Below are 70745 nucleotides of genomic sequence, written 5' to 3'. Positions count from 1 at the left end.
GGAGTTGGCCTTTGGAGAAATCTTTGCTATATCACCAGGAGTTACTGACTGTATAAGGAAGAAGATCACCAACAGAAGGGTCCCATTGGATGGTGTCAAATCAGCAAACTTCACAGACATGGAGGATGAAGAAGACCCAGCACAGGAGCCACCCACTACTCACTATTCCTGTCCCCTTGGATACATCACCATCACTATTGGAGGAGAGAAACATCAAGCACTCTTGGATACTGGTTCTATGGTCAACATTATTCCTGAAACTCTTGCACATAAACTTGGATTGGTACTCACTGCTAAATCTATGAAGCTCAAAGGAATTGGAGGCCACCTTACTGATATACCTGGAATTGCTGAAGATGTGGAGGTAACCATTGGGAAAGTAGTCAGGACAGTTCATTTCTGGGTAGCCAAAGGACCAGTTCAGATGATTATTGGAAAGCCTTTCTTGATGGATGTCTCAGCTAACATCAACTACAATGGAGCCAGAGGAGAAGCACTTTCAATCATGGATTCAGCTGGTCAGACTTTTTTGGTTCCAATCATACTCCCCAGTAATCAGAAGTGGGAAACCAGCATACCTTCCAATTCTGGACTGGTAAATTTTTTAGATTGAGACCAGGTTTTCAGTTCCCTTCCCTTACAACTGCAACCCTGGAAAACAACCAAAAGCAACAAACTGTAGTCACTCATTCAGCAAAATATAAATCAACTCTAAAAAAAATAAAACCAGTAAACCAACCAATGCCATTATCTCTCAATCCCCCATTATCAAGGCCACCACTCTCCAGAGATCCTTACCTCACTCCTTTGAGCCCTTTTCCTCCACCATTCACTCCTACCTCTAAGATTACTCAAGAAAGGCTGGACCTCATCAACTTTGGACCTCCTGGATGGCTCTCTCCTCAAGAATATCTCCTGCTGGTATGGGTAATTGTGATTAGACAAGGTGCTTTGGCTTTTGTAGAAACAGAAAGAGGCCTTCTTAAACACACCTATGGACAGCCTTATATTATTCCAGTCATTCCCCATGAACCTTGGCAACAGAAACCAATTCCAATCCCTGCACCCATCAAAGACCAGGTTATAGAATTGGTAAGGGAAAGACTCAGCACTGGCCTCTATGAACAATCCTTTTCCAGTTATTCCAGCCCTATATTTTGTGTAAAGAAGCAGGATGGCAAGCTCAGAATTGTACATGACCTTCAGAAACTCAACAAAGTCACCATTAAGGACGCTGGACTACCACCAAAGACAGAGGAACTCATTGAATCATTCACTGGAAGGGCTTGCTATGGACTAGGTGATATTATGGGAGGATATGATGAAAGAGAATTAGCTCCAGAATCCAGACCTTTGACCACCTTTGAAACACCCCTTGGAAGATTTCAACTTACCAGATTACCCCAAGGAGCCACCAATTCAGTTGCAGTTTACCAGGCCCAAATGATGTGGATACTCCAGGATGAATTACCTCAACATATGGGAATCTTTGTGGATGATGGAGGTATAAAAGGACCAACCTCTGACTACAATGAAGAAACTCTAAAGGACAACCCCCAGATCAGAAGATTTATCTATGAATATGCCATTACTCTGGAAAGGATTTTTTTCAGGATTGAAGAAGCTGGACTCACCATCTCTGGGAAGAAATTTGCTTGCTGTGTACCTGCTCTGGATCTGGTTGGCCATGTGGTTTGTAAGGAAGGCAGAAGGATATCCATTAAGAAGCTCAACAAAATTGAAACCTGGCCAACTCCCACCACTCCTTCAGATGTCAGAGGATTCCTAGGTATCTGTGTATATGTTAGAATGTTCATTAAAAATTACTCAACCCTCACTGCTCCACTCAGAAGACTCACCAGGAAGGACTCCTCTTGGGATTGGACTGAAGATTGCCAGGATGCCTTTGAGGACCTTAAAAGGATTGTTGGAACTGATATCACCCTAAAGAAATTGGACTATGGACCTGATGCTGGCTTAATCAAACTCTCAGTGGACTCCAGTGTTATTGCTGCAGGTGCTGTTCTTACTCAACAGGATTCTGATGGATTGGATAGGCCTGTGTTATATGAGTCAGTAGTCTTTTCACCCAGGGAATCAAAGTACTCACAATCCAAATTAGAACTCTGTGGTGTTGCCAAGATCCTCAAGAAACTTCAAACCAAACTGTGGGGCCAACATTTTCAACTCAGAGTGGATGCCCAGTGCCTTATTGGAATGATCAACAACCCTTCACTTCCCAATGCCCCTATGAACAGATGGATTGGATTTATTCAGTTATTCTCCTATGACCTTGTTGACACTCCTGGAAAAACTTTCACCTTACCTGATGGACTTTCAAGAAGACCCCCTGATTCTGATGAAGATGATTGTCCTAGCTTTGATGAAGATGAAACCTGGATCAAACCTCACCCTGGATTTGGAACTAAACATTCTTCTTTTGGCCTGCTTCTGGGGACATCAGCTCAGTTGGGGGAGGGGGTAAGTAACTTGCAGCAAGGAGTTTGGAAGCACCTCCAGGAATACCTTTCAACCATAAACAAACCTCCAGGATGCAGCAGCCTGGAATTCAAGCAAATTTTGCACAAATCAGCCAACTTCTTCCTTTTCAATGGAGTCTTGCACAGGATCAACAAACCATTCTCCCAGATAGTAGTCACCTCTCCTTCAGCTCAGAAATCCATCCTCAATTCCCTTCATGAATCCTTAGGCCACAGAGGTATTGCTGAAACCTACAGAAGGATTAAACTCAGATTTTGGTGGCCAGGTCTCAAGAGAGGTGTTACCAAGTGGGTCCAGTCTTGTGAAGCTTGCCAGAAGAGGAGTTCAAAATTGCCAATGGAACCCAAGAAACCTACAGGAGCAGCAACCATCTTTGGAAGAGTCAGTTTGGATACAGTTCACATCAAAGCTGGCAAATGGAAATACCTGGTAATTGCAAGAGATGACCTTTCTGGATGGGTAGAAGCAGTTGGACTAGAAAAGATTCAAGCAAAGAAAATCTCTCAGTGGTTCTTGGACAACTGGATCTACAGATATGGAGCTCCTTGGTCAGTCACAGTGGATGGAGGCTCTGAATTTGGACAGCAATTTCAAAAATCCCTTCTGGAATCTGGAATCAAAATCAAAGTCACCACTCCTTATTATCCTGAAGCAAATGGTATGGTAGAAAGAGGACATCAGGCAATTAAGGATACCTTGGTCAAGCTCTGTGGAAAAGAAGGCAAGAAGTGGAGGAATTATTTACCTTTAGTTTTATTTGCAGACAGGATTTCCACCAAGAGATCAACTGGTTACTCACCTTATGAACTAGTTCTTGGACAGCCCCCCATCTTACCCATTGATTTAGAATTGGAAACCTTCTTTGGAGTGGATTGGTCAAAGGTAGGATCAACTCAGGATCTTTTATTGGCTAGGACTCAGCAGCTTGAAAACAGGGATACCATCTTGCAGCAAGCACACCAGCAGCTCATGGATTCCAGGAAGAACTCTGTGGACTATTGGAACAAGAAGAAAACATCAAGGCAGCCACTAAAGATAGGTCAATTAGTAGTAGTGTATAACAAATCTTTGGACTCTCAGTTTGGCAAGCTCTTTGAAAATAAATGGAATGGCCCTTACAGAATCAAGGCTCAAAACCCAGGAGGATCTTACATCTTGGAAGAATTGGATGGCACAGAATTGGCCAGAAGGTTTTCTGCAACTCATGTCAAGGAATACCACTCCAGGTAAAAACAATAAATAAGGAATAATCAATTCATTTCTCTTCACTACTCCCAGCAAATCTCAGCTTGCCTAAAAACAAGCACCACGACCACCCCCACCCACCCTCTTCAAGTCCAACAACTTCCAGCTTTCATGAAGAAAACCAAGAAAACCAACACTGCCCACAAACTGAAGCCTTTTCCACAAGCAGCCATAACCCACCTCATAGATCAGTCTTGTCAAGAGTAACCAAAAAAAATCTGCCTGTTTCTACCCATCCAACCCACCAGTGCAACAAATTCTCTCAAAAGAGATATCCTGTTGTTGTCATACCTTCTGCTCCAAGTAAATCACAATGTGAATTCTTACACAATAACATAAAAACAAAATAAAATAAAATCTATAAACAAATCAAAAATAAATCACTGCAAAAAAAACTTGGTCAACTGCTTTCAGTTGACATGCAGGATACTCAAGCCAAGCTGCCATTGTAACTCCACCTGAATGCACAAGTGTCTTTGTTGGCACAGTCACTGTGCAAGGTGCACAGTGACTGTGCATTAAAGCTTGGGTTGAGTCAAACCTTGAGTAAGGCTGGTGTAACACCACAAGCTTCCTCAGAGTTACCGCATGTCAACTGCTCACAGTTGACACAGTTTTTTTTGCAGTGAATCAATACAAATCAGTTTCAAACACTCTCAAATAAAATAACTAAATATAAAATCAAAAGCTCACCTCTTCTTCTTTTATCACTACATCACCCTCTTCAATTTCACTTTCCTCCTTCTCCTTCTCCTTCTCTTTTCCCTTCTCCTTATCTACAAATAAAAATCAAAAGACATACAAAGAAAATTTAAGCATAACATTAGTAAAAAAAAAAAATCCTCAATAAAGAATAAAAATAGAACTTACCCTCAGCTCTTATCCTCTCCATTTCTGCTTCCACCCTCCAACCATCTTCCTCCTCTTCCACTTGGTCCCCCACCCTTAACAACTCCAGGGCATTCCTTTCTTCAGTTTCCGCTACCATGGCATCTATTATAGAATGAGTATCCATCTAGCAAATCGAAATAGAAGCAGGGATTAAAGTATTAGTATTATAGTCAATCTTTTTTTCTTCTAAGTTTTTTTTTCCGTTATATACATACAGAATCCACTCAACATACATGTGCAAAGGCGTCGTGAAACCGGCTGTATAACCTGAGACGGGCGTTTCGAGCCGCTACTGGGTCATCGAGGTCCTCACGAGCAAAGGCGATGAGTCCCTGCTGGATATAATGGCGAAGAGCATCCACTTCTTCTGGTTTAAAGCTATCTCTCGAGAAAGCATTGTATGCGGGAACGTTGTTGACAAACGAATGCGCTTGTTGGACAGAAAACGGGAATTCGTGCGCTGGTCTAATTACGGCTTCTTCATCGAGCTGTGAAGAGGAAATGGACGTGTTGGAAGAATAATCTAGCGAGTTTTTGGTGTTATCTTTTGGCGACGATGGTGTGGACATAGCGCTAGACGAAATCATTGTGGATAATGTAGAGCAATAACGGGAATGTCCCTTTGGCCAACAACCTGGACCTTATAGATACCACTTCCTACTCATATTATGACGTCACTAGGGACGCCTTCACCGCTCAGAATTGTGTTGCGCGGATTCTCTTTCATTTTCTTAATATTGACTCTGGTGTTCGACCCAGTTTAATTAATCTTTGGATCGCTTTTTGGATCGCCTACACGTCATTCATTATTCCTAAAATCGTTTTCAGGCGAAAGGCCAGCTTCAGGAGTCTAATTGGACCGCTCCTTGGCGTTACCTTAAGAGTATTTCATCATGTATTCATCTTCCTTCAACTCCTATACGATGAAAACTGCGGGAAATCATAATGACACTCTGAACGGCTTCAACAACCTCTCTGCCAGTCGCAAAATTAACATTCAAGGTTTCAGAATTGATCTTTCCGATCTTGCCTTTCATTTGAACTCGGTTCCAGTTCATTCTATCGAGTGGTTCAAAAGTTATACGCGCACAAAGTTCCCTTAGTATTTCCACGGTCTCATTTACGGTTTTCATTCAGCATTCACGGCTGCCCATCGGCAGAATTAATCTTTAATATTGCTCGGTTTTCCATTCATCCTCTTCTTCTTGCCTTTCTAATGATCCCGGAATTAGAACTTTTCATCCACGGACATCCAAGTTATACCCGAAAACATATTGCCTTATATTTACGCGGTGTTACTACTATGCGCGCCCGCGGATTTCGCCTGGATCTTTAACCGGCCCTACACAATTGATAATCAACCCTTAAAAATAATTAGTATATACCATTTTGATCTATGGAATCGGCTCTTTCGAATGGGCTTGGTTCCAAGAAATTTCATCGAGCCGTTCCGAAGATACAGGTCGACCATTTCCTTTCTTTTTTTTTTGGCGTTCCGCACGCGCGCCTTCCGCATGGAGCCCCCGCTCAGACATCAGGACCCCTCTTTCGACAGTACACGCGGATGGACACATGTTCCATTCCCCATCTGGACAAAATTAAGGTTTTTTTCGTGCAAAAGGTGAATTCCAAAGTGCCCAGTACTGAAGAGGAACCATCAATCATTCATTCCCCCCCATCGTGAGGAGAATTATGGACGATTCCCCAGCCATTCATCCATAGAGGATTCATTCACTCCTTATCATCATCCTGAATAATTCTTTCTTGAAATAATCATTCATTCATTCCTGAACATCAATCATTCTGCTCCTTCATCATCATCATCATCAATCATTCAAATCTTTCTTCTCCACCATCATGGTCAGTTTCCCAATGGACCCCACTCCTGAAAATCAAACCTCTTCAATCACTCCCAAACAGAAGAATTATCAGTGTTTATATTGCTTTCAGAAGGGACACACCATCACTAGGTGCCATTTAGTTACTTATGATAAACAGAAAGGTTTAGTTAGACATATTGGTAAAGCAGGCATATGGCTTTCAGATAATTCCTACATCCCTTTAGATTTTTCTAGGTCTGTTAAAAGCTTAGTTGAACTTCTAGTAGCAGCTGGGACACTTTCAGAAACCACCCAATTGGATCAGTAACATTCTCTGGACAGCTTATCAACCTCCCTGGACTTCAAATTCTCTTCACAGAACTCTACATTATATACTCAGATACTCAGAAATTCAGCTATTCAACCCCAAATCGTTCACAACCTTCAGAAACTACAATTATCAACCCCATCATTCATTATCAATCATTGCATTCTTCCATTGGCCTCAGTTAGGCAGGAAAATTATTGTATTCTTCAGAGTGGAATTTAGTCTAATATGTGTCTGTCTCAAGGATATTGCCTTCAGCAGAGTTAGATCTTCTTAAACATTCACCCCTCATTGATAATTGGACCTTCTTTTGGAAACTGGACTCTTTGGATTGGATACTGGACTATGGATACTCTGGATACATAGGACTATTGGACTTTGGATTGGACTTGGATACCATGGACTCAGATATACTGGACTTGGATTATACTTGGACTCTATTTGGCTTTGGACACTGGACTCTTTCTGCTTGGCTTTGGACACTGGACTCTGGATTTGGACTACTACTCAGGACTTTGGATTTCACCTTTTGGAGGAAGAACACTGGACTTTGGACCTTGGACTCTTGGACTCAACATTCTTCAACTCTTTCTGGATCACTCTTCTCTTTGGTGCATTGCCTGGGGACAGACAATAAGTTGGGGGAGGATGTGGTGCTCCATTCCAAACCATAAGTAGTATTTTATTGCTTCTTTTTACATATATTCATCATTACATAGCCCATCTCCCCTTCACCCTTCACAAATACCTCATTATTATTACATATTCAGATTCTACGCCAAATTTTACATATAGTCACTCCTACATAGTACCCCCTTATCTTCAATGGTTCAGTAGTTATAGAGGATATAAGACTTACAGACAACCTACAGTCTTCATTAGTTACAATACTCAATTTATTAGTAACTTACTTGAATCATTACAGTACATTCCTTTTACATAATTACTCTCACATACTAAACCCTTTACATACATTTCTCATTATGTACTATGCCTATTGTATACATTACATCATTGGATCTGTGCTTACCCTTTCCAGTAGTGCTCATCATTACAAGTTGTTACTATGTTCTCATCACTCTTCCCCATTAGTACATTCTTTTATTCCCATAACCAGCATTTTCTTTTCAGCATTGCTCATCATTACATACTGTTACTATGTTCACATCACTCTTCCCTATTTGTACAACTTTCCTTCCCATAGCCAGAACTCCTCATTGTCTGTGCTCATCCTTCCTTCATATAAGAACTGTCTTTCCCCCCTCACTTGTACCTCATGCAGAATTCTATATACAGAAATTATAAGTTAGAAATTACTCATCACCCCATTGATATCAGTGCAGTTGCTCCTGAACCCATTGCTATTGAACCTTGCAATTGCATTCCCCTCTCTCAACACTCCTCCAACCCTCTTACCCTCAGTAGTCAGTAGTTAAGCTCATAGTACTAGCTCCTAAGATCAAGCAGAAATCAGCCACACCTTTTCTTCTTTTTCTTAGTGTTACTCTCATCCCCTCAGCATTAGTCAGGAAGGCAGCCTCATCAGCACCCTTGCATAGCTTACATTAGTACTATTGTTGCTATCCATTTCCCTTCCAAGCTCTATTCTCCCCTTTGAGTAGTTCCACAATGTTTGGCCAAAAATCATGAGGGAAATGTTACACAAGTGAAAGTCCACCTAGATACCAGCCTGCCAAGAGGAAACCCCTCTTGGGGGGCTGGCATATATATACCAGCTTGCCAAGCGGGATCACTCTCAGCGGGCTGGTATACATATAACAACCTGACAAGGGGGATCTCAGATTTGATTACAGGCATGTTATTAAATCTTGTGCTTTATGAGTTTCAATTAAACCTTGATGAAATTAAGCCCTATGTGTTGGAACAGGCCAGATTCACAACTCAGTCTCCTGCTGCACTTATACGGCTAAAGTTGGGGATCTTCTGTGATGGTATCCTGCAGAAGAATCACATCTGTACCATCCAAAATTTATGACAGTAACCCATGATGTGAGCCCAGAGCCAACTTGGCCTTCAGATATGATTCAAGTTGAGTTGCACTTGAGTCATGAATTGGTCAAGGTGAATTCTTTTTTTTTACTGTATTAAGTTACAGATGACATCAGCTTTAGTTGGACACGTCATCAAAATGGGCTGAAGCTTGAATTGCACACTCTACACAGTTGACATCCAGCAAGGTTCCAGAAAGAAATTATGGCCTGGCACTCTCCAGAGAGTGCAACACATCCCTGCTTATGTCACCGGAATGCACTCTGCCTGAGCCGCTCTGTGCATTCCTGCCCGCGCTATCCCCAAGTGGACATTCTACCGCGCTTGCCTATATAAATCACCACAACAGTTGATAGGGGAAAGCTCTAGAACTATATGATTCCTGTGGTAAATACCTTGTTTATTCCAAGTATTTGATATTGCTTTGCAAGGTAGTTGAAAATGTGTTCTAAAATAGTTCCATTAATAAATAGAGTCAAGTTGGAGCTGGTTTTCAGTTGAATTCAACTCCTTTCCAACGTGTCTTCAGCTCAATTGAGCATCCATTAATAACTAGAGTCAAGTTGGAGCTGGTTTTCAGTTGAATTCAACTCCTTTCCGACGTGCCTTCAGCTCAATTGAGCAACATAAATTCAGCATACATTGAGGGCCAAGTTCCAGTATTTATCTAACAGGGTTCTTGAAAATTATTGTGCAATGGCACTTGCATAAGCAAACTCCCCTGGTGTGCAGTCTATCACCAGAGGAGACTTTGACGCACTCTCCAGAGAGTGCCAGAGTCTAATTTCATGTTGTTCTGGGTCTGATGTGAGTCAGATGTGGATTAGGAAATGATTGATAAATTCTTCAGAAGTCAATGGGAAGTGTGTCAGAAGTGATGTGGAATTATCACAGGACCTTGTGCAATGTTGTATGTAACCATTTAATTTTCCAAGGATAACTTAATTACAATCTGTAATGAAATCATAGTGAATCAATGCCCAATTATTACTCATTTATGGTGAATCTCTGTTGATCAATTTCTCTATGTCAAAGGGGTTCCAAACAACGTAAATTTGACTTGCGGGGGCTTTCATGGCTTTCTGACCAGTTTTTACTTGTAATGGAGCTGTGAAAGGCCCCTCCAGTGATCTGTCACCCTAATGTACGCGCGTAAACAAAGGTGACATTGGCAAAGTGGAAAAAAACCCACATGAATCTGCATGGTGACATTGGAAAACAAACAAACACAAAAACAACTCACAAGCTTATATATGTTGAGAAGCCAGGATGTCTATCTGAAATCTGGGACCACACACCTCCAAGCTTGACTTGACTCATATTTTCACCCTACTTTCATCCTTTCTTGGCTCAATTCTAGATGATAATTGCCTTCTTTAGGGAAATATGCCAATTCAGATGGGCCTTTCACATCATTTTAACAGGGATGTACATGTTGTTGATCTGCGGAGGGCCCAACCTGCAATTTGTAACAAACTTACACACGCGCACATGACAGTTACATTTATGGTGTTCAAAGTTGGTTTGCATGGTTTTATGCATGCATAAATCATAAAATTATAAAATCTTTTTTGCAGGGGATATAACTGTCTGATTACGTAATACAAAATTTCCTCACCAAAATACTTTTATGATTTTATGATTTATGCATGCATAAAATTTTGCAAACCAACTTTGAACACCATAATTAGAAAAGTGAAAACAATTACCATCTTCATGCGCATATAAATAACATGAATTGAACTCCAATAATTCATCTCAATTAACAAACAGTTCCAATTGAATTATGATTTGATTGTGGCCATTGTGTCTTAGTGATTTCAACATTGCATTCTAGTTGTGTTCCAGTTGACTTCTGCATGACTTCTGGATGGTTTATGCATGAATCCAGGATCAGTTTCAGATCATTTGTGGATTAGTTCCAGAGTTTTTCATTAATTCTTACACTACTTTCATCAAAGGCATCCAGCACAGTTATGGAAAAAGGGTACAGTATGGCACTCTCTGGGGAGTGCCTCAAAATCTCCCCTGGTGTATCCTTGAAGCAACAATGGGAAGCTACAGTAAGCTAGTTTTTTACCAGCTCACCTGGATAGCCTTGGTTGGTGCCTGGGTAGTATCATTTAGATTTAAGAAAAAGGGAAAACATGTACTCTTATCTGCCATGATAGGCCATGAAATTACTGGTCAGTTTATAATTTGACTGTGTAGTTAAGATTTTGGACACTGGAATTGAAATAAATTTTAGCATATCACTGCCTTCAGGTGGATACAATAAAAGCTCAACCATAGGCCACAGTGAACTGATTCTATACACACATGTCACCAGTAGTCAGTACACCTAAAGCTATAGTGCTAGCTGGTTCCAGCACTACAATGTGCCACATTGTGCATAGCGGCAAAAAGAAATGCCCAGAATTGTTGTAGTACAGCATACTATATAGCCTGGGTGGACAACCCAGGCTGATAAACTAGCTGACAAAAGACTTCCAAGTGCTTTCTGGGAATATCCATGTGTACAGTGCATGTGAGACTTATACCCAAGAAAACTGAGCTTGTGAAATGTGCATGAGGATCTTAGTTTGAGGTGTATTCTTCTCCTTCTTTTCATTCTAGACTCCATTTACCAAAATTTCAACAATCCTTCTTCAGGGAACAAGTGATGCTTGATAGGGCCTCTATTCAGTATTTGTTTTCCATTTTGGACATGCTCTAAGTCCCCAGTAGTGTTGACTTTATTGATTCTTTTTTTGCTCTCCTTTTTTACCACATAATTCTCCTTTCAATTGGATTATCTTCATCAAAAGTGGTCCACATCACCCTGATGGATGGGTGATATGGAAGTTTGTATAAATTGAAAATCCACCAAGCTTTAAAACAGTGAGGATTGGATTGGATTGTATTAAAATTAAGATGAGTAGGTGGATCTGGAGCCAAGAAGTTCAGAGTCAAGATTAAGGTATTCAAACCATGCTTAGATTGGTTTTTTTAAGTCTCTTACCTGGTTTATGGAAGTTGGTTTACATCCAAGGACCAAACCCCAAGATCCACACATGTAATACACAATTATAAACACCTACTGACAGTGTCTTAGAGGCCTGTGAAGACCCCCGCAACATTGGGTCTTCACACAAGGGGTTACGGGATCACCTAACCCTAACCCCCCTGCGAGACTCATACATAGACTCGACCCCGCTCTCCCCTAGTCGAGTAGAGATCTGATCTCTCTCGACTAGGTGAGCACCTTTCCTTCTTCTCTTTGTTTTCCGTCTGTTTTGTCTGTGTATCTAGCCAGAGAGATCTGATCTCTCTCGACTAGACTTTGAAATACTAGTTACACCGTTTGGAACTAGAACTCAAATGGCTCTCGCCTTGTCATCTGCGCCCGTTCTTCGTCGTCTTCAGTGAGGGTTCACAGAACCCTTACACTTTTTTTTTCTCGTTCCAAACAACCAGGATCATTCGGATCCCCCTTCAGTATCGTTACTTGCCGGTCAAATCGTGACCTCTCGTTCTCGCACCCGGTCAATTGTGACCTCTCGTTCTCGCACCCGGTCAACTGCGACCATCGTATCGTGGGCGCTTGGCTCCCAACTCATCAATCTTCCCTCAGATCGTTCCCTCTTCTATCGCAACGGCCGGACAGGCCCATGACAACCCGAAACACAAACACCGAGCCCCTCCTGCCCATTACGGACCCCGAGGAAATCCTCCGAGCAGCTCGCCGCCGAGCTCGCCTTGACGCTGCGTTAACTACGACGAACCCTATTTCGGTCCCTCTCCCCTGCTCACCACCGCAGACTCACGCCGCCATGCAACACCAGCCGCCAGGAGGCTCAAACTCACAGCCCCCACCCAACCCCCCAGACTCAATGGACCAGGGGTTAGAAGGCGAGATGAGCATCACTGAAGCCTTTAAGGCCCTTTTGACGATTCAGAAGAATACCGCTGTACAGTTTCAAGCGGCCCAATTCCAGGCCGAGCGAGCGCAGGCCCGAGCAGAGGAGCAACGCCGTCTTGATGCCAAACGGCTCGCCGCTATCAAGGAGCAGCAAAGACTGGACAACAAGAGGTTCATGGAGCAACGCCGCATCAATGCCAAACGGATTGCTTCCATCGATGAACAACGTCGACTCGACAACAACAGGTTCGACGAGCAACGCCGCATCGACGCTGAGAAACTCTCACTCCTGGAAGAAATCGCCAAGAACAGCGTCAATAGACCGGAACAATCCCAAATCTCTGCCACACAGGCAGACGGGCGCATCGACCTCAGACGGCCCCCAATTCAAAGGTCCTTTCCAAGCGGTTGAGCCATTCCTCACCTGGATGCGAGGAGTAAAAATTTTCTTCTCCACCCGCAACGTCTCCCATTCGGACGATAAACGCTTGATCCTTGGCGCACTGATCTCCGAGACTAATCTTCTATCCTACTACGCCAATGTATCGGCTTTGTATGAGGGCAAGACCTGGGACAAATTCAGGAGCTGCTTATTCAAGTTCTGCCTGCCCGAGGACTGGCGCACAGAGCTCCGCCAAACCATTCAACACCTCGAGATGTCGAACTCCAAATCCTTCATGGAATTCAGCGGACGCGCCCGCACTCTGCAAAGTTTAGTCAACTTTGAAAAAGACTCCATCTCCGATTTCGACCTCGCCGAATTCGTTATGTTTGGATTGCCAAACACTCTTAAATCTAAGGTCAAGGACTTTCAACTCCTTGCAGCCCAGAATTTCAGTTATACCGAATTTGAAAGCCGCACAAATGGGTTTTATGCCACCCTTCCACACCCTAGACCTTCCACCGGCCGAGGACCGACCACATTGGCCACCAACACATTGAACCAACTGGACCCCAAAGCCTATCTCTGGAGACTTTTCTCGTACCTCGACTCGGTTGGCAAATGCCATTTCTGCAAGAAACACTGTGGAAACTTAGCCGGCGCATGCCCGGGGCCCCAAGAACGACGCATCTTCATTCCACCCTCCTTTGTGGTCCCACCGAAACCGGCGAACTACGTCGCCCCCCGAGCCTGGAAGAACGCCCAAGGACCATCGACTTCATCCGCTGGCAAAGCAACGGGACAACCAGCAGGAGTGGCCGCAGCGAGTGTAGAGGCCCCAGCTCTTGATGAAGCTGGCATATCCGCCGTCGCCATGATTGAAGGACACATGGAAGCCGAAGCACTTAACTATGGGGACGATCCGCTAAGCTTCATTGAACGCGACAGAGAAGATTCGGAACCCTCGGACACCAAAGATACCCCGGTAACCGCCGAGACTCTTTCACTGGCCAACGTGCAAATGGCCGACGCCTCGCAATTGGGATATCATGAGGGACTCCTTGAGTTCTTAGACAACCCCACCACAGCGGAGGTAGACGACAAGTACGTCTCAACCCGCCACACACTCTCCCCCCCCCGCGCCATCCATTTCTTTCATGCAGGGAGACGCTTACGCGCCCCTGCCCCTGTAGTGTGTAAACCACAACCCCCCTATCAACGACCACCATTGCCAACCCGGTACCAGCAATCCCACTTGGGATCCTCAATATTCATTCCCTTACACTCCTCTATTCCTACATACCTAGTCTGTTTTAACTCCCCAACCCCGACTCAGCCGACCCCTGTTCCACAAGCCTTCAAACAACCTAACACCGGCAAAGCTGACGGAGGCGTAGGCATCCATGAAAAACCAGCTCCTCAACGATCAGCGGCCTCAACTTCCTATAAATACACACTTCACTCGACACACCCCCTCCGGCACCCCCCTGTTCCTTATCCTCAACCGCCCCACTCGCACTCAACCTCAGCCGACCGCTCCCTCCTTTTTATAGGGGGGGAGATTGTGAAGACCCCCGCAACATTGGGTCTTCACACGAGGGGTTACGGGATCACCTAACCCTAACCCCCCTGCAAGACTCATACATAGACTCGACCCCGCTCTCCCCTAGTTGAGTAGAGATCTGATCTCTCTCGACTAGACTTTGAAATACTAGTTACACCGTTTGGAACTAGAACTCAAACGGCTCTCGCCTCGTCATCTGCGCCCGTTCTTTGTCGTCTTCAGTGAGGGTTCACAGAACCCTTACAAGGCCTCAGACTAATTCCTGTGCTATGTAGGTTGAAGTGATGGCCTTCTTTCTCTTCACTTTCTCTCTGTTTCTCCGCATATAAATTGATTTATCCAACTAGTTGTATGTTGTGATACAAGTTGATCAGTGTATGTATGTAGGGTGTGTCATGTGTAATATCAGAGGAAGCTGGGAGTTTTTAAGATGCAAGTAAAGAATCTGCCACATCACCCGGGTGTGAGAGGTGCCCGGGTGCTGCACTGCTTTTTTCCAAAAAACAGGCATCCGGCACCCTGGTGCGAGCCGGGTGCGGGGGGTACCCCCCAACCGGTGCCAGGTACATACCTGCCCCGGGTGCGCCGGCAGGTTCTTCAGATGCAAGGTTGAAGGCCCTTTTATTGTTGGAAAGCAAGTTGGAGATGTTGAAGGGAGACAGTTAAGGTTTTTTGGAGGTTTCTTGATTTCTGTAGGAGCATTATGTACCAGCTCTCCACTGTGTCCAGGCAGACTTGGAGTGAAGCTTGCATGGTACAGGCTGTTTGTAAGCCCGCAAGCTCCAAAAAGTGTTCAGCAAAGTATGTAGTGGACCAGAAAAAAGAAAGAAATATGTGCTTTGACGACTTTTTCTAGCTATGGTTGTATCGGTTGACTGTCAGCTACGGATGCGGTGTCATGGGTATTGGTTTGGGATAAGTCAAGAAGATGGTTATGTTGGGTTGGTTACATAATGAGGCAGTTCCCCCGGGGGGTTGCACTGTCGATCGGATTCGGATCATGACCGCACTGATCCATGACCACCACTTCGCTCGCTTCTCACTTAAAGCCCCTTCAGCTTGACCATAAAAAAATAACACACAACAAACCCATCCTCAACCATGGCATCCTCAAACCCACAACAACAACAACAACAACCACCCCCAGCCCACCACAAACCAAAACCAAACCACCACCACCACCACAACCCACACCCACACCCACACCCACAACAGCCACATCTCAACAAAAGCAACTCAATCGGACCGATCAAAAAGAACAACATCAACAGAGCATGGACCAACAACAACAACGCATGGCGCAACTCATCAGCCCCAGCACCACCACCACACTTCATCAACGGCCAGCCACCCCCACCATCCTCATCAGCAGCCTCATCCACATCCTCATTCAACCCAGCCCAACAGCAGCAGCAGCAGCAGCAGCAGCAGCAGCAGCAACACTTCCATCCAGCCGCGGCCGCCAACGAAGAAAAACTGGTACTCAAAGCCATGCACGATCGCATGGTCTGGTTCATCATGAGCCTCGTCGTAAGCCACTCACTCACTCACTCACTCACTATCACCCGACATACTCATCTCACTATCTCTATCCATACCAGGGTGTCACCGTCACCGCCACCACAAAATCCGGCCAGCGCTTCCAAGGCTTCCTCTCCTCGGCAATGACCGAAACCGAACTATGCATCACCCTCAAACGGGCAGTCGAACTGCCCATCCCCTCCACCTCCAACGCAACCCCTCCCCAAAACCGATCACCTCCCCCGATCGTCAAAAACACTCTGATCATCCTCGCCAAGGAACTCGTCCAGGTCGTCGCAGAGGATATCGACCTCAACCAGCTCAGCGCCATCGGCGCTGGTACGGCCAACAAGCCTGGCACAGCCGCCTTCAAGACAGACTCGGAAACGCTGGCCTACGCCAAGCTAGACGCAAACGGCCAACCGATCATCAGAGAGAAAGAACTCCAAACCTGGGTACCCGATGGCTCCTCCCCCACCGCCGCCCCAAACCAGCAACAACAACAACAACAACAAGCTCTCAGCGAACACGAACTGATGAACGGACTCGAAGACTCGCTCTTCCCAAAGGGAACCGAACTCAACCCATCCTCCAACAGCCGAAGGACCTTCGACAAACCATGGGACCAGTTCGAGGCTAACGAGAAACTCTTCGGCACCCGAACCGACTTTGATGAAGAGATCTATACCACCAAACTCGATCGCTCCGGAAAAGATTTCAAAGAGAGAGAACGCAAGGCTGAGGCACTCGCTAGAGAGATCATGGCCTCCAGCTCGGCTAACCCCCACGTACAAGAAGAGCGAGGCGGGGCAGTGGTCGATGATAGTGGGATGGATGAAGAAGACAAGTAAGTGATCACCACCACTCTAACTTTCGAACGTCTTTTTTTTTTTTTTTTTATAACTCTACTTCACCTCTACAGGTATGGCGCTGTCATTCGAAGCGAGGGCGCATACGTACCACCAGGAGCTCGGAAGGGGGCGGCAGCCAATCGGGGCACACTACAACCACCCTCCTCTACTGCTGCCTCCAAACAACCCCAGAACATGAAGATCACCGCATCCATGCCTGAACCACCTTCTCAAGCCGAGCCCAAACCGATCCCCCCCTCCAAATCCTCAAACACGCCCAAGGAAACACTCAACTCGAAGATCTCCCAAGCCCAGGGCCCTTCCAAGCCCGCTTCATCCCATATGGCCGTCAATCTACCCAGCCATCCTTTCCCCGGAAAGCCCCTCGGACGCATGCCTTCCAAACTGAGCAAGCAACCTGAGGAAGTCGCACCGAGATTCAAGGCATTCGTTTCCGATGAGAAGGAGCGACTCCAGCAGAAGAAGAAAGACCTGCTGAAGAAGGAGAAGGAGTCCAGACTGGCCGATCTACGAGCGTTCAGTACCTCATTCAAGTTACCCATGGCATTTCCCAAGGATCTCGAACCGATCATCAAAAAACCCGCTCCATCTACAACTGCTACGAATCCGACGGCCCCTCCTCCTCCACCTGCTGCTACTGCTGCCAAGCAAGATCCGACGACCAAACAACAAGTAGCAGCATCGGATGAAGCCGGTCGACGGGCATCTGCAGTCGCCTCCCTGGCAGACAAAAACCATGCTCGCCACATGAGCAAACCTCTCAACCCATCAAACCTGCATATCGTCACCAACATTCCTTCCCACCAGGGCGGACGACTGATCGCAAATACCCACGCCAAACCACCGGTCAACCCTTCGATCGCAATCGGCCTCAAGAAATTGGGACCTCTTGCCCCGATCCCTCCCTTCAAGCCTCGGAACCAAGCCACCAATAATAATAATCCATCCACTTCTTCAACCGACAAAAAGGGCGAGAGCAAACCAGTCACCCAGCAAAGCAAACTTGCCAGTCGGTTTGCTAACCTCCCTCCTATTCCTCCGTTCAAACCGAAAGGAACGTCAAACGATCCCACCGCCAAAGATCCCAAGGCATCCATCAAAGTGGCCGCTTTCAATCCTGCAGCCAAGACTTTCAGTCCGGTTAGCCCATCACGTTTTTTTTAAAAAATATATATAATCAGTTTCACTAATGATGATTTACGATTACCTAGATCCCAGGTACCAAGAACAAGGGTCCTGCGAGTCCCAGCACCTCCACCGCCATGCCCGGAAGGAAAGCCGGTGAGAATGGACCGACCGGACCGCCCAATCCATTCTTTGGCCACGCGCCCATCAAGAAGGGCTCCTCGTCGATCCACGTCAAGGAAGAGTTCACTCCATTCAAGAGCGGTAGCGTGCCTGAAGCTTCTTCAGTCGGACCTGCCTGGAGCTTCACTGGAAAATCGTATCGCCAAATATTCGGCGCCAGTCTTCCGCCACCACATCATCATGCCCATTTCATGCCCCACTCGATGCACCATCCCATGTCTCATCACCAGCATCACCAACAGCCTCAGCATCAGCATCAACAACAACAGCAGCAACAACAACAACCAATCCATCATCACGTCCATCAACAACATCCCCAGCCGCACGGTAATCACGGACTCGGAGGACATCCACCCCACTCTCAGGTCGGACACATGATGACGCCCCCGATGCACATGCAGCATTCCCAGCAACCACACTACTCGCACCATCCCCCACCCCCTCCGAACGTTGTGCCGCAGATGATGGCCGACGATGATGGGATGTCTGGGCCGATGAATGGTGGGCACATGGTCCCCGGAGGCGGGAACTCGCACGTGGCCAACGGGCCCGGGATGATGATGGGAGGAGGCGGGCCGCCAGGCTCGGGCGGCCCGGGTGGATACATGGCCCACAACGGCCCCGCGATGAGCCAGCAGCAACAACAGCAACAGCAGCAGCCCCATCCACACCACCTCCCGCCGCCGATGCCGCCGTACATGTACCACCCCCAACATCATCCCCAACAACAGCAATCGCCACTCTCCTACAACAACGGCTCCTACCGCCAATCGCATGGCAGCACCGGGCCTGCCGCCGCTACCCTGGGCTACGGCCCCCCCGTGCCCGTCAACATGCCTGGCCCCGGCCCCGGAGGATACCCCGCGGGCCCGCCCCCCGTCGTCGGCGTCCCCGGAAACCCTGCCGGGCCCCCCTTCGTCCCGCAGATGCAAGGATACCCGCCCGGATCTATCCATCCTTCTCAGACTCATAACTCCGCCGGAGGACCGGGAAACGCGAACGGCGGACCGCCAGTGCACTATAACGGCAGTCCTCAGATGGGCGGGATGCCTGGCCGTAAGTGATCCCGGATTCAGAGTGGTTGGAGTGGGCCTTCTAAAATTGACGATGATGCTTTTCTTTCTCTATACAGATGGGCCTCCGGGAGCCATGTATCCGCCCCCACAGATGTACCCGCCCTCAGGCGAAGGCGGGCACGGCGGGCCGCACGGAGGAGGAGGAGGACACGGCGGCGGCCACGGACACGGACACGGCCATGGAGGACACCACGGCGGCGGGCACCACCACCACAACAGCCACAGCAGCGGCCACGGCCACCATCCCGGCCACCACCACTCTAACGGCCCCTCGCCCACCGTCGGCCCAGGTCATATGGGCGGCGGCGCGGGCAGAGGGAGGGGAAACTCTGGCGGCGGCGGCGGCGGCGGCGGCGGACATTCGAATAACAGCGGGAACCAGCAACAGTCGCATCCGCCGAATAGCTCGGCTTCCACGGCGACTTCTGCGGCGGCGCCGGCTCCTTCCTCGGCTGCCGCAGGAGGCGGGCCCCCAGGCCCCGGCGTTCCTCCTCCTTCCCAACCTGGTAATCCTTCCTCCTCTGGCCAGCAGCAGCAGCAGCAGGGCGGTGGAGGGGGACAGGCGTTTGCTGGAGGAGGAGGAGGAGGAGGAGGATACAATGGGAATACCGCCACCAACAACACCGCTTCTTCGTAACTTATCTCTCTGCCCTTTCCTCCCCTTCTCCTTGCTCGTGTGTGTGTATTCTCTTCGACCTTTTGCTCCTCTCTTTCCTTCTTTTTTCTTTTTCTCTTTGGTGCCCCTGGAGGAGGAGGGGAGTCGGGCGTGTGTGACTCCAGGAGACGCAGAGGGGGCCGGGCGTTGTTGGTGCACCGGCTTCCGTTCCGTTGCGGGCCGTGTGCCTTTGAAATCTGAATTCCACTTCACCCCCCCCCCCCCCACACACACACACACTGTTTGTGTTCTCTTGGACACAACAATGACCGAAGCAGATGAAAGGTGCCCCTTTGCAAGGAAGAAGAAACCTGACGCGCGTCCCAAAACTTGTGCTTTCTGTACTGTGGACAGAAAAACATGGCTGGATGGGTAGCTGATGGGAGGGGGGCTGGTGGAGCACCTGTGTGTCCTGCAGCTTCGAGTGAGCTGCTGGTCGCAGCGGACCATTGGTGCAGACCCCACTGCAAGAAAAACTCTATGTAGAAACTGCCAGTAGTTGACATGCGGCATACTCCAGGTTGAAATAACCTTTGAGAACGGCTTGAGTATCACCTCAAGCTTTCTTTGAGCTTCTGCATCTCAACTGCTAGCAGTTTCCACAGTTTTTATGGTCTTGCACCACCCAAACAGCAACTCGTGATAGTTTTGAAGTTGGGATAGATTTCAGCTATGTTGGGATGGATTGGCCTGTCTGCAGAGCTGGAGGGCTCCCGGGGGCCAAGCTTCACAAAGCCTTCCAGCAACGGTGAAACCATTATGATACATGTATTGTAATGGCCGTTACAGTGCATTGTAATCAGCAAAAAATACATGCATTTTGGAAAATTTTAATGCATCTCTGTGCGGATGCGCTACTGCTGCATTGCTATGTATTGGGTTTGCCAATCTTGATGGTACAAAGGCACCATAGAGTAGCGGCCAGCTGATGCACTACTGCTGCAATGTAACAGCACTTTTTTAAGATATGCTACTGGCTGCTGCAAATAAATTTAGCACAGCAGTTTCAGTGTTGCAGTCCCAGTGAGAGCCCCGCAGGGTCTCTATCTGACAGGAGATTGCCCGTTGTGCTAGGTGCTTTGCGCCATGCCCCCCGGCAGACAAGGGACTTTGATAATTTTGCCTGCGGGCCAACCTGCAGGATTGCAACACTGCAAGAAGAAAAAGAAAATCTTTTCAAGCATTTTTGTATCTGAAAAACTCTATAAACTAGAAACTGCTGGCAGTTGACATGCAGAAACTCAAAGGAAGCTTAGGGTGATACCCAAGCCTTTCTTTTCAACCAAGCTTCAATCCACAGTCACTGCACATTGCATAGTGACTGTGTGTGCATGAAAGGGTATGATGTAATCATGTGGAGTTAAAATGGCAGTTACACTGGAGTATGCCACATGTCAACTGCTGGCAGTTTCTAGGGTTTTTCTTATGGTGTGACATGCAGGATACTGGTGCATACCTACCATTAGCCCTTTTCAAATTTAAAAATTCTACATGGCTTTACTGATGGACATCACAAAATATGACATATATGTTTTTAGAAGGCGTTTCACAAATATTCCTAATCATAATAGTAATGGTAAGACTACTTGGTAAGAATATCATAAGATGGTAGGGAATCACGTAAGATGTGATGAACAATAAGGAACTTTAGAGGTGTAGTGTTATTAGTATCTACATAATACGGCTTAAGACACCAATAACAAACACTCACCTGATCAATAAGATGAGAGTGAGTGTGCTGAGTTTGAGGAAACAATGAGTTGATTCATTTCTTATACACACCTTTAGAGGTGTAGTGTTATTAGTATCTACACAATACAGCTTAAGACACCAATAACAAACACTAGCCTAAATGATAAGAGTGGAGGAGTTTAAGACCAGGATACATGAAGTGTGTGTAATGAAATATGGACCTGATGGATAAGATGAGAGTTAGTGTTGAGTGTGTTGAGTTTAAGGAAACAACGAATTGATTGAGAAAAGACAAGTACAATAGCGTTTGGACTTTATAGGATTAACTAAGCTTTGGGGTCAACAACAGGGTGTCACTAATTGCTGTGTATAAGATTTAACTAGCTTTGTTTGAGAATAACAAAGAACTACTTTCAGTTCAACAAGATGTATTATTTCAATAGGTTGGTGTTTCCTCGTCAGTCTTGGTCATCAATTGTAGTTTTGTGATCCTGACTTAGACCATCTATTAACACTTGTGGCTCAAAGTTCCGCCCTTATCTGGCTCAGTCAATGCATTCAATGCGCTTTGGTGTGGGCATTCCAATCCCTTTCCAGCTTCGCGTGCTGCTGAGGGCCTCGATTGTCCCTGCTCCTGCGGGGACGCCTGTTTGGCAAGGAATAGATCTCCACAGCGGGAATGAAAAAAGCAAGGTAGGCAAAGAGTCAAATGACGCTCTGGTGGAGAAGAGCCCCTCGGGGGACTTCTGTAACGCGCAAGTCACTGGAATTGTGTCTTGAGTGATCAAATGCTCATTGTGCAGCACACATGCGGTCCATAGCTGGCGGGACACAGTGGAAGTGATGGAGGATACATAGGATGTATCAAAACATATTGACTGATATCAGACACAGCGGATTCGCGAATTAGTCGTTACTGTCAGGCCTAGATAGTCAGAGTGCTAGTACAATACAGATTCCGCGACGTGACACTGGTTCAGAGGTTCAATGGATCTAGCACGTTGGGGGGAGGGGATGTGTTCAGTTTTATAGGATGAAATAGTATAACAACGCGAGGCAGGAGATCGTAAAGATCTACAAGATTATTCGTTTTGATCACGTTCGTCGAACGTGCTGATGGCCTTGTCCATCGAGTTGCTCATTTGTTGGTGCAAGTCAGCGGCCATGGTGAACTTGTTGGTGGGGATCATGTGGATAAGGAGCAAAATAAATTTCTATAGAAATTCGTCGAGGTCATGGTCAGTATGGAAGAGGGTACGGGTGTTTGATTGGCTTTGGGAGCTACTCACATCGACGACGGATTTGAAAGACAAGAGGGCGTTTCGGATGGGCGTAAGCGCTTGGAATTGGGCGAAGAAGCCTTTTTGTCCAATCAAAGCGTCTGTCACGCTTTGGCCGGCCGTGACGAACTAAGGAAATTGATGGACCGGGATGAGTGACGATATGGGGCTAGGCGTGAGCTGGTGTATCACAACTTACTCCTTGTAATACGTAAACAATGCTGTAAGAAGTGAAAACGCCTTTGACGGTGGCGAGCTGAGTGTCGTGGTCGCATGGGGATCACAAATTCAAAAGAGAGGTCGCGTTAAATAAGTGTCTAGTAAAGCTTGGCACGTGATGACCCTAGAATTGAATGGACTGACCGCGATGTGGGCTACTCCAGTGGCTACGACGGCAGTCAAGGTCCTCAAATCGGAAATGATAACCGGGATGGCAGCCGTAATGCCCTTGCCGGAAACATCTTGGACCAGCTGAGCGAGGCTAGCAGTGACATTGGTGGCCGCATCAACCGAAGCCACGACCAGACTCTCCCCCTCCGGAACCTTGGTGTAGGGTTTGAAGCAAGAAACCTTCTCCCGAGCCATCATAGGCTGTCCTTCTGACTCTTGGGACGCAGTGATGAGACTCTTTATCCCCGCCACGCAGCTTTGGTTGACCGAGGGCGTGACGTTCGGAAAAGGGTTTGGAAAGGGCAATGGGAACTTCGGCTGATTCCCACTAGAGCCGTTAGTGGGTTTGGGGAAAATGCTCGGGAGACCGGGAAAGAGACCGCCGGCATTCAACTGGGACGAATCGGAAGAGTTCCCTGACATCGCAGTGGTATTCATCGGCATACCAGTGGAGTTCATGACATCAGAAGCGTGCATAATGGCTAGCTCTGAATCCGGGGCTGCCTGGGCGGCTAAGTTTTGCGCGAAGCCGGGTGGCGGGACCGCACCCAGGATGGAAGTGAGATACTGTACAAGGGTGGGTATCAGATGATCAGCAGAATGAAAGCGATAATGGCAGAGACTAAGAACGGGACGCTGGGCGAATGAGAGTGCATAAATGGCGACTAACCATATTATTAAGGAGTAAGGTGGTCATCACCATTGGAGTAGTTGAAAGGAACATTATGGAATTGGTTTTTAATCGTGGGATGGGTTTGTGGCAAGCTCGTGAATGGTCACAATTGATCAGATGAGGTGCAGAGTGGGGCTGGGTGGCGAAGGGCCTTGGGGAATGGACACTCCGGCCTCTTATTTTAAATACCCTAGTCATGACCAACGCGTTGACGAGCGCGACATTCGACACCGGCTAGATGCTCAACGGAACGGAAAGACTCGACATGCAAAACCCTGCATAGAATGATCGTTGTTCCGTTAGGACAGCGAAGGAGAATTTCCGCCATGAGCGATCAGCGCCATCTCTTGATTCTCCCTTCTCCTGGTCGCCATCCCTTGTGCAAGACTTGTGACTCTTGCCTTTCCGCTTGCACAATTTGGCCCAATTTAGCATCAAGGCGAGTCAAGGGATGGCGACCATGAGAAGGGAGAATTGAGAGATGCATCAAGGGTCTTGCCCTGTCAGTTTTTCTGGTTCGGGAGAAGTCCCTGCGAGAAATTTCCTTATCACCTTAGAAGAAAACTAGGAAGCAAGTGGTTGCTATATGCCGGGGAAAAATCTCGGCAAATCACATGATTTGCATACTTCGAATATATCATGCAGGAAAAGAAGAAACGGAGAAAAATGCCTTCTCTTCAAGTTCTTGCTCTGCTTGATCGTCGAGTAGCAATCAGCTGGCAATGGCCGAGTGGAGAGCTTGCATGTTGCCATGATGATGTAGTCTTCGGCGCTTCGAGAACATGTCAGGCATTGGCCGAGAGGTAAAGAAAGCGTGATTGGAGGGTCCCTGCCTCATAAAACAAGAGGCCCCTTAATTCGAGTTTCGGTCACTTCAGGACACCCGGTCGCAAGGAGACTTGACCTTTGTATCACCTTTTACATGTCCAGACTGTCGACAAGCGGCATAAACCATTCTTGTGAAGCCCGGAGACCGGGTCGAATTGATCCAACAAAATTAATCACTGCCAATTACGAACCGCTGCTGTACAATCGGTAACCTGGGTGAGTTCCTCAGCGCAAATCCGCTCGTCTTCTAGAATCACCCTGGGATAGCTTGCCTATGAAAATACTAACCCGGAAGCCCCAAGCTCACTTGTCAGAAAACCACGAAGTTGAATCAGCCTGATCCCAGAGAATACTCGAACATAAAAACGCTAGATCTATTGTTAGTGTGCATAGATTGGAGGACTTCCCGTCAATCTGGGAACTCAGATTTTTCCAGATTTTGCGGGGAAATCTGGGCTCGATCGTCCCAAATCCTAGATCTGCCTAGATTTCCCTGCAAAATCTGGGAAAATCTGGGTTTCCAGATCGGCGGGAAGTCCTCCATTATTCGCACTTCCATCATAATAAAAAATATATAACTTTTCAACCATGCACTCCGGTAGCTTCCTTCCTAAGACTTGCATATTGCTCACATGTATACTAGCATACTCAGTTGATGTCTTGGGCTACGGCTGCCCTCCATTGAATAAACAAGAATTAAAAGACTTTAAATTTGGCTGCTGCACTTCAGCACTTGGTCAATATGGTAATTTGGATTTCACCCTTGAAGGTTCCTTGTATTTCCTTGCAAAGCTAACCAAGTACATTGTGTTATATCCCTCATGCAGCTACTTACCCTGGAGGAAAAAGTCTGGATTCAGATTTTAAGTGTCCAGATTCTGTTGTTGGCAAGGCACTATGTTGTACATTTGTGAGTAAAATACACTATTTTGAGAAGCCATCAAAAAATTAACTAAAAATAAACAAACCACAGCCAACGCAAAACGGCAATAAAAAACCGAGAAAGACAGCATTAGGCAGTCTTTGTACTGATAAAATACAAGATGTACGAAATCCAAGTGGACTTAAAATAAACAGGAGCAAGATTGGTGGGGGAATTTAATATTCTTCTCAATATTTCACAGATTGAGAATACCAGATACAAAGAAACATTCTGCATAATAAGAATCATTTAGGCCCTTTTTGTCAGCAATATATGGCAAGCATAATGATGTAGATTCTTGTGGCATCTGATGAAGTTTTGATGAAATTTGTCACAGTATGTCAAGGAAAATTCAAATTATTATGCTCATGATATAACCCTGACAAACATGGCCTTAGAAGATCAAGCTGTTATTACCTACCCTAGTCAGAGGACAGGCACATCTGCTTCTGAAATACCATTAATATTCATTTCCTCCAATCCTTTGAAATTTTGTACTCATCATCAATGCATCATTGTCATCTTTCTGTATAATTTTGCCAAATCTTCATATTTCTCATAATGTACATACGGACTTTTCAAACTCTGTAGTAAGCAGCATTCATTTTCCTAAATGCTTTCAAAATCTCATGCAGGCATAAGAAGAGCTTGGAGGGGATTATATAATATTTCATGTATAATGAAACACTACATGGGGGAATGAAGCTCTGCCCTCCAGGCAATACACTGTGATTAACCCTGATAGTCTAATATTAGTGTGGCACAACCTTTCTGATTTTTATGCTTGATTATTGATACTAATAACATTTGAATTTGATGAATGCTCAATGAAGAGTTTTCTGAAGTTTGCAAAGTAATTCCTTATTATAAAATACTGGAGGACTTCCCTAGCAATCTGGGACCCCCACAGATGTTGGTTTAGACCGGAAAAGTCTAGATTTTTGCTGGGAAAAATCTAGCTTTTTGGGCTCTAGATCACTTCTGGGAGACCCGCAGATCTTGACGGGAATTCACCCACTAGATTCCAAGGTAGCTTTGACATTTCAATTCCAGGGGTTCAACCCTGAGAGCATCTCCACCCGGCCTCCCGCTGCGCGGCACTTTTCTGTAGCAGCAGCACCGCAGCGTTTTCTCATCTGCACTTTTTCTATCTGCCCTGGGAAAAAAGTGTTGATATTTTTTTCCCCTTCTTTTCTGCTTCTATGCTTTCCATCATTTTATCCTCATCTCATGCCACAATCTGTTTCACCTCTGCTTCTATGTAGTTTAGTACAGCCAGCAAGATGTAGAATTCCCCCTCTACTCATCCTTCTGCAATCTGTCCCTCCTGTCCTAGTTCATCAAAAAAAATCTGCCAGCCTCTGCAAGAAGCCATAGCGCAGCGCGGGGCAGCTAATACTTCAGCTTTTTAGGGATGGAGTGTTAGCGTTGCCCGCCGCGCTGCGCTGAAATCACCGCTTTCTGCAACGTAGTGCATATTTTCAGCCTTGTGACTAAACAGCAAAGATTCAATCAATATTACATGAAAAATTATTAATTGAAAGATTAAAAATAGGGGGTTACTAAACGTACCCGGGTATTTCCGCATTTGTACCTGGTTTTTGCGTACCCCCTTTTCCGCGTGCGTACCCGGTTTTTTTCTACTCATTTCTACGCAACACAAATAATACCAAAATTAATCTAAAATGATGAACATAATTATCATGCAATCAGAATTGCAAAAAACTCAATTTCCAATTGATTAATTAATTTGTACCTGGTTTTTTGCGTACCCGCTTTTCTGGGGTAAACACTAAGGGGATAACTTTCTTGTTACATGCCCCAGCCGCACAAAAATTTTAGGGCACTTAGAATTTTGAATACTCTACATTCCCTGAAATTTTTAGGATTTTCAGGGAGTGCGCGGTGGGCTTAGTAGGAAAATTCCCGCTAACTGAATAACTTTTTTTTTACATTTCCAAACAAGCTAAAACCAATGGTTTCTCCTGCTATTTCATCAGAATAGGATCGGAGGGTCCTTTCCCTGTTGCCTATGTCTAAGGTAATTGGAGGAAGTGTTGGCTAAACATCTTGTCAGCTGGGAGAAAGAATACCACCTGCTCACCTTTGGTACTGGTTGATATCCTATCTCCGAGTGACCTTTGATTGGGGCAAACCATTGATCTGAGATTTTGTTGTGTTGCACCGTATTGCACTCACAGTGTCAAGATTCAGTTTAGGGCAGTTCTGCAAGATTTCAAAGCTCAACTCCGCCTCTGCAGAAGAGTCATAGCTGGCACATTGGACCTCAAGATGTTTCATGGTTTTCAAGATCAATATGGTTGAAATTTGGATAATTAAGGTTCCTGAGTTTTGCTCCACTCTTCCTCCACCATGCTGATGAATTTTGGACTCGGAGCCGGAGGGAAGATTGAAAAACAAGCCTTGAGGAAGAAAGCTTGAGGCTGAGAACAAAACAAGGAAGCTCTCAAAGAGGGCTAAACGGCTAGCTTTTGAGAGGGAAAAATGCTCTCACTACAAGAGACTTGAGGGTCTCAGGGAAAAGGCGCAGGAACTGATGATTTTCATTTCTAATCTATCCAGGATATATAAGCTTATTTGGAATGGGTACAAGCTGTGGGACAGAAGGTCAAAATGCACATGCATCTTGAAAGAAGGGAAAGAGTGACAGGCATGGAAAAGGGAAGAGAACAGAGAGAGACCTGTGAAATTCTAACACCTGCTCCACCAGTTCTTTTCCATGTTTGGTTTTGTCTTTTGTTTCTCATTTAAGTAGTGCATGCGGGTGTGTGATGAGATTTCCACTACATTTCACAACCTCTGAGTCTTATTTCAGCCCAAACTCAGATGATGGGGTGGCATGGACGGTAACCTGGTCTGAACCATATGTTTCATTTCAGATCTTCCATCACTTTGATCCTAATCCTAATCATGTTGTTCCTGACATCCTAGGCGAGTCTTCTGAGTGCTCCAATTGTGTTCTAGTTTGGACACACTGCCCTCCATTGACGGACTTCCTTCCTTTCCAACCCTCAATCAACCCTGCCAACATGAATCCTTCCCCGTTGTCTCAACTCAACAAATCCCCCCCTTCAACTATCTTTCCAATTCCTTGAACTTGATTCTTTTCTGGACCAACTCAAGTAAGTGCACTGTGCACTTTTCCCTTTCCCCAACTGTCTCCGCCTAGCAACGGTGTAACCATTACGATACATTGAGCGTATTGGGTAAACGTTTTTCATTGAAGATGCATACCTACATGTCCAATTTTTTGTTTTTGGCTGTTATTGTATGGATAATGGCTAAAAACAAAAAATTGGACATGTAGGTATGCATCTTCAATGAAAAACGTTTACCCAATACACTCAATGTATTGTAATGGTTACACCATTGCACCTAGGATGGACAGAGTCCCATAGCATATATCAGAGGTTGTATCAAGCTTACCTAAGCCTCTTTGAGGAGGCACAAAGCTTCTCCGAAGGAGAGGCTTAGGACCAAATTCAGATTCCTGGCCTGAGGCTGACAGGGGGGTTTTTTTTTGAAGAAAAACCAGGAGGTTTGTATTCACATTTGTTTTAAAATTAGCTCTATGCTTTTAATCCCAGCTGACCATGTTGTAGCACTTGATCTCAGCTATCTTGTCCATATTTTTTCAAACAAATATTTCCAACAAAAATTGGCTGCCAGCAGCCATTCTTGCTAGGGCTGTTCCTCAGCAATGAGATGGACCCATTGGGCCAATTGCAGGTCAAGATTGGACAGGTTCTCACAGTTCTGGCCTCACGAAACCTTCCAAGCCAGCTTTTTACATCACAATTACTTCCAAGGGATGAGGATATAAGTTTGATATAGGTGACTCTAATGGTAACAGAGGCTGTGAAGAAATTAGATGGGTGTGCAGTCAGAAGTGGGCTAAAAGGAAATTTTCATCTGCAGCTTCACAGGCTGGACTGCGGAAAGGGTTTGCTTTGCTTGCCTTTTTCTGCAGCTGGTTGGAATCCCAGCATCTTGGCATGCTACTTGCAATCTCACAAAGATTTCCTTTGATTTTACCGTCGCGCTTGATGACCGGAACGAACCGGGCATCAAGAGTAGCTAAGTTTCTGCCGATGCTGGTACTTACCAGCTTAGCACAATCCCCTCGTTTCAGGGGGCGGGGGACCTGGGGCGCCGAAGGCACCTAGGGTTGCGAAGCTTCGGAGGTTCGCGCCAGCCCAGGCTATCTCCGAAGCGAGACTTGCGTTAAGTTAGGAGGACAGTGTGGATGTATTTATCTTGTTTAAATAATAAAACTACAAGCCAATCAAGATCTTTTTTCATTTTTCAAAAAAATCATTATATGATCTCGAATACAGACATCATTATTTGAATTTGTTATTTGTAAAAGCTTGATTAGGGATTTCTCTTCCGAATTCGTCGATGAGCATGTTATTGTTGTTCCCCGGACCAGCACCGCCACCAGGCGGCCCCCCAGCAGGAAGATGATGATGCTGCTGCTGGGCGGAAAGATTGTTGTGGATATTTGAAGACCAGCGATTTTGGTGTTGCCGATGGTGTTGATTATGGTTACCTTTATTGCCCCGCCATCTGTTTTTGCCAGTCTGTTGATGCCCCATGTCTCCACCAAAGCCGCCCAAATCGCGCCCCATGGCGGCTTCCTGACTGGGTAGTGGGCCTCTTCTCCAGCCTGAGGTTTGTACTGGGTGATTGATCTGGTTGGCGGTAAGTGCCAACCCGGGAAGTGAATTGTCGCTTTTATCGACTGCCCGTCCAAATCCGGGTATGCTGGCCAACTCTTGCCCACCACTTCCACCTCCACCCGCCATTGCAACTGATTCTGCTGGTCGGGGCGGTACCGGCAAGCCCATACCTGAAGGCCCGTTTGCCCCAAACGCTCCACCTAAAAACGACGGAGGTAACTGTACTTGAGCGTCCATTTCAGACATGTTCCGATCTTTCGTAGAAGGCTGTCCAAACGTTCCTGCACTAAAGAAGCTTCCCACGGTAGCGTGTCCGAACTGATTGGTGAGACCAGGTACGAAGAAGTCATCGACTGAGAGCGTTCGAATATCATACAATAGCCAGGTGAGTCACTGGTGTATGAAGTACAAAGGATGAATGCATATTTACCTTGTTCCTCCTCATCCTTGACGCCCATCTCTCGGGCCCGCTCCTTACCCACATGGAACCTATCATTGGCGATCTTCACACCTGGTCTGCCTCGACTCCAAAACCTAGTCGTGTGATCGTTGCTAACACTGACGAGAGTATGTCCCAGAGGATGGTAATCTAGTGACCATACATTGCTATCATGTGCAAAGTCAAGTGAATCGATGGGATTCGAATCAGGCAAGCACCAGTAGAAGATCGACCCATCCGAGCCTCCCGACGTCAGCAGATCGTGATGTATAGGATGCCACGCAAGAGCTGGTAGGTGCGGCCAAATTATTAAGGCTCATCGAATGCAGGTCGAACCTCTGAGAATCGAACACTCACAACAAACTTCTTTTTTATGCCCTCGAAGATTAGCCAACTCTTTCATCATCCGTATGTCAAATACTTTGATCAACTGATCACGAGAGGCTGTTGCAATAATATGTCCGTTGGGGTTCCAAGCACATGCTTGAACGCTATTCTTGTGTCCGTGCCTGATCAGAATTTAATAGTTGCTCTTTCTTAGTGAAATGCTCCATAATTTGGCAGGGTGAAGATCAGATAGGAAATCGAGATTGTAATCTTTTTCTTTCTTTCTTTTGGCGGGGACTGACAGAGTAGCCAAACATTTCCCGATCCGTGGATCCCAGAACTTTACCAGACTATCTTTGCCCCCAGAGCAAATCAATCCTTTGGTTGGATGCCATTTGACGCACTTGACATCCCATCCATGTCCTACGGACCATAGTCAGCAATGATGAGAGCAGTCAGCAGATCATTTAGAATTACCCAGTGGTCGAGGCACCAAGACAAGATGTATAAGATACATTGCGGACCCGTGAAATTTCTCTCTTCTCTCCGCTCCTCGAACCCCCAGAGCTTGATGACTCCATCGTCCCCGCAACTAACAAACCTACTGTCGTTAGGTGAGAAACTGATATCCCGAATGCTGTCCTTGTGTCCTTCGAACATCTGGAGATTGTTCATGTTCGGTTGAAAGTACTTGATGATCCCGTTGTTATCTCCAGAGACCAGCCAGGCTCCGGACTTTGACCAATCGAGCGCTCGAACAGCCGTGTCGTGTGCTTGTAGGATCGTCTCAAAGTTAAACGTGAGCGCGTTCCATAAAGTAAATTCGCCACTCGCCGCCCCTGTCAAAACTCTCCTCGCGTCAGGTGTAAACTTCGGAAAAGAAAAGCTTTCAGTCAGACTTGGTATCACATTTTCCTCCTCTGGGACATCCAGTAGGAGCGCTGCTTTCTGATGAGTTGACCTACCCGAACAATGTTGATTGGACAGCGTATTTTATTGGTAGATGTGTGAACATATTTCGTTAAAATTGACGTTGATGGGTTGGTGCTGTACGCCTGAGGTGGTAAAAACTAGAGCACATGGACATTGCCAGATACCGTCTATTAAATTTGCAGTTCTTCGAAAAGTGTACCAAGAAACCACCCACTTCGATCAAATGATCTACACAAGGTCTGATAAAGTACTGTTCATCGGGACATGTCTTCAAGGATCTCATCTGAAATAAAATAAAATAGGGGTCTCAGCATAGCGTTAATAATTTCTGGATTTTAAGAAATAGACGATGTAATGGTCTACCAAATTCCAGCGCGACATCGATCCCCCCACATCCACCGTCCTCCGAGGTCTAATCTTGCGAGCCCGACCATCCTGTCGTCCATGACCCATCATCGCCGCCGCCTCCAACGCACTCTCTTCAGCCAACCGCTTCTCCATACTCGGAGGGGTTGGGGGACCGTAGGGCCCAGGTCTCCATGCATCCCAGCCCTGTTTTCGACCCATATGCGGTCTGAGGTCGATCGTTCCGCTTGCCGAGGCTTTCTTGGGAGATGACGAAGGGGACGAGGGTGACTGCTGCGTTCGTCCATCTCCCTGCTCACGACTCGTAGCGTTATCTGCATTCATGCTGGGATTGAGGCACACACTCAGTAGGAGCCCAGCTCGACCGATCAATCGGCCAAACTACACATTGATTTATTGATTTTCTTTTCTCACCTTGGATCCATTGGGCTAATATTGTGGTCGTGCATCCTCCGCTGGCCTGCTCCCCACGCGCCGTGCGGGAGGGCTGGCACCCCGGGGGCTCGGGTGCTGCCCCCCGGCAGACACCCAAGCGCCGAGTGGGCTGGCTGGCTGGAGAGAAGCAAGACGACCAGCTTCATGCCAGAAAACTCCCGGGGAACCACACAGCACTCGAGCCTGTTCGGAACACCTGCCATCGTCAGTCTCCTGTTGCTCCTGTCATCGCAAGCGACCTCCGGATGCATTCTGACGCCCCGATCGAGCCCATCAGGACCAAGCGGTATGCGGGATCGGCGCCGGCTGTGTCTCCGTGCTTTGCATGCATCCCCTCGACCTCCTCAAAGTCAAGCTTCAAGTCTCCTCCTTTCCTTCTTCCTCCAGTCAGCTCCATCCGCTTCCCTTCCGATCAAAATCCCTCTCAAGCATCAGAGAAATCATCTCCAATGACGGCTTCTTGGGTCTCTATCGGGGTCTGACTCCCAACATCGTCGGAAATGCCGCCAGCTGGGGCTTCTATTTCATGTGGTCCGCACCCCCTCCTGCTTCCTCCCCTGCATTTTTTCAGAAACCGATTCCAGGAGCGAGTTTTTGTTGTTGTTCAGGTATTCGATGATTAAAGAACGAATGTCGAGGGATTCGGAGGGAAGAAATATCAAGCTTTCGGCTTCTCAACATCTCTTTGCATCAGCTTCCTCAGGATTTGTAACCGCCATGATCACCAATCCGTTATGGGTAGTTAAGACGCGGATGTTCACGAGTCGCGCGGAGGATTCAGGCGCCTACAGGAACCTGTGGGGTCAGTCTATGCCTCTTTTCCCTGGCCCAACAACCTCAAAGGTTCTCATATGAGATGCAATATTGGGTGATCATCAAAGATGGTCTGGTGAGGATCTCGAGAGAAGAAGGCGTCGGGGGGCTCTGGAAGGGATCCGTCTTAGCATTAATCGGCGTCTCCAATGGGGCAATCCAATTCATGGCCTACGAGGAGCTGAAAAGATGGAGACAAGACCTCATCCGTCCCGAGCCCGATCGGACCCAGACTTCTTCCGCTGAGACTGACAGTCTTCCTCTAGTGAGCTTCCACATGTCCCCCGCAATCCTTCCAGCGTTTTTGTTTTTTGCTTAGCTATCTTCTCTGTCTCTCGGTAAACCCTCTTGCCAGAGTAACCTGGAATATATCCTCCTCAGTGGCGCCTCCAAACTTCTGGCCATCGGCGTCACCTATCCATACCAAGTTGTCCGCTCGCGACTCCAGGTAAGCCTCCTATGCCGTCCATATTCCCGGAACAGATAGGTGAGAGAGCCGGTGATCCAACCTTGTCCCGACGGTTATGTAGAACCAACTGTTTGTCCGCCAGCCCAAGACACTGCCTGTTCCTTCGACGAAGGCTTTGCCAGTACCTTCGCCACCCACAACACCCCCAGCAGGCGTACATTACCAATCGATCGCTCATTGTACCCTCCACACCTACCGCACCGAGGGCATCAAGGCCTTCTACAAGGGCCTCGCTATCAATGCAGTTAGAGTCCTTCCCGGCACTTGCGTTGCGTTCCTCGTATACGAAAACCTATCGAACTCTTTCAAGAAACTCGCTATGCAAAACTCTCTACCTTAGGCTGTTCTGTCTGATACTCTTGCTAATTCTTTTTTCATTACGTGTGCTCCTTCCAAACTTTGTTTTATTTGTCTTGTTATTTATCATCCGTCAATCCTTTCAATCCAAAAGTAACAAAATTAATATATTTGACTCAACGGTGGGCAGATATGCTACCCATTTGGGTAAGACTGCCCCTAACGTAACAAATTAGATCCATTCCGCTAGCTGGGCATCCACTGGCACTGGGGAACATGGACGGCATCGTGGATTGTGTCGTAGGGCACGAGAGAATACTCCGGCCCGCTAAATCGTTTTCGCGTGACCTCGTGAGGATACGTTCCAATCGGACCCAGGACGGAAACCTCGTCGGTTTATGAGCCAGCCGGGTGCATAATCTTGCGCGGGATCTCCAAGAAGGTGTAGTCCAGTCGGGGTTCCTTTGTCAACTTCGTGTCCACTCTTCCGAAATGACCGGCGTAACCCTGCCCGGATCAACGGCGACCTCGCAATCAAGAGCTAGCGTATGTAGCCTACCTGGGTCCAATTGGAACGTATCCTCACGAGGTCACGCGAAAACGATTTAGCGGGCCGGAGTATTCTCTCGTGCCCTACGACACAATCCACGATGCCGTCCATGCTCTTATTCCACGCCCCAGCCGAGCTCGGGCATCCTGGGCGGTCGTTCCGATCGAGAATTCTTATTTCGGTCCGGTCGTGCAGACTCGAGAGATCTATCGGAGCCCCAAGCGGTTCGATATATGTACTCGAACGCTCGACGAACGGATTAGACTCAAGGTCGAACACTGTCTCATCGCCCGCAAACCATCCACACCAGCCAAATCCTCCCCATCACCATCTCCGGGGCGGAATCCCATCATCCTATACGAACAATCTATAGCCACGCTCAGGCTCTGGGACAATGTCAAAAGCACATCGCTCTCCATTACCCGCACGCCTAACGGTGGCCACATCTTCGACCGCGGAGGCTGCGACTCTCGTCGCCAATGACCCTTCCCGCTCGTCCTTGGCTATCTGCTCCCCATCTTGCGTTGAGTACTTCCCTGAACTTGAGGTCTTGAATTTCAATATTCCAGACGCTGGTCAAGAAAATGTCACAACACTCATTGTCCTAGGAAGTAAAGATTGATAGATCAATACCACCCAGTAAGTCATGTTTGTTGAATTTTCAATCACGATGCTTTTTTTCTTCCATTTTGGTCAAGATAGAATCTATGATTCTGTGTTAGAATCTCCTACAGAGATTTCCTAGTTCTTGGAAAAAAAATCCAGCATTTGCCCTCCTGAAGGCTACCATAGTGGGTCTGAAACTCGGGCACCTTGTTGTTTCCTCAGGACATCCTCTTCATTTTTCAGCTTAAAACTGTATCACCATTTTTGTTCCTTTCCCTCCTCCTGCCTAGTACAATGCTTATTGCTCCCTTTTCCCACGGAGAAGAAAAATGTTGAGTTGTCTGTTAGTCTGATACCCTGATGTATCACCACAGTATGGAGGGCTGTTGGACTGACCCATGAGCAGCTGGCAGCCACAAGTGTCTGTAGCCTAATTGGTAAAGGCAGCACTCTAGTGTTTGTCTCAGCTTAGCTGAGGTTGTGAGTTTGACTCTTGAGTCTCACCAAACACATCTTCATATTACAGTCTTTACATTTGATTTTCCTGTCCATGTGGATTTGACATCCTAGTGGTGGAGCTCAAAGTTTGAGCTTATCAATCTAATGAGTGGACCCAGGAGCTTACAGCCCTTCCAGGAAAGGATAGCATTTGCAAGGAATTACCGCCCCTTGCTTGTGCAAATCCTTGCACTTTGTGATCCAGGTAAGTTTGCAGTGGAGCTTAAGCTTAAGCATATAGCCACATCATAATGCTATGTCCGACTGGACCAATTCGCCCCCCCCCTCCAGCAGCGGCCAGATCATGCTTCCCCCCTCAATTCCACCTGTCCCGGCTCCACGAACGGCTGAACACTTTTCCACCCTCCCCCTCCTTGCTCCGTGGAACTCGGCAAAACGCTCCTACTGATCTACAGGAAGGCAAATTGGACTGCAAAATCAGCGGAAAATTGTAGGTCTCTAGAGTCGTTGATTTTGACGTTAGAAAGATTGAATGAAAGCAAATTAGAGCAGCCGGAAATAATGTGATGATTCATGGTGATCAAGCCATTGCCGGGAGTGATAGGAATTCTTCAGGTGCAAAGGAATCCCTTTTCATGAAGCCCTAGTTAGCTTTGTTTGCCTTATATTACGGCCGAGTTTGTTGCATAAGGCTTCCTTCTCTGGGTCCCCGTACTACCTCTTGAAATGACCCAGGAAGCTCAACTCCAAAATAAAATTTTAACTTATCATTGATGGTTTTATGGGCCTCAACGTTTTGTTATTTTTTCGGCCTTTCATCACTTCAATGCAAGGAAAAACTGCTGTACAAGTTTTAATCAATCTTTGGTATTATTTATGTGATTGTGTTGGTTTTTTGAATAACATTTCTGGGTAGACATTTTTTTTTTTGAAAGTGTGCAATAAAATACGGCTGTTTTCCTTCTTAATATACCAAGAGTGCTCTCACTCAAAATAGAAACCTAATTACCAAACAACCTGGTTCCTGTTAGACTGTTGTTCACGTGTTTTTGGTTAAGTGTTTTTGTGCTATACAACAATAAGAACACTTGCCGGTATTCAGTAAAGAAAACACTTCAGTGAATACTCAACCATGTCACGACTTGGCTAGCTGCCTCATAAAGAATTATAAAAGCTCAGCCGGTGTGGTTCTGACGAAGCAAAAACACCAGATCATTCCCAATTCTCCTTTTGGAGAAGTGCTTGAAGTAGGGCTACAGTTTATATAAAGCGTGACAACCGGAGTCGCCTGGATCCGGCAAATTCAGGGCAAACAGGCTCATTGGGCGCACATTTTTTCCCAGTGAAAAAGCAACAAGACTACCTTTCAGATTGTTGATATCCTACCAGAGGTTAATTGAATGGAAATGATCATTGCATTTTGAAGATTTTCTGTCTCGTTACAGTAATCAAAAACAATTTTAAAATCCTGACAATGAAAAGCAAATCATTTCTCAACCTTGCATTCAATTTTGAAGAGGTTGGAATGCGCAGAGCAACAAGATATGGCTAAAAAGTAGAAAAAGAAAGTGAGAGTACGGAGACCGCCGCCGTCCAAGGTCCATCACAAAGTGTTGGAAGACACAAAAAAAAACAGGGTGAAATTCAACCGAATAGATTGCAATATAGAATATTCAATACCTTCCCTTTTTTTTATTTAGATATGTGGCTGTTCAGCCATATTGAGGAGTGATTGTTAACAACTGATATTAGTGGAAAAAAAGGCAGGCAAACGGTTTGCAGTGAGATTCTTCAAGCCGGGAGAGATGGAATTGAGGGGGGAAGCATGATCTGGCCGCTGCTGGAGGGGGGGGGGGCAAATTGGTCCGGTCGGACATAGCATGATGATGTGGCTACATGCTTAAGCTTAAGCTCCACTTCAAACCTACCTGGATCACAAAGTGCAAGGATTTGCACAAGCAAGGGGCGGTAATTCCTTGTGAATGCCATCCTTTTCTGGAAGGGCTGTATACTCCAGTGTGGAAATTTATATAGGGCTAGCAGTGTAGAATGTCCGCTCAATGCAGCACGTGTGGGAATGCAGTGGGGCGGCTGAGCAAATGCTCAGTCTACATATCCAAACAATGGGGATAAGCATGCGTGCTTATGCCTCTGATATGTAGACTGAGTGGAACCTTGAATATACTGCTGAGAAAAGCACACAGAAAGTTGGTGAACGGTGAGCTGCGGGATGGGGGAATTGGAGTTCAAGCCACACTCTGGACAAGCGGAATTAGTGGAACGGTCGGAGTAGGGCTTTGGCGGGACTCCTGGAAGGACTGAATGGTGTGGACCGGCACCAGGTGAACTGGGGCAGCAGAAGCAGATGGCATTGGGGCAGACATGCCAGGTAGAGGCTATACAGAGGGTGCAGGAGAACAAGCATTGGAGATGTGCTAGGCTGGGAAGTGATGCATGCGGAGTTTGACAAGTGCGGGAGAGGAAGGATGCGGACAACGTTGGCTGGGAGCTGAGTTATGCAAGGGAGGGAGTGGAGGAATAGGAACCTTTTGGGGAGGCTTTTCTCTCTCTCTTCTTCATCTATCTATCTTAGTACTCATCTTACGGCATTATTGTAGGTAGATACTTAATTACAGAGATTTTGCCAGCTACTACAACACAGAGTTTTTACCCAAACACATTCTTAATTGCTTGCAGAGTTTTGCTATTGGTGAACAGAACAGCTGAAGCTTACGCGGACTAGGCAGATCATATCAGGCTCATAGTAGAGTGCTGAAGATGTATGTTGCGGAAACCCAGTGCTGATAACCATTCAAACTCGGAGTTATCCTAGAAAGGAGGCGTAACACCTATTCTTATCAGGTGTCACGCTTTTATCTTGACACCAGTAGCTCCCTAAGTCAGCCTGGTATGGGCTAAGGGGGTTAAATTCTGCCACTCTTTCAAAGCCTCTATGTCTGCCTTATATGTTTAGATTTTCTGGGTTTCTTCCAATGAGGAAGGAGAGTGAGTGCGTCCTGAGGGAGGGGTGTGTCAACCACTCACCTTAAAGCTAAACTCTTAATGGTTGCAGGTTTCTTTGGAAACCCCCAAAAAAGTTGGATCCCAGGGCGGACGGGACTCACACAAGGTTGAATGGGCGGGGCAAAATCTGCTCCACTCCTGTAAACACCCATTACATTATTCAGCAGTTACTGATAGTTGGTGGGCCAGTAGTGTACGATATCCATTTGAGAAAAATGGGGTCTAGAGATATCCACGGATATCCGGCCATGTCCGCATATTTGGGCCTTCCGGATCGGGCTATCTGGCGTGATCCGTGGACCTTCATCGGATATCCTCTGGCTAAAAGGGTTGAAGTGTCAAGACTGAATATGCATCTCCGGTTGGAATTTCGTCCCGCCTGAAAAAGGCACCGTCAACGAACAAGCCAATCCGGACTCCGGAGAAGATATTTATTTACATACATCGATCGACCCCGCTTCCCTCACAAGGAGCCCCTCAACGCACCCCTCTCATCTCAGCCCAACTTTCCCACTCTCTCCTCCATCAACGATCAATCACCACTTGATTCTCAAACCCAACACCCTCATAATCATGAACTCGATCGACGGACAAGATCCTCGTGAGCGACACGATACCGCTGTCGAAGATGAAGACAACCAGGTCAAGAAACCTCCTACCCACGCATGGCTCTTCAGGCTTCTACCAACCGGGCGCTAATCACGTTTTCCCGCTTATTTTTGGGGACTGACCAAAAACAGGAACTAGAGTCTATGAAGCAGAGGGTCAGAGAGATGGAATTCGAAGCGGAAAAACTGAGGGAGATGCAAGCCCAAGTGGAGAAGGAGATGAATGAATCCGGTCAGGTTGGCCATCCCGCTCCAGCCGGAGGTATGGAGGAAAATAAAGAGGTGGTTGACAGCCGAAGTGTCTATGTTGGGAATGTACGTTCTGCGTCGAATTCGGGTACTCCGATCTTGTCACACAACTCATCATCTCTTTACCGATTTTGTGGCATTAGGTTGATTACGGTAGCACTGCAGAGGAAATTCAAGCCCATTTTGCCTCTTGTGGAACGATAAACCGCATCACTATCCTATGTGACAAGTTTACTGGTCAACCAAAAGGGTCAATACACCCACTCCTTCGTCTTTCATTGTACTTTATGACGCGTTACTAATCAGTTGTCTTGAAACCCACAGATTTGCTTATATCGAGTTCGCCGATCCTGTGCTGGTCCCTCAAGCTTGCCTCCTCAACGATTCATTGTTCCGTGGCAGGCAGATCAAGGTCAGTTTAGAATAAACCAGCTGCCTCCTCTGGTCTCTCAACTCCCCTGAACTGATAGTCGTTTGAATCCTTGCGACCAGGTGACACCTAAACGGACAAACGTACCTGGCTTATCACGCGGCAGGGGCAGAGGACGAGGACGAGGCAGAGGATTCAGCCCTTACTTCCGACCGCGTGGTATCAGGTAAGGGGATCTGACATATCCCTTCTGATCAACATCCTACTAGTCAAAGATCTAATCCCATCCTATATTATTGTTCGCCTTGGAAAATGAACTTTGTAGAGGGCGTGGAATGTACCGAGGCTTTTGAACGGTCTAGCCCTAAAAATTGACCTAGTCATGTCCTTATTTTCAGTACTTTGCCCGGTGAATCATGAGGACCAACAATCCATAATGTCTTCTTATTTTTTTTGAAAAAAATCTTTCCCTTCCTCATGACAACACAAATTCCCCTACATGCTACTTCTGAAAATACCGTACACATCCATCTCAACCTGATTTACAACAAGGAGTGCAAGTTAATTGAGGCGAAGATTCACATATAGACAGCCTTTCATTCGGATTTAGTTGTGAGAGGAGTACAGTGCAATTACAGATCCTTGCCCAGCAAAGACGAGTGCGAAGTGGGGGAAAAATGGTAGAAATTGTTATTATCACACCACAGCGCCCCAAAAGAATCGATCCAGTTTAAGAGGCATTCGTGTTCATTAAAACCGTTGATCCAAGAGAAGTTTATGCCAGACAATTATTGTAGGGGGGATGTATTGGTGGTGAACGAAGTGCCACAACTCACACTATCCCAAGTGGTTGTGGTGTGAGCATTATTCCGTACCTCCCATGGCGTATTGTTAGTAAAATATCAAGTTCGATTCTCAAGAGGGGGCTAAGCACTTTTGCGCCAAAAAGAGAATTTGTATCATAATAGTAATTCAACATATGAGACAACGATTGGTGGATAACACATTATTGATCGATTGCATCTCTATTCTGAGCGGAAATGACCGCTTTTGAAATTTTTCGAATATCAGGCATCTTTTGAGGATGATCGCGCAGATAGAACAGTTTGGCTCTCCTCGGTTTTCTAATTACAGGCTTGCCGTTGATCGCACCGGTAAGGTCGCCAGCACGCTTGATGACGGTGATATTCTTGATGACCGGACTGAAGACGTTGAATTTCATTTCGACTCCCACTCTTTCCAAGATCGTCCTCAACCTGAAGCTAGTTTCTGTGCCCCGCCTCCTGACAGCCATCAAGATTCCCGTAAACACGTTGGTCGTCGTTCGTGCTGCGTTGGTATATGATTCCACCTTGATAACTGACAGCGGCCGGATTGAGTCCGGGTGGTTCTTCCGGAACAGGTTGTGGAATTCCTGATTGACGCAACTGGAAATTAGTTTCTTCTCGACATTGCCCATCAAGCCAAGTTTTTGATCGTATGGAATAGGTGTGGGTGACGAGGTTACAGCTTCTGAGAACGGATAGGACCGGATCGTTGGGCCTCGAGCTGATAAGCGGGGTTTTTGGTCGATGCTTGTGTGAGTTTTTTCATTCAGTTCTTCTATACAACTCTTTATTGGTCACTTACGTGAACTGGATCCAGGTTCCAGGCAGGTTTTGACTTCAGAGGTTGTAGTGACATGTCGGGCTGGTGCGATTCGAAGCGATGAAGAGTTTGTCGAGTTCACCCAGGATCCCTTCGCTAGCCTGCCATTGGGGAGAACCGGGGGAAATCGTTGAATGATAAGTCGATTGGCGAACATGAGTGAATGGGGGAAACCAATGTGCAAGTGCCGGGCCCCAGCCCAAGAGTCCTGATTTCGGACTCCGAGACCGCAAGGGCCGTGCGACGGCTGCGGGCGCAGTTTTGGCTTAATTTCCGATCAACCTAAAACTCAGGGGGGTTCAAGGTTGAATTTTAGTGAACTTTGGGGCGAAATTGAGGCTTTTATGAACAAAATTTTAAAATTTTGGTAAAATGTACGGCAGCATGTGGTATTTACCAATTGCTGCCTTTTCAAAAGTTAAAAAGAAATGTTCATAAACACCTGAAATTGTGCCCTACAGTTTTGGAAATTTCAATTAGATACTGGAGGACTTCCCGCCAATCTGGAAACCCAGATTTTGGAAATCTGGGAAGATCTAGGATTTGGGATGATTGAGCCCAGATTTCCCCGCAAAATCTGGAAAAATCTGGGCTCCCAGATTGACGGGAAGTCCTCCACTAGGGAAATCACAGCTCCGCTAAATTTAATGTGCCTTAACTACTGCCACCGCTACACATAAAACAAATACCAGCATATGATGAAGCTGAACAGAATCTAAAAAATTTTGTCAACTCTAATCACAAATGCACCCTTAGCCACATTCTCAACATAGGTAAAATCAATTGGGTCACTAAAGTGACCTGCCAATATGGCCTTTTAATTGTTCATCTGACTCTGGCACCAATGAAAGGAGCAGAAAAATTCCATCCCTGGCTCATGATTCAGGTTGATGTGTTCTAGCAGCTTCACTTTCCCCATGGCTGTTCCGGTTAAGACCTTCACCTGTAAAACAGTTCTCTGAAATTCCAGGAAGTATCTTCATTCTGTTGGCTAGACCATCTTCTAAGCAAATATTTTGCAACACTACCAGGGGCTGGTCAATCCTCAAATCCAAGTGATGCTCTGGGAAGTTGGCAAAGTCAACCATATTCAAGAATTCTTCGGGTAAACTTTCTTGCTGGAGTCTAGCATGAGGTCAAGACACACATCCGCAGGAGTGAGAAACTTTCTCCCTGTGGTAAATCATATCACCCACCTTGATAATGGATTGGCGCAAGTCACTCCTAAACACAGCATCCACTACTACAATGGGAAGTTACATATGTTACAATATCCAGAGGGATTTTTGTAAAGTAACTTCCCACTGGATAATGTGTTACTGTTATTGGCCCATTGGGCAACATTGCTCTTTAGGCCAGTGGGTAATGTAACAGAGGGTGGTTTCCCTCTCAATACCAAGAAAAATAACAGAGATAACACATTAACCACATTATCAGAGGTAAAAATGCCATAAAAGGGGGAAAACTCCCCTTTTTTGCGCAGGTTATCCTTCTATAAATGTGGGAGATAACGTAACAAGGCTCAGAAGAGGGGGAAAAATTTTCAAAGGAAATGTAATGGAAGATTTACCACCATTATTGTAACAATAAAAGCACAGATTCCGTCACATTTTTGTTACACTACCTTTGTGAGAATTCCAGCTCAGGGGAGCAGTGCCGACCTCATAAAATGAGAAAGGTGCCAGGAACCAAACCAGCTGCGGAAATTGGTAAGCAAACGCGAACCACTTCCGCAGTCCAAACCAGCGTAGCAGGAGTTGTGAAACTTAACTCATCTTTTGATTTTACAGTTCCAGCAAGCGTGAGCAAAAAGATTAGGCTCAAGGAAAATCCTGGCCCACGATCACTCATCAAGAGAATCTCAGTTAGCGCCAAAGGTAAGCAACTGTAGAGAACTCAAGATAAGCTGACCAGATAGACACTAACGTGCTATTGCTTCTTTTAGACAGAACTGTCAAGAGAAACCAGACCTATCAACCCAATACCGCTCAAGGAGCAGGAGAAACTATTGGTAAGAGTATTGAGCCCTTAGCCAGGCAAAGCGGTAAAAGAAAGGCAGTGGCTGACACAACGGTGTTCTATAAACAGACAACGTTGCATCGCTCCTTAGCCGTTTTGCCAAAGCCACGTGAGGAAACCCTCAGGTCAAAAGACCACCTTGAGTAAGAATATACTGCATCTTGAGAAAAGAGAAAAGAAAGTTCGGGAACTAATACCGAGATAATGTTTGTCTAGATAAGACCGAGTCAACTACTCAACTCAACATATCTCCCCATTTCCTATTCCTTTCTACATATTCTCTTCTATCAGTAGAGTGTGGCCTAGTTCCTGCTCTTAGGTAATTCTCTCTTACTACAAGATGTCTTTCATTTCTATTCATCAGTCATTTGTAGTTACTAGAACAGAAAGTCTGATGAAGAAACAAATCTTAGTTCTTTGGAGTTTTTCAACCTTTACGGGTAGTGTAACCTCCCATCATTGCTACTAGAGATGGCCATTTGGTACCCGCCACCCTTCAGAAGGTACCTGTGTTCTCTTTCAGGTAACCATGGTCAGTGTTGAGCTACTTCCCTGAATTTTAACTAAAACAGAACACCCAGCACTCCCCATGGGTACCTGCAAGGGAATGCAGGTACCTGATGAAGGTTGATGGGTGTTGGGTACCCACCAATTGGTGCCAAATTGCCATCTCTAAAGTTTAAGCCCTCAAAAAGCAAGTCCTGGGCCTTCAAATAACCAAAGTATTTGATGAAAGCCTTAACACAAAGTGGGTTTGGGTGGTTGGGGAAAGGATAAAGTACCCCCTAGAACCCCAGCTGGCTGTTTAATGAGCAATGGGAGGACTTTTCAATTGGATTGAGCCTTGCCATTGGGGAGGTCAATTTGTTGGAATTTTGTTGAATTCCTCTTACTTTCACCTCTAAAACTTGTTTCATATCATTCCCAAGCATTGTCAGAATCTTTGTTAGTACAGAATTTATCACACCATGTAGTCTAGAACTGTGAGTAGTAGATCACATTTTGTCATACGCATATCAAGCATAGTTGAGATAGTATACTTGAAAATTGTTATGTGTTCAACTATTTTTGTTTTTTCTTCTAATCACATGTTGGCCACTTGCTGTTAGTCTATTTAAACCTAGCATACAACAAGCAATTTAAAGATCATCGGTTCTCCTCATTCTTTCTCCGCGCCCTGCTGAGCCACATCCGGTGAGAGAGTCATCCTCACTGCCCCAATCCTTGAGTTTTTATCAATACTCATCTTAGCCCTCTTATTTCTTGTGCTTAAATTTTTACACAATTGGATGGGCTTGGGAGGTCAAAGGATGGGACTGGGATGCTTGTTAAGTTTTTGGGCCTCAATGCTCCAATTAGGTAAGCAAAATATCCCTATGACTATGAGTCACCTGGATGGCAACAAGGACAGACTAACTGATGAAAATGTAGCTTTCAGTCCACAACAACAGTATCAAAAAAAGAAAACTGTGACCACCCGGGTGGTTTTGGATGTGGGCTTTACTATTAGGATGAAGCCCCCCCCCCCCCCCCTGCCCAAACCCTTGGGTGCTGGTCTTAGTTGACCTTGTGCAACTTGCATGCACTTTTACAAGTTGGCATTCAATTCAGATCTTGAACACCAAGTTTCAAAAATTCATGCAAGTCCCATTTTACATCACCGCACAGGCCTTCTTGAATGTGTTTTTTGAAAGTTAGTGTTCAAGAAAAGCCTTGAACATCAACTTGTAAAAGTGTATGCAATTTGCAACTGGCCAACTTTGAATCCCCAAGCTACATACACCTGCACTCTCTGAAAAATCCTCCTTCGTAAGGAAAACTCCTATGCGGCAAGCAAGCACCTGCTTGCTGGAGAAGGGGATCACCGGAGCGGAGGGGGAAGCCTCCCAAGTCCCCGGCCGGCGGCAAGCGGGCACACTTTTACCTGCTCAAAGGAATTCTCCATACAATTGTCCCTGGCAAGCAAAAGAACGTAAGTACAGGTGTATGATGTACTTGCTTGTCTGGGATGATTCCTCCTGGGCAAGCACCTTGCACCTGCTTGCCAAGGTCCTCTGCAAGCAAAGGTGCGGAAGAGACTTTCCCCGCCAAGTGGGCATGTACAACATTGCTTCCCGAGGTCCTCAGCTAGCAGGTACAAGGAGCTTGCCCCGGGGGAAATAGAAAATTCATCCCCGCCGAGTAGGTATTTATGTACCCGCTCGGCCGGCCAAGCACCCAATTGGGAAAGCCGATAAATGGGGGTGATGCTCTTGATCAAATACTATTGCTGTGTCCAAGTGCAGATGGGAAAAGGGATCGAGTTGCCAGGGCTTTGTTTTGTTTTGTTTTGTGTTGTTGCGCTTTTCCCCTCAGCTGCGGACGGTACATGTGCTGCGTTTGTATTCCCCAGGTCGTCCCAGCCACCAGTGCGAACCCAGCCAAATTCAATCCACCATACACTGCCACCTCACTCCGACCACAGACAATCAAATTCGAACCGGATTCATACCAAATAACCAACAGCTCTACTCTTCGGGATGCCAAAGGTTCACATCCACACCTATCATCGTACACAGCTTACACACCAACGCATCGAATCTTACTAACAGACCTTTCTTTTTCTTGCTCCATTTTTTGAATAGAATAAGGGAAAAGGTGGGAAGAACCGTCGGAGAGGCAAAAACGAGAACGAGTCCGAAAAGCGAGAACTAGTATTCAAGGAAGACGGACAAGGTGATTCAAACCGTTCATCCCATTCCTCAGCAACCTAACATCGTGCACTTTGATCCTACCAGACAACAACGTTCTTTTTCTAACGCTCTCAATCCCCAATTTAATACTGTAGAATATGCGCAAGTCACCAAGATGCTCGGAAACGGCCGCCTAGAAGCCATGTGCTTCGATGGCGAAAAACGGCTGGCTCATATTCGTGGTAAAATGCGGAAGAAAGTAGGTCATTTGAACCACCCCTCAATGACGAAGAAAGTCTTCCGAAAATCCATAAACTGACCTCTTCCGACTCTCTCATTCAAGGTGTGGATCAATCAGGGTGACATTATTCTAATATCTCTCAGAGACTTCCAGGACGATAAGGCCGATGTCATCCAGAAGTACACCACAGATGAAGCTCGTAATCTGAAGGCATACGGAGAACTGCCCGAGAATGCTAAGATCAATGAAACAGATACATTCGGCCCCGGAGAAGATGATGAATGCAATTTCGAGTTTGAAGAGGTATGTACTTGCTTGCTTGCGCTCCTTCCCGTCGACCTCCAAAAGCAATCACACACACGAGCTAACGTTGCCTTTTTCTTCTACCCAGGCTGACATCGATGATATTTGAACCAAGCCTACACATTCCCGAACTTGACACAAGTCCCTCGTACCCCGTTTGGTAGAGGGGCACGGGCAGTGTGTGCAACCCCACTACCATTGGTAGAGGCACTTGCATGCAATCATACTTTCACAGTGTGAAAAGAGCAAATCCTCTTGGGGCAGCGCACTCTTTTCCGCACTACACATCACAAACTCAGAAACCTTTTTTTTCCAACATGGATGATGGCCTGCATATTGCTGTCATTATAGACAACTCAGATTTGTACTTTTGAACTTATAAATATCTTGTTTCTTTTTTTCAAAGTGGCTGTTTTGGGTGATCCCTTGTTGACCATCAGAGTCAAAATCTATGATATGGAGTAAAAAAACTAAAGTAGATTTCTTGCATCTTTTCTCCTTCTCTTCCAACCAAATTTTAAACATATACACCATGGAAAAATTGATTTGAATAGGTGTCAGGTGACATTCAGCAAAACACACAAGCTACCTGTTACCAAAAGTGTGCATCACAACAACAATGGATTCCATCTTGTGCAATAGTCACCTGAGTGAGTTGTTTTTTATATCAAATTTAAAATTGGGGCAATTTGGCAATGAGCCCTGCAACCCAACTTTGCACATAAGCCTCTCTATGAGAGTGTTGCCCCCACAACACCTCCAGAGAGGCTGCTTAAGCTCATTGTATTCCCTGTTTTGTGTTTCTATCTCTACATAGAGATTTATCCTTTCTATTCTCTTGATTGCTATTACATGCCAGATTGTGTTGAATGGATATTCAAAAAATGTGTAGCAGCCTCCACAGCATGAAAGGTGCTCCTGCCTGACATCCTTTGGACCCCACACACTCCAGCCACAGGCAACCATTGGCCCTGCCTGGCTCTTAGTGGAACCATCATCACACATTTGAAACATTGTTGAAAGAGGCTAACAGTAACATGGGCAGCAGTCAGTTTATTGCACATAAACTCCAATTTTTCTTGGTGGTGAGGAATGAAGAAGTTTTTCTGATTGCCAAGAAAACACTGATTCTTTACAACTTAAAAAAGGTTTAAAGAGTTAATAAATGTCTTATAATAAAATTGGCCCTTGTATAATTATTTTGTGAAAATAGTAAGAACAAAAGCACTGGGGAAAATGGTAAGTACTTGATGTTTCAATCATCAACACTCACATGGAATACTACACTACCTCACTAGGAAAAATAAACTTTCACTAGACTACAGGTGACATCAGCCTAAGTCCAATGAGCTCCCCACCAGTTGCACAGCTGGCTGCATGGACATCCCCCTGTAGGAAACAAAGGGGCCATTGTAGCCTGGTTGTGGTAGCACCAGAGCAGGAACAAAGTGACAGTCATTGTTTCTTGATGTCACTTGATGTGTGGTGACAATTTATTTTTCCTGGTGTTTTACAATAAGCTCATATTGTGTCCATATTTGGCTGGATTGTGAGTGCCCTTGTGATTATAATTAGTTCCTATTGATCTGTGGCACAAACATGTACATACACCCAGAAATGTTTGAATATTCTCAAGTTCTCAAAAAAAAAAAAAAAAAAAAAACAGTTGCATTGTTGAAGTGCACCAGGTCAATGGAACAAGCAGGGCTAACCTGTCCCAAGCCTCAAAGCGGTACTTGACACCTAGGTGAACAGTGCATATGGTTTCAGTCATGAAATAGAGCACTACAGACAACTGGTTCAACTGGGCACAGTTGACATGGGTGATGCTGGAACTCTCATAACATATGTTGTAGCTCCATGAAACTCCCACCTGAAAGCCTTGGTACACACTGAATGTGAATTAAAGCTACACTGGAATCAAATCCAAGTAACATTGGAGCAGTACTAATCCAATTTTTTTTGATCATGAAAGCCAAAGTAAGTGAAAGGACTGTGAAAAACAGCAATTGATACTTGCAGGAAGCTGGAAAATTATTATGGAAGAAAAAAGTGGGATGAAGTTTAAAAGGGACTAACAGCTAGGAGAGGTGGCATTGGCAAATTCACTGCCTGCCTCAGTGACACCAAAATTTCTTCAAGACTTCTGAGTACTTCACCGAGAGACTGAATTAAAATGCTTTCAAAATTTGTAGATCTTTATGCTGTACAGTTTAGTCTGTGGTTTCTGACAAACTGGGCAGCTAGAAGTATATTAGGGGGTTTCAAACATGGTGCAGGTCCTGTTTTAGGAACCCCCAATTCACAAAATCAGGGCACCAGCAACACACCCACACAATTTTACTCAAAAAACATACACAAATAATTTGACAATTCATTTTGCAGGAACTTTGTTTTCCTGAATTGGGGTTCCTGAACTGGTACCTGCACCATGTTTGAAACCCCCTATTTACACTGGGCTTAAGAATAATACAAACAAAACTGGATTTTCCATCTCTTCAAAAATTCATAAGAAAAGTGGAGGTTCCAGAACCTTCTAAGATAGAAAAAATGTTTGATTTAATTGATTAAACTGGCCTTAATTTCTTATAACAAGTTACATGCTTCCTTCCATTCAACTGGAGCACAGGAATCCTCATATGTTTCCACCACATTTTCTCAGATTATTCCTCCCCCTGAAAATCAAAAAACTTTGGGTGTTTCATATCACAGTCCTTAATTGAACTTCTTCAGGGAATTTGCCTTGTTTATAGGCAAATTATAGTGGTTAATATTGTTAAAGTGGTTTGACTTTCTATGTTCTAGTTTCTACAGTTTTGCTTTGAAACACTCTTCTCTAGCCTTTATATTGAAGCTGATTGCACTGCAGAAACATTTAATTAATGGAAATGCAGAGTGATTTCACATCATGTTGCCATCAAGAAAATTGAAAGCAGTGGCATGAGCCCACTGGCAGCTGGAGTGCATCTGGAATAGATATGGCACTTTGCACCTGGGTGCCCATGATGGATTTGGGGAACTGTCTAACACCCACACCCGCCAAACGGCACCTGCCAACTCAGACAGGTACCCACCTACAGACACCAGGTACCCAGCACCATGCCTAAACTGTAGGGACAGCAAACAACCAGGTACCTGTGGAAGCTGTGGTATGATTGTCAAAAAGGCACATTTTTCAGGATCAAGATTGAGTACCTCCAGCCTCAAGACCCTCAAGAATCATTTCTTCAAGTTTTCTCAAGACTGATTGATTTGAAGAGATTCCCCATCAAGAATTACTCAGTTCTAGTTCACCAGGAAAGATAAATTGTCACCAGACATCAGGTGACATCAAGAAACAATGACTGTCACTTTGTTCCTGCTCTGGTGCTACCACAACCAGGCTACAATGGCCCCTTTGTTTCATACAGGGGGATGTCCATGCAGCCAGCTGTGCAGCTGGTGGGTAGCTCATTGGACTTAGGCTGATGTCACCTGTAGTCTAGTGACAGTTTATCTTTCCTGGTAGTTGGTTTCTTTATTTTTTAACTAGAGCCCAAAGCAGATTTAGCCCCAGCTCATCACCCCATGAGCTGCCCAACCCTGACACCTAAATACACCCCTGGCATAGCACCAAATTTGGGTGAAGCTCTTGGCACCAATCATGCACTCCCACACACAACACATGGATAGTCCCAGAACATACCAGCAGGCCCTCCAATCCAACACTATAAGTTGAACTCATACCAACGGTGGGTAGTTACGTTATGTTACATTATTCACGTAATCTGGGTAACATAACTACCCTTGTTACCCGCAGCTCCCCGTTACATAATACATTATTTGTAACAAGGTCTTTGCAGGCCTCACACGTAATGTAACGGGCTCTTTTTTCAGTCTGTTACTGCGCGTTATCCACCAGATAACGTGTAATGGGCCCAAGTTGGCCATTATCAGGCCCCAGTAACGTAACAAACATCAATATTTTTCTGTCATGTTGCAGCATTACGGTAAGACACTGCCGTTACAAATAACAGTAACAATAACGGCTGAAAAATTCTTATGTTACCATTGCGTTACTGTTATTGGCAACGTAACTACCAACCGTTGCTCATACCCTGCCACTTCACCTCCTCATCCTCTGCTCAGTGCCACACCATGCAATACCAGCCTACAGGCCTCAAATTCCATGCACCCAAACTCATGTCTTGCATGCAAGCAATCCAAGCAAACAGCCAGCCCTGTCAATGCCACATCAAGCTCCCAAAGGGGGGAATCTGCCATCTCTTAGGCCCCCTTCAATGAGATCAATCAATTGGCAACCAACCCTTTCCCCTTCTTCCAAATATTCACTGGCCACACACTAAAAATCATGTGTGCATAATCCTCAAACACCTTCCAAAATAAATCATCCCTCAACTAACCACCACACACCAAATCCTGGTGTGTGGTAGGGACATAGTTACCTCCCCACCACAGAAATGCAGGTTTGAATACAAACAGGCCACAGCTGTGAACAGACTGACAGCTCCCTCTTTGTGGAATGACTTCTCTTGGTTGCGCGCGTCCAATGGCAATCTACCCCATAACTCATTGGAATTTAAAATCAGCCAGGCTAACATGATGATTACTTTCAAACCAATCCAAGCAAAAAACTCATCTCTGCCTCTGGATTGTTTATGCTTCCAGGGAAAGATAACTATCATCCATGATTTCAGCTCCTCCAATCAATCTCAATACCCATGTTGCTGAAATCTTTGATTAGTTTCATTAACCAATATAGTTGAAGTTAATTCCACCTTCAGTATCCTTCCCTGTTCTGACCTTTTGACTAATGGGCTGTGACTGTTCCTGGTGTAGATCTGCTCTGTATCATTCTGTGGAACAGATGCAGTGGGGCAGGTGCGGGCAGTGCCCGGTACTGGTTGGCATTCTCTCACATGTAAATAGGGGAACCCCCACTACAGCTCATAAAACCTATTTGGTGAATTTTGTATATTCTGGGAGGTTGTATGACCATTAATAATCCTTGGACTACAATCAAAACTCTAGAAACTGCCAGCACTTGACATGCAGAAACTCCAAGGAAGCTTGGGTGATACTCCAGCCTTTTTCAAAGGTTATTTCAACCAAGCTTCAAGGCACAGTCACTGTGTACATGCAACCCAGATGTCAAGCGACTCCTGCCAAGGTATTGTGTTGGTGTGGTATGCTTTATGGCTACCAATCTAGCCCACTTAAAAAATTTCCACTGCTCTTATACAATTTCCGTTATTGCTTATTTCACTTTAATTCTCACTTTCCCTCTTGTAAATCACCGACTATACCTCAAATTTCAATAATTGGACTCCAGGGACAAAGTCATGGCTGAAGCAAGCATCTAAAATCTTTGAAATCCTGGTGAAGCCCCCTCTTGTGCGGTAAGGATTTTGCACATCTCACAAAGCTTGGATTGTTTATCACGCTCGATTATGACACGACAGATGGCATGTATATACATTTGAAGGGATGGTCTTTGAAAGCTAGACCCGACTGTAGTGCCAGGATCTGAGCGAATCGATGAAGCGGCACTCGGCAGGAGATTGGGATGTTTGCGCTCCAAGGAATGGTCAGAGGGCGCAGGCGACCCGTTCCGCCACGGTCGTATTAGCCCGGAGTGGGTGATCCAGCCGGTGCCGGGCTGGCTGGGGGGGGCGCAGTGGTGAAGGGGGTGTGGGCTGGTGATGCGGCTGAGACGCGCTGGCTGGGCGGGGGCCGAGGCTGGACGCGTCTGAGGTCTGACCAATCAGGAGGCGCGACGGCACGATCCAGCGGGTGATCGACGGGCGGCCAGCGAGCCCAGGACAGCCCCCGCCCCACACCGCCCACTATAAAACACCACCCACCCTCGCCCTCTTCCGCCTCACCCCATCCATCCACAACCATCCACAACCATCCACAACCATCCACAACCACCACAACAACACCACCCCCACACCTCCCTCACCATGCCCCCAAAATCAACCACCGCCGAGAAGAAGCCTGCCTCAACTGCCTCCAAGGCCCCCGCCAGCAAGGCCACCAGCTCGGCTGCCCCCGCCGACAAGAAGACTGCCAAAAAGTCAACGAAACCCGTCGATGGCGAGAAGAAGAAGCGCAAAAAGAAACGTAACGAGACCTAGTAAGCCCCCAGATCACCCACTAACACCCACCAGCGCACTAACCATCGGGTCTTTCTTCTACAGCGGTATCTACATCTACAAGGTCCTCAAACAGGTCCACCCCGACACCGGTATCTCCAACAAGGCCATGTTGATCATGAACTCGTTCGTCAACGACATCTTTGAACGGATCGCAACCGAAGCCTCCAAGCTTGCCCTCTACAACAAGAAATCCACCATCTCATCCCGAGAGGTTTGTTCACATCCTCTCACTTCTCATCCTCCCAACCATCAACTAACCATCTGATCATCTATCTCAGATCCAAACCGCTGTCCGACTCATCCTCCCCGGAGAGCTCTCCAAGCACGCCATCTCGGAAGGAACCAGTAAGCAATCCCGTCGTGACCCACACGCCAGATCACTCGCTTACTAACTGTTTCTTTTCTGCTTGTGTTCTTCAGAGGGTGTAACGAAATACACATCGTCAAAATGATCCCCTCGGTCTTGCATCCTTGTCTTTTCTGCCCTCTCCGTTTGCTCTGTTTCTCTCTTTCATCCATTTTGTCTTGTGATTCCTTCATGAAAGATCGACCCTCTATCGATTGTTGTAAACTTGCGCGATCAAAGTAAACCCTTATGTCTTAACCAGAAATGATAATTACGGCTTGCTTCTGAGTCTCGCTATGTATCCTCCCACTGGCACGCAACAAACTACATTGAGAGTACCATTGAAGTCGCTTTGAGAGGGAAATACGGCATCTTGTCGTACATTGAGGACATCGTTGGTTGCTCAGCCTCTGCGCTCAAAGTCATCGAAACAGGGAAACCGGAGCTCAAGAAAGATGGGACGAAATTCACTTAATAGTTTGGTTCCTCATATACTTGAAACGCAAGAGAATTGTAATGATGCGGCTCCGAGCTATTACTACTACATGAAATGATACCAAGATGATTTTCTGAGCAGTTGCGTCTTAGAAGTCTATCGTTCAATCTTGTGTCTATGGAGGAGTTCAGCTCTCAAGGTAAGATTGAGTATCTCCAGCAAGCCAGTTTCCATCTCAGATTCCTGACTTGAGCCAGCCAGCCGCCTTTTAGCAACGCAGGCTGGAGGCTCCACCATCTCCGGTTGTACCGCATGAATCGTTCGCTCTGCTCGACGAGCCAGTTGGCATAGAAGAGATCGAGGGTCGAGTTGACTCGTTCGTCGTTGGCTGCTGACGCTGGCGGTAGTTGTTGGGTGTTGTGGTCGGTCTGGGCAAGAAGCACGGAGTCTTTCTGGGCCTGCTCGAGGGCTTCGAATCGGGTCGATTGAGTTTCCCAGAAGGCTTGGTTGAGCTTATCGACCCGGTTCCGGAACATGATCCACTGAAGATCCTCGATTTCAAGCCGTTCACGCAGCTCGTTCAACGGCCTAGGCATCGCCCCCGGCAGGGCCCGGAACTCGTGCAGAGAGTATGGATGGCGACGACGGTCGTCCGACTGGCTGCTTCCCCCTGGCGGAGTGGTCGTCGGGCTGGAGAAGCGAGGAGAGTAGCGGATCGGGCGGAGGTTCGAGCGAGCACAAGGCGGGCCGACCTGGTCATCTTGCCCCATCCCGGCCTTCGTGTCTTCTTCCCACTTGGCCCACCGTCCTGGATCCGAGGATCGACTGTTCGTGTGTAGTGATCGTCCGACCGGCGCCCTGGGGACTGCCGACCACCCGGTTAATCGTCCTCTCATCTTCCGCTGCTCGGCGTTGTCTGTCTGGAATATCCGCTTGGTATGTGCTTTCTTGTCGTGGTCGTTTGGAGTCAGGTTCGGTCTCGAGTGTCGCGCGAGCTTTCCAAAGCGGAGGCACGGCTCCCACAGAGCAAGTGTGACCCTCAAAAACAAGAAAACTGTACAACTGTAGACACTCCAGCTAGCTCCAGCTTGCATTTAGGGACCACTACCTGGAAGCCAGGCTACCCTCCCCTGGACTGCTTTGTTGCGGGAATCTTGCCAACATGTGGATAACTGTCCTCAACTGCCATGGGGATCTCACATATACCATCAAGGCATCTAGCAGTCATAAACATTAATATGCGTTGATCCCACATCACAGGATGCAGGGGCGCAGGCACAGTTGGGGTGATGTAGACTCGGATTAGACAGGGTAAGAGTTGCACAGAATGACAGCATGGATAGAAGTGTACATATTAATGGATGGAAAAAGCGACGCATACAGGAAGAGTTGATCTGAAGCAGCGATTGGACTTTTAGATCACCTCCGATGCCCAAGGCCCTCCTCTCAGTCTCCGGGCCAGCTCCATATCCCGTTTCATGATTGTGACCCGCTTGGCATGAATGGCGCAGAGATTCGTGTCTTCAAAGATGTGAACCAAATACCTGAGATCAACAAGGAAATAAGGGCAAAAGATAAAGAAACATAAGCTGCAGATTTGACAGAACAACAAAAAGAAGGAAACTATGTTGGATGTTGACGGACGCTTCGGCTGCTTCTTGCAGGGCAAGTAAAGCACTGCTTTGCCACCTCAATGCTGCCCCATCTTCCGTTGCCAGAGCAAAATCCATCGCGATTTCTCGTACCTACACGCATGAAACGCGCAAATCTCAAAGTCAGAAACCACAACAAAAAAGAAACGCGAATAACAAATAAGCTGCTGACCAGTCGCGCAAAGGGAAGTTTCCGCATCAGGAGATCAGTGGATTTTTGATAGTGTCGGATTTCCCGTAATGCAACCGTACCAGGTCTGTAACGATGAGGTTTTTTCGATTTACTGGCTGATGTTGCGTCCGAGGCTAATAAAAGGAAGTTCCAGAAGAATTGTTAGACGTGTTTTGCAATAATTTAAGATCATCAGGACACATTCAATCACTTCGTTTCTTTTCGAGGCTCTTCCGAGGCTGCTTCGCCGACGTCGTTCCTGCTTTGGCGGCGGGTTTTCCAGGCGGGTTGTCGGGTTTCTGCTTGGAGACTTTGTTTGCCCCGACGGCCATGGTGTGCGATCAAGGTGGGTATAGAGAGATCCACGCGACTTCGGGTTTGGTTGGACGACGAGCGACGTGCTTTTTGATTGATTGGACGTGCTTTTTGATTGGTTGATTGGTTGGTTGACAGATGGCGACGACGCGACTTTCCACTGGCCGCGTCCCGGTTATCGGGGGCAGGTTAGGCCGTCCAATCCAGCCCCCGACAGCCGGGAGCCCCCGGCCTGAGGATCTCCCGAACGGGGAGGACACATTTTCTCATTGGGGGTTATGTCCCTGAGTCAAGTCACCGCGTGATTTGTTCTCAAGTCATATCAAATCAATGAGCTCTCCGTTAGAGTCGGAACACCAGTAAACATATCAATAACTGCCATAAAATAACCACAATTCCATCATCCGCATCCGTAATCATAAAGAAGAAGTAAAGTCCGTACAGTAAACCACAATCCTCCCCCCCAAAATCCCCCCTCCTAATAAAGTAAGTAAAGAAAACTCCTCCTCCCTCCGCCATACAAAGAAACCCCCCGTGAGAAAACTCCCACCGCATCTCATACCCACATAGAGCTAAAACTACACAACAGCAATAGAATAAAACAGATCCTCCTCCCATCCCATGCACGCCATCACCGCCGCTCCAACACCGTTCTCTGCGCTTCCGTTGCTCGCCGTAGACAGCCACCAAACTCCGCTGCATCCATCATCCACACCCCCTGTCTAGCATCCGGAGGCTTGGGATCCTACTTGTTGTAGCCCAAGGGGCTACGCATACTCAACCTCGCCGCAGTAGCGGGATATTCAGCATCCAGGATCAGATCCTGGATGCCGTTGTTGTCATTCATCACCATTCAGAGTCACCCTAGCCTGTCGTGTCACAACAGGTTATGAGCCCTTGACGCTACACTCTTTCCGACACACTCCCGTTTTTCGACCGTCAAGCTTAACTAGCTTGCTTATCCGACTGACTAATCATCAGAAAGAAGGTCGATTACTCATCAAATCACCAAGTCGATCCCTAACCTAACCAGTTTGGTCAAATCCGGGCTTCCAACAATCGCCCAGAATCGACTCCGACGGTGTTATAAGAGTAAGGATTTGTTTTCAAAAATTTTCATAGGCTAGGAGGACTAGCCATCCTACCGAACACAAGACTGTGGCCCAGTCTTGAAAGCTGGTGATTTTTGGAGGAGACAAGTCCAACCTTTTATCTCACCTCCGACACGTGGACCGACTCTCCCATTTTTTTTCTTCTCTTATCTACCCGATATCCCCTCTGAATCCACATACTCTATTCTGTTTTAACTTCTCTGTCCTCGCCATCCCCGGATATTCATCTATACACTCTCCCTAACCTTGTTAATCCTCTCTCATTCCCATCTTCATATTTTCCTCTCTATACTCTATCGTCACTTTCCCGACAATCCGAAATATCGAATTCCTTACGCCCAATATTCATCAGCATTTTTCTTTCCTTTCCCGATCTTTTCACCTATCTCCTATCATCAATTCTCTTTCCACACCTCCTTCTTATCAATCCTCCGACCGACTTTCCCACACTATTCATCAGTTTTGTTTCCTTTCCTTCTCCGATCTTTTCCCCTATCTCCCATCACCAATCCTCTTCCCGTACCTCATTTTATCAATTCTCCGACCGACTTTCCCATAGAACCTTTTTTCCTACCCGAAGTCTCAGATGGACCCCACCAAAGACCGGCAATCGACATTGAAATCGGCCGCCACATCCAACTGGCATATTGACGATCTGTCCCACAGGGCCAGGTTGGAGGAGGATATCGCACTCCTTCAATCCAATCTGGATCGAATGCCGCCGAGCCCCAAGACGACGGGAGCACAGGGTCGTCAGAAAGGAAAGGCAACACAGAACAAGCCAAGAGATTCAGTGCAAGCGGATGATCGAGGACCTCCGCCACATATGGATCCAAGACTACCGAGCAGCCCGCAGATACCAAACCCACGTGTAACTAACAATGCTCCTCCTCCTCATCATAGGCAGACCCGCTACGACGAGAGGGATGAGCTGTTAGCCAAGGAAATCCGCGACTTCGAAGAAGCTGAATTTCATCTCCGGCAAAGCAAGCTCGTTGGGCACGCGATTCAAACTGCAAAGTCCCAGTTTCGTTCAGTCAACACCCTCAAGGCGGATGGATCGAACTTCGGCGACTGGTATCGAAACATGGCGGAGGTCGCTCGTTTGAATCTCAAGGACGCACGTTTTTTCTTCGAGGTCTGCACAAACTCAACGTATGAGAAGATAGGTCGAGCTATTCTCATCGCTAGCATTGACCAGTCCTTGGTGGCGGAGATGCAAGCTCTTCCGACCTGTTTTGCGATGTACAGCAACCTCTTGGCGAAATTCAAAACTTCTTTGAGAGCGGCGCAAATGAACATCTACAATAAATTCAGACGATTCAGGATCGATCCCAACGGACACAATGCAGGCATAGCATCCGACCTGAAAGACCTGTACGCCGAATGGACCTCAATCAATGTGGCCATTGGCGTCGATTCGTTCCTGGGTTTTGTCCTACAGGCGGCGGTGATGGACTCGACTGCGGATTACAAAAAGGCGTTCGAGTTGCGAGTCGAACAACTAGTGCAAGATGACAAGCGGGGACGATGCCCATCTTTTGAATCGATAATGCTGGCCCTTGACATCTGCAAGGACCAACACAAACACGCCACCGAACTGGAAGCAGCCCCCAGCCCATCATTTACCTCGCCCAGCCCTCCAGCAGCTCTGGCGGTTTCATCCAGCAATCCGACCGACTTCGATGTCTCTGCTTTTTTGGCAGAGGTAGCAGAAGAAGAGTGGGTTGACGCTCTAGACTTCTATGCAGTAACGGCGCACAAGTGTTGGCAGTGCGGAGGCGAAAATCACTATGCGAAGAATTGTCCGGACAGACCAACGACAGGACAAGCTAGTCGAGGCAACGGAAGACCAATCGGCACCATCGTAGGGACGATCTACGGCCATCTTCCAAGCGGAACAGCGATGGCTTCCAGCCGTTTCCCACGAACCAATTTTCGACGGCCTTCCCACCCCCCCACCAAGAATCAAGAACACGCACGCAATCTAGCCGACTACTATCGCCCGCGGTATCAACCAAACCATTGAGCAGCCAGTCAACACAACTCCAATCAAGGAGCAGCTGTTTCGACTTCGGCAAAAGGGGGGATGACCGCTCACATGGTGGAGGTCAATGGTCTGCCTGACGACTTGGATAATCTCAGCTTCCATTCGATGGCGCTTGGGGAGGATTTGGTGAGTGAGACTGCCATTTTTGATACTGGGGCATCCCACGGTTTCACCGGTTCTAAATCATTATTGCATGATTTTTGGCTTCTCCCGAAACCTATCGCGGTTTCTGTAGCTACCAGTGGGCCAGGATCAGCAATCACAGGTGTGGGAGCCCTGAAGTTCCTGGCGCCCGATGGCTCAGTCATTGTCATTAGACAAGTACTGTATTGTGAGCAGGCTAAAACCACATTGATATTGATGGCAGCTCTGCGAAAAGCTAACGCGCTTGTTGCTTATGACAACGCCACAGATACGTTCCAAATCTCCCGCTCCACAGGAGAACGCCTCTTCAATTGTGTTTTTGAGTCTACCAAAAACAGGTGGTGTATGCCCTACCCGCTCATAAGAGCGGATAGCTCGAGAACTACCCAACCCCACAACTGTCACATGTTGTTTTCCGCTTCGACACCGGCAATGGAATCAATCTCTCATTCTCGTTTTATTTCTTCTTCTCCTTCTCAATCTCAACTCTCCAATACTCCAACTCCCGTTTTCTCACCCCAGTCTCTTTCTTCCGCTCAACTCTCTGTTTCCGATCCTATTTCTGCTACCAATGACAATGCAATCTCTATTCTTGCCTCTAAAGCTAAGGTTCCCCCCTCAGATGAAGTGTTCAGAGAGCCGCTGGCAAAGGCGACTAACTTTTCTTGGAAGGCAGATGATCTGACCAAAGATGAAAAGAAACTTCTGTATTATCACAGAGTTTTTGGTCATGCCAGTCTTCGGCACATACGGAGAGTTATTAAGTTAAAGTTGGGAAATGGTCTACCTGATGAGATTCCAAGCGGGAAAATCCACTGCCCTGTCTGTGCAATCAGCAAAAGCACACATATTAACCCTTTAGCTTCTACCCTTAGGACTGTCAATCGGTTGGATGTTCTGGCCGCAGATTTGATGGGTCCTTTTCAGGTAGATTCGATCGACGGTGGCAGATACCTACTCACGATGCGGGACGTGGCATCGGGCTATGCATTTGTGAAGGTTCTCAAGCAAAAATCGGAGGCCAATCAGCACATCATCGACACCATCAACCGTCTAGAACAGGCAATTGGGAAGCGGGTCCAAACACTCCGGAGCGACAACGGCGGAGAATTTGCCAACAAGAAGCTATCTGATTTTCTAGCAGAAAAAGGAATAGCGGCGGAGAAGGCGCTTCCTTACCACCACTACCAGAATGGAGTGATTGAGAGGTTCAACCGGACCATCGCGGATACTGGAAGAACGGTTCTCATCGACAGTCCACTGCCCAAAGAATTCTGGAGTTATGCTTTCCTCTGGGCAACTTACGTTCTAAATCGACTACCAAACAAAGCCAGCAAGGACTTAACACCGTACGAATGCCTATTCGGACGGAAGCCTCAATATGACAGCTTCCGAGTATTCGGAAGCGTGGGATACGTTCACATACCTCAGGAGAAACGAAAGAAACTGGATGACCGGGCGGTAAAAGGCCTCGTTATCGCGCATTTGGAACAGAGCAAAGGTTGGTTGTTCTGGATACCCAAGCAGAAAAGTTTTGTGTCGTCGGCAATGGTCCGATTCCCGGATGAAGGCCTACCACGGGAGGTAGTTGCGGACGACATCTCAGAATCAAACAACCCACAATTGCTACTAGCGGGACCTTCTCATAAACTCTCAGTTGATTACATTATGAATTTGCTACAACTTGGTGATTTTTCTCAAGAAATCGAATTCACCAATCAGGAATTAATTGTAGATAAAATCCTAAGCCTATGTCAGTTCTACGCCATATCAGTACCGAAGACCTTTCGCCAAGCAATGAACTCTCCGGAGAAGGAGTCCTGGTCAAAAGCAATAGCCACCGAACTGTCAAACCTAGAGGAGATGAGAGTGTGGGTTCTGAAACTAAAGCCTGAAGACAAGAAGACTCTAGGAGGAAGATGGGTTTTTGCGACGAAACCGGCTACAGACGGTGATGGGATACGTTTCAAGGCGCGATATGTGGCGAAGGGTTTCACACAAGTCAAAGGAGAAGATTTCAACGCAACTTTTGCGCCGACAGCGACATTCGTTTCACTCCGTCTATTACTGGTGGTCGCCGCAGCGTACGGATGGCCGGCTCAAAGCTTTGACTTCGTAGCGGCATACCTGAACTCGCCTATTGACGAGGAAGTTTGCGTAAAGCCGCCCGAAGGGATGAAGACGCCGCCGGGCCATGCGCTACTACTCAAGAAAGCCCTCTATGGCACTCGACAGGCGGCCAGGTGCTGGTGGCTGCACTTGAAGGCGGTACTCGACAAGTTTGGGTATTCTCCATCCCAGTACGACAACAGTCTGTACATTCTCAGACATCCGGATGAAGCAGGCGTGGTGTGGTTACATGTAGATGATGGAGTCGTCACAGCATCAAGTCCTGCGCTCCTGAAACGCCTGGAACACGACCTGAAGGACTTTCTCAAGATCAAGTGGTCGGCGGGTCTGGATTCGATTGTCGGGCTAAATGTGAAACGGTCCAATAAAGGTTTTGAGCTTTTCCAGAAGGAACTCGTAGCTGGTATTCTGGACGAACACTGGGATGGGACGACAACGGCCACGACACCACTGCCGACAGGTTTCAATGCAACAACGGATGAAGACGGGGTTGAAGCAGATTCTGGCCGCTACCTGTCTGTGATTGGTTCTTTCAGCTACCTGGCGGTAGGTACGCGGCCGGACATTTGTTTTGCGGTTAATTACCTGGCTCGCTTTGCGGCAAAACCAGGAGTCACACACTGGAAAGGTATTAAGCACCTGGTAAACTATCTTGCCGGCAGTAAAGATGTCAGACTGTGTCTTTTTCCTCGTGCTGACAGTAAGCCTCTTAAGACTTTTGCAGACGCGTCGTGGGGAGGAGAGTTTTCACGTTCCTCATACGGTGTCTTGATCACTTTTCTAAACTGCCCAGTTCTCTGGGTGTCAAGACGCCAACAATCAGTGGCGTCGTCGACCTGCCACGCAGAGTACATGGCTCTGGGTGTGGCGACGAGGCAAACTTTATGGGTCAGACACCTGCTCCGAGATGTCCTGAAGAAGGATTTTGTAGGTTTCCTGTTTTGTGATAACCAATCTGCCATTAAAGTTTCTACTGATGACGCATCCAACAAGAGGACGAGGCACACTGAACAAGATTTTTACATTACTAATGAGTCTTTATACCAGAAAAAGACAGCGCTAGAGTGGATCAGTACCAAAGAGCAGCTTGCGGACATCTTCACAAAATGCATGCCGCCAGAAAGTTTTGCCACGCTGAGGGAGAAAATAATGGCTGGTTAATTGGAGTATATTTTTTATTATTAATTTTTCTTGCCTTGCCTGCTGCTATCTTTTTATAACCTTTTGTTCTCCGGCTCTTTAAAAAATTGTTTCCTCTGATCTCATGTCCTAGTTGTATGTAGTACGGCTACTACGGCGAGAGGGGGGGTGTTGTAGCCCAAGGGGCTACGCATACTCAACCTCGCCGCAGTAGCGGGATATTCAGCATCCAGGATCAGATCCTGGATGCCGTTGTTGTCATTCATCACCATTCAGAGTCACCCTAGCCTGTCGTGTCACAACACTACTCGCCGCCTCTGCCCCAGCTCCGCGCTGGACTGCCTGGACTACGCAGCCTGCTCCTCTCCGCACGCCGCAACTCCGCCGCATCCAACCGCTGCTCTGCGCTCAAGTAATGCCCCCCACCTCCGCAACTTTAATCCACACCACGCCTAGGACATACGTAACCCCTTTCCTCCGCAGCACCGCACACCCGGAAACCCCGCCGGCTGCTCTGGCGCCCTGTGCCCGTATTAGTCACCACACCGGCAGGTCCAGAAAGTCCTCAAACTGGCATGTCAAAGCAGTTCTTGCACATGGATGTCTGAAAATCTGTTGAACATGCTTCATCAGTCATCAAGGTCCAACCCTTAACACACCTTTGATGAACGGTGCAATACCAGTTATCACAGTGGGACTTCAATGACCACTACAATATCAGTCATCAAGGTGTGTATCTATGTCTGTTATCTTGGACATCAAGACAGTACCATCCTCAAGGTGTGTAAATGCATACCTTGATTATTGGTTTTGGCTGTATAAGCTGGGGACCGCTGATTTGGATGGCCTGGAGTTGTGGGGGTCTATTTACAAGGTTTGCACCACTTTGAGGTCCATTGAGATGCACTTGTGGTTCTGGGGGGGGGGGGGGGGAAGGTGTGTAAGAGGGCTTTCCCTTTGGGACCCCAAAGGCATGGGACAAAACAAGATGAAACATGGGAGTTCCAGGAGGTGTGCTTCTGAGTTCAAATTCAGGAATTCTCCCAAATTGGGGGTCTCAATGTAGAGCCTCCATGAAATTATTTTTGGCAGTTTTTTTTTTCCCCTGGAATTTGGACCTGGAGCGCTTCCTGGATTGATATTGAAACTGGCATAATTCACAGGCCTAATCTTGCTGCTTGTGGGTGTTGAACCTGCTTATATCAAAAGATATATTCAATTTTTTCTGAATCCTGCGGCTTAGGTTTGGACTGCAGGAAATGCTTTGCTTTGCTTACCTGTTTCCGCAGCTGGTTTAGTTCCCGGCATCTTTCTCAGTTTATGAGTGTACAAAATATTTAATCATACCAGGTTTATAGGGAATTCCATGAGAGGATGGATGAAATGCATGTGTATTCATGCTGCAAAGCCATCCATCAAGGCACTTCTAGAAGCCTGTTGCAAAGTTGAAGTCACCACCACCTGTGAATACCCCAAAAATATCTAAGACCATGAAGTCATGTGGGTATGATGTTGGGGTTTTGGTTTTTCCTGCATGTTTATGAGCTGAGCAATTTTATATGATTGTTAAATATCCACAAAAAAGTTAAAAACTATGAACTAAACAGCAGCTATTACGCCAGAATCACAGGCACAAACATTACCTCCCTCCCTATAGCCCTTATCTCCAGTTCCTTCACCCATTGCAGCTAGGGCTTGGTACCAACCTACTACATAGTCACTGTGGTGTTGGATTCTCCTGTTAAAAATCTATAAGAAAGCACTCAGCCCCTTGATAGATATAAACGGATTCCCCCAAATTACACCTGTTGCCAAACAGCCCAACCTCCCACCCACTGCAAGAAAAAGTCAAGCAACTGCAAGAACTCCAAGCAAGCTTGTGGTAATAATGTATTACACAAGCCTTTGTCAAGGCTTACTGTTGACCAAACTTCAATTCACAGTCAAGGGTGAAACCCCTGCGCTGCGCTGACATCAGTGGCACTTTTAGCGCAGCGCAGCGGTCCACCGCTGATTCTCCAGCCCAATCAGCGTTAGCGCAGCGGTCTGGCCGCTGCGCTGACGCTGATTTCAGCATTATACCGCTGACAATTTCTGGTGATCAGCGTTAGCGCAGCGGATAAATGAGCGCTAAAGCTGACAAAAAGCGCAGCGCAGCGGAAATTGCGCTGAATTGCCGCTGACCGCTATTTCAGCTGTCAGCGCGCTGTTTACGCTGTGCAAGTGCTGACGGCTGCCGCAGCGGAAGCGCCGCTGTCAGTGAGGCGCAGCGCATTTTTCCGCAGTGCCATTGATGATCACTGAGCTTATTCAAGAAACCTTTGAAGAATGTGAAATTTATCTGAAATCACTCAAAGTTGAACCCGATCCACCTTTGAAACATACCAGCTTGGAGCGCCCACCCAATCCGGAGTCCAAAAGTGATGGGGACGAGTTTAATTTTTATCCGGAAAATTCCCAAGCAGTCCAACTCAACACCAAGATTGAGCGCTACACCAATGGTGATTTTCCCATAGACAAGAAGGGTTGTGTCTTAGCTTGGTGGAAGGTCAGTCTCAAACTTCCTTTTCTTTTTCCTCCTTAGTTCCTAATTGACTAATATTGATATTGACACTGTTTGATCAATTCCTTTTGTCAACTTATTGACGCTGCTCAGAAAAATCCCAAGTTCAAAAAATATCAAGAATCTTCTGCCGCAACAAGCTCAAAACCCCATAAATAGTAGTCTACTTTTGATTTTTTCTTGATTATCTTTCCTCAATCTTCTCCCCCCCAAAAAAAAACTCCAAAACCCCATAAAAAGTCACTTTTTTCATTGGTTTTTTTTAGAATGTTGTACCTAGATCAGCGGTTTTTAATCGCCGATATCAGCAGTTGACCAACTTGGATCAGCGGTTTTAGACCACTGCGCAGCCTCTGATATCAGCGGTTTTCCGCTGAAAACAGCGTCAGCGCAGCGGTCCTGCCGCTGATTGCCCGCTGATTTAGCGCGCTAAATATATATATATTTTTTCCGGTGAGACCAATCAGCGCTTAGCTCAGCGCCCCACCCGCTGATTGTCAGCTCAGCGCAGTGTGCCCAAAAAACGCTGCGCTGACCGCTTTTTGCGCTGTTTTCAGCGCAGCTATTTCACCCTTGTCACAGTCAATGTACATCACACAGTGACTGTTCAGAAAAGCTTATTTGTGTTTGAGTAGAGCTAGAACAGCAGTTCCACATCAGTAACCTGCATGTCAACTGCTAGCAGTTGCTTGAATTTTTATTGCAATGACAATTCCCAACACAATCAAAGGTGGTCTGCTAGCAGCGCCACACCACATTATGCCACTTTTAGCAGAAAAACCTGCTAAAAAGTAAGGGGTTGCACACAAAGTAAATGTGACTTTCAAGGGCTTTAATGGCTTTCTGACCAGTTTTTACTTGTAATGAAGCTGTGAAAGGCCCATCCAGTGATCTGTCACCCTAATGTACAAGCGTACACAAATGTGACATTGACAAAATGAAAAACAGCTCACATGCATGTGCATGGAGACATTGGAAAACAAAAAAACACAAACAAAAATCACAAGCTTAGATGTGTTAATAAGCCAGGATGTATCTTAAATCTGGTATCACACACCTCCAAGCTTGACTTGACTCATATTTTTACCCTACTTTCATCCTTTTTTGGCTCAATTCTAGACAATACCAGCCTTCTTTAGGGAAATATGCCAATCCAGATGGGCCTTTCACATCATTCTAACAGGGGTGTACATGTTGTTAATCTGCAGGAGGCCCAACCTGTGATTTGTTCTAACCTTTTACATGCACAAATGAGGGTTACATTAGCAAAGTCAAAAGAATGACCACCTTCATGCGCATGTAAATAATATGAATTGAACCCCAAGAATTCATCTCAATCAACAAACAGTTCAAATTGAATTATGTTTTGATTGTGGCCATTGTGTCTTAGATTTCAACTGCATTCCAGTTGACATCTGCATGACTTCTGAATTATTTATGCATGAATCCAGGATCAGTTTCAGATCATTTGTGGATTAGTTCCAGAATTTTTCATTACTTCTTACACTACTTTCATCAAAGGCATACAGGGGGGGGGGGGGGGGGGGGCATGTGAGCTCATCCAAAAACCTTTGGGCACGGGGAAAAAACGACTAGCTTTTTGGGTATTCAATCAATGTGGAGGGTATTGATGACCCCTCCATGACTTTTTTGATGTATTATGGGCTCCCCTTGAAACCCCAAAAAAGTATGAACTAAACAGCATTGTCTCTTGCAAGAAGCTTGGATGATTTTTGAATTCAAGTTTTGTTGACCACGGGTACATAATCACATATTTTCCATCTCCTTTCTACTGGGTGTGCCTTGACAGATGTGAAGTAAGGCGCATGGCCAAATCTACTTCCGGAGTCACTACCCCCAGTATATGAACCGACTGCACAAGGTCATCGGCAGTTGCCCTCTCCCAGACCGGACGGGCAGTGAGGACCGATGCACCGGGCTTTTACACAAGCTGAAAGGGTGTACTTGGTCGCTCCGCTCGCAAACTTAATACCGCACCCATATGTGGCTAAGGTTGAGTGGTAGACAGAGAAGTGCGGTCAGAAGAATCATTGACATTTTTAGGTTCTTCTTTCCTGTTGATTGGAGGAATGCAGAAAACACAAGGTTGGCAGAGTGTGGTAAGAGAAATCGTTGTCATTTATATGTGGCCTCTTTGCTCTTGTACACCACGGCTGCAAGAAAAGTTTCTTGAATCCAAGGTGTAACATTTCTGGGTTAGCGCATGGTTTTTGAAACATTTGGAGGTTAAAGTCTGGTTTAAGAAATGTTACCTGTGCAGATCAGCCACCCGGGAACGTTTCACGGTTACAATGCAGTTTTGCAGAGGTTTTGAGGTTAACAAGCGGTTACGGAAACGATTCAAAGTTATTATGGAGTTCTGGAAACGTTTCACCCGCCTTCAACCATTCTGAGACGTTTCCCACAAACTTTTTCACTTCTCCAAACGTTCATGGCGCCAGAACGCCGTAAGGTTTATTGGAAACGTTCCTCAAGCCGTAACCAAACGTTTGACATGTTTGAACGTTTCCTTGACCACTCTGAAACGACCCGGAAACCCTCCAGTGTGGGTGAACGCTTCTATGAGGTTTCCAAATCGTTCCGCCGACCCAAAAGGGTTATCGTAACGTTTGCGCATACTGAAACGTTTTTGATAAACGTTTCTGCTACGCCGCAGCCCCAATCGGCAATCACTGAACCGTCTGTGTCGTCATCGCCCGCGACCCTCCACCCACCACCATCACAGCCACCTGCCACATCCAACTTCAACCACCTCCGCTGCCCGTTTCCCAAAATGCCCAATACGAATCCGGACATCAAAGAGTTAGACATGGAATCGTTGGATGTCAAAGGGGTAACCAGCCCTCCTGCTGGCCACCTGCTCCCGGCTGATTGGTCCTTGCGCGCGATATACGTCCGGCACAAACTCTACGCAAGAGTCCAGTACACTGCCGACAGCCACAGACCCGCCAAAGAAGCCCCCACCTACAGGATGGTCGACACGGACTCATATCTGGCCCCATTCCAGCTCGGCGTTTCCCAATTGACGCAATTCGACTTTGCTTCATTCAAACGTCGGGTCATGCGTCAGTCCATGCAACAGGCTGGGGCAAGCATGCCTCATCCAATCGACATCGTGTCCGTTTACGCCGACTTCATGGACATTCTAACTTGGAAATATGCCGTCAATCAGTCGGCCAAGGTGCCCATGAAAGTCCTTGACTCAAACAGGTTTAGCACGTTCCAGGCGGAACTTCTAGAAGCGCCGCCGAAGACCCGAGTCTGGATTTCCCTTGAGATGGATACAAAGGCGATCTCTCTCCAATCCAATGCTGTCCTGACCTTAATAGTGAGTTATTTTTTGTTTTCTGTTTATTATGAATGCTCACTAACCTATCCAACACCGTCCCCCTCCCCCTTGTTCCTTCCCTAGTGCAACAGGGGCAGAGGCTTACCCGGTCTTGCGATCCGGACAGACCAACCCGCCAAATGTCATGAAGACACCAAAGACACCAGGCCAACCAACAGACGCCGCATCTCCGCGCCTCCCGCCCCAGCCGCCCCAGCTGTTGCAGCCGTCGCAGCCGTCCCGGCAGATGAATATATGTATTCTTGGCCACCCCACACTTACGAGAGCTGCGCGTCTCCTGCCCCGACCGTCCCCGGTGTTTCTGTCGCCGCAGCTCCAGCTCTCCCAGCCGCCTCTACCGCCCCAGCCGTCGCAGCCGTCCCGGCGGACGATGACATGTTTTCTTGGCCACCCCACACTTACGGGTCCCGTGCGTCTCCGGCCCCGACCGTCCCCGCTGTCTTTGCGGCAGCTCCAGCTATCCCAGCCGCCTCTACCGCCCCAGCCGTCGCAGCCGTCCCGGCGGACGATGACATGTTTTCTTGGCCACCCCACACTTACGGGTCCCGTGCGTCTCCGGCCCCGACCGTCCCCGCTGTCTTTGCGGCAGCTCCAGCTATCCCAGCCGCCTCTACCGCCCCAGCCGTCGCAGCCGTCCCGGCGGATGATGACTTGTTTTCTTGGCCAGCCCATACTTACGAGTCCCGCGCGTCTCCAGCACCGACCGTCCCTGCTGCGTCTGTCGCCCCACCACTCCCAGCCGCGTCTACCCCCCCACCCATCCCCGCCGCGGCGGCAACCCCAGCGGTCCCAGCAACCCAAGCGTTACCAGCCCTCGATGCCACTCCAGGCGCATCAACCGGCCAAGCCACCCCAGCCGTCCCTGCGGTGACTGCGGCCTCCGATATAACTATTGAGATGTTCCTAACCATTTGCCAGCTCCCCCCTAAGGACCCCGAGGTACTGGCGATCATCAACAAACACCGAATCTACCACTGGACGGTGTTTGAAGACGTGTCCCTTCAGAACTTACTCAACCTTGGCTTCTTGTGGGGCCCGGCTCGACAAATCATGAATGGTTCTAGACTCGCCAGAGAGCTTGTGGCCGACCCCAACGACTCTGTTACTCCCCCCCCATCTCTTACTTTTGACTCACCCCTCACACCATTGTTTCTTGTACTCCTCCCCCCCACGCCGTTGTTATTCTTGCAGCAACCTGTCGTTCTTCTCATAGCAAGTAACTAGTTTCTTGTACTCCTCCCCCCACGCCATCGTTATTCTCGCAGCCACCCGTTGTTCTTCTCATGGCAAAATATACGTCCCTATTGTTCTTCTCATAGCAAGTAACTAAGTACTGTTTTTGTTTCTTGAATATCAGGCCAGCTGTTCCTATATCTTTCTTGTTGGTTCTCTCTGGCTCTATCCTGTCTTTCTCTGACGCAATAAAAAAATAGTTACTCGCAATAACAACACTGACGCCAACATCCATTTGCACTCATAATGAGGGGAAATGGATGTCATGATGAAACCACAGAACATATTGAGATGAGATGAATGAAAATAATAGTTGACCACAGAACATATTGAGATGAGATGAATGAAAATGATAGTTGGATGAAATTAAAGCAATTAATAGGTGGTAATGGTAAATATCATTGGCTCTCATTTTGCCACATATGTAGGCCTTCCTCCAATGCAAGACTCATCATCTCTTCAGGTATGGGCCGTAAATACATATTGGAATGCTTGTGGTGCAAGTATGGTGAATGATGTGATACTGCATTC

General features: G+C 46.8%; 11 protein-coding genes across 11 annotated transcripts; 7 read left to right on the top strand and 4 right to left on the bottom strand.

Annotated features, from left to right (window-relative positions):
- Positions 1-16134: 16134 nt before the first annotated feature.
- On the top strand, positions 16135-19408 carry PtA15_7A67 (uncharacterized protein; the record flags this gene model as incomplete). The annotated part of the gene is made up of 6 exons (XM_053171311.1): positions 16135-16173; positions 16245-17011; positions 17087-18176; positions 18248-18448; positions 18710-18967; positions 19076-19408. The coding sequence occupies 6 exons, from the start codon at positions 16135-16137 to the stop codon at positions 19406-19408; spliced, it is 2688 nt and encodes an 895-aa protein (XP_053021896.1).
- Positions 19409-22849: 3441 nt separating this feature from the next.
- Positions 22850-24161, bottom strand: PtA15_7A66 (uncharacterized protein; the record flags this gene model as incomplete). The annotated part of the gene is made up of 5 exons (XM_053171300.1): positions 22850-22981; positions 23057-23176; positions 23247-23303; positions 23411-24004; positions 24108-24161. 5 exons carry the CDS (start codon positions 24159-24161, stop codon positions 22850-22852), a joined length of 957 nt encoding a protein of 318 aa, XP_053021895.1.
- Positions 24162-30224: 6063 nt separating this feature from the next.
- Positions 30225-33053, bottom strand: PtA15_7A65 (uncharacterized protein; the record flags this gene model as incomplete). Its single annotated transcript, XM_053171289.1, has 9 exons — positions 30225-30916; positions 30994-31290; positions 31360-31511; positions 31632-31752; positions 31854-32199; positions 32295-32399; positions 32477-32545; positions 32626-32953; positions 33043-33053. The coding sequence occupies 9 exons, from the start codon at positions 33051-33053 to the stop codon at positions 30225-30227; spliced, it is 2121 nt and encodes a 706-aa protein (XP_053021894.1).
- Positions 33054-33207: 154 nt separating this feature from the next.
- On the top strand, positions 33208-34685 carry PtA15_7A64 (uncharacterized protein; the record flags this gene model as incomplete). The annotated part of the gene is made up of 6 exons (XM_053171278.1): positions 33208-33267; positions 33341-33594; positions 33672-33865; positions 33945-34141; positions 34232-34324; positions 34407-34685. 6 exons carry the CDS (start codon positions 33208-33210, stop codon positions 34683-34685), a joined length of 1077 nt encoding a protein of 358 aa, XP_053021893.1.
- Positions 34686-35134: 449 nt separating this feature from the next.
- PtA15_7A63 (uncharacterized protein) lies at positions 35135-35675 on the top strand (the record flags this gene model as incomplete). The annotated part of the gene is made up of 2 exons (XM_053171267.1): positions 35135-35188; positions 35232-35675. 2 exons carry the CDS (start codon positions 35135-35137, stop codon positions 35673-35675), a joined length of 498 nt encoding a protein of 165 aa, XP_053021892.1.
- Positions 35676-39854: 4179 nt separating this feature from the next.
- Positions 39855-40861, top strand: PtA15_7A62 (uncharacterized protein; the record flags this gene model as incomplete). The annotated part of the gene is made up of 6 exons (XM_053171256.1): positions 39855-39923; positions 40022-40204; positions 40282-40388; positions 40463-40550; positions 40631-40734; positions 40834-40861. The coding sequence occupies 6 exons, from the start codon at positions 39855-39857 to the stop codon at positions 40859-40861; spliced, it is 579 nt and encodes a 192-aa protein (XP_053021891.1).
- Positions 40862-41514: 653 nt separating this feature from the next.
- Positions 41515-42312, bottom strand: PtA15_7A61 (uncharacterized protein; the record flags this gene model as incomplete). The annotated part of the gene is made up of 2 exons (XM_053171245.1): positions 41515-42056; positions 42138-42312. The coding sequence occupies 2 exons, from the start codon at positions 42310-42312 to the stop codon at positions 41515-41517; spliced, it is 717 nt and encodes a 238-aa protein (XP_053021890.1).
- Positions 42313-46693: 4381 nt separating this feature from the next.
- PtA15_7A60 (uncharacterized protein) lies at positions 46694-47499 on the top strand (the record flags this gene model as incomplete). Its single annotated transcript, XM_053171234.1, has 5 exons — positions 46694-46702; positions 46799-46889; positions 47002-47105; positions 47190-47390; positions 47479-47499. The coding sequence occupies 5 exons, from the start codon at positions 46694-46696 to the stop codon at positions 47497-47499; spliced, it is 426 nt and encodes a 141-aa protein (XP_053021889.1).
- Positions 47500-53356: 5857 nt separating this feature from the next.
- Positions 53357-54003, top strand: PtA15_7A59 (uncharacterized protein; the record flags this gene model as incomplete). The annotated part of the gene is made up of 4 exons (XM_053171222.1): positions 53357-53529; positions 53594-53762; positions 53830-53896; positions 53972-54003. 4 exons carry the CDS (start codon positions 53357-53359, stop codon positions 54001-54003), a joined length of 441 nt encoding a protein of 146 aa, XP_053021888.1.
- A 524-nt stretch (positions 54004-54527) lies between these two features.
- Positions 54528-56489, bottom strand: PtA15_7A58 (uncharacterized protein; the record flags this gene model as incomplete). Its single annotated transcript, XM_053171211.1, has 5 exons — positions 54528-55328; positions 55757-55877; positions 55978-56078; positions 56158-56291; positions 56369-56489. The coding sequence occupies 5 exons, from the start codon at positions 56487-56489 to the stop codon at positions 54528-54530; spliced, it is 1278 nt and encodes a 425-aa protein (XP_053021887.1).
- Positions 56490-68405: 11916 nt separating this feature from the next.
- Positions 68406-70205, top strand: PtA15_7A57 (uncharacterized protein; the record flags this gene model as incomplete). The annotated part of the gene is made up of 3 exons (XM_053171200.1): positions 68406-68813; positions 69045-69920; positions 70173-70205. The coding sequence occupies 3 exons, from the start codon at positions 68406-68408 to the stop codon at positions 70203-70205; spliced, it is 1317 nt and encodes a 438-aa protein (XP_053021886.1).
- Positions 70206-70745: the final 540 nt, after the last annotated feature.

This window comes from Puccinia triticina, chromosome 7A (assembly GCF_026914185.1).
Source record: "Puccinia triticina chromosome 7A, complete sequence".
NCBI lineage: Eukaryota > Fungi > Basidiomycota > Pucciniomycetes > Pucciniales > Pucciniaceae > Puccinia > Puccinia triticina.
The sequence above is the reverse complement of the archived record's forward strand: the minus strand, read 5'-3'. Positions and strand labels throughout refer to the sequence as shown.